A 59,501-nucleotide genomic window follows, 5' to 3' on the forward strand; every position below is an offset into this window, starting at 1 on the left:
TGATGAGAGAATTTTCATTTTTAGGCAAACTTTCACTTTAAATTTGTTTATAGAATGAAATGTAAAAAGAAATAGAAAACCCAGAGAAACAGTTGCACAAAATAAATAAATAAAATTAACATGATGAGAATATGAAGAATACAGAAAAGCTTAGTGAAAGCTCTTCTAAAGATAAAATTATTTTAGTCTGAATTTGAAGGAATTTGTCCTTAAAAGCTGCAATCAGTAAATGTTGGTTTATGTTGTGCTGGTCCATATGGCAGTCATCTCAGACTTACATGGACACCTAGGGGCATGTGTGAAAAACTGTTTATGCTTTTACATTTATCAAACACATTTAAAGTGACTTATAGTACACATTTGAAATGTTATAATGTTATATATGAGATTGTTTTGTGGTGTTTTAAAATTGTGTACATACAATATGTAAAAGTACTGGTTTACATCTGCTATGCTTCTTAATTGGGTCTCCAGAGCACATCCAGGTCACATATTTCTCTGTTAGCACTTATGCCATTGAACATGTTCAAATATTGAAAAAAAATAAAATAAAAATCCTTTTAAACAAGCCATAAAACATTCACATGCCTCTTTAAGCAATAGCACATTATACCCGGCTGTGCGAAATTTCACGCTTTTTATTTGAAACTGGATCTGTGTGACACAGCTCAACACAACTCTTAAAGTTTGTTTGAGTTGCTTATGACAATATGGAGAGATACAAGGAAAAATATTACAGGTAAAATGAATTGTTCTTTAGTTGTTTCCACTGAATGATTATTAGATATGAAACATAATACTAATTCGATGCAACCGGATTTAAAATGACAAAATTAGCTATTTCTAAGCCTAATTTTGTTTTCAGTTTTAAAGGGCTTATAATGACTTATAAGAACAATAAGTGTTTTTCTCTATTTCATTATTATTGTTTGATTAATATTGCAATTTGATATAGATCATGTGCTCGCTTTGTTTGGTTTTTATTGGGCTTTTGCATTTTTTATTCATAGAAAAATAGATTGTACAGGAAAGTAGGGTAGAAAGAGTCAAGTCAAGTGGTTTTTATTGTCGTTTCAACCATATACAGTTAGTACAGTACACAGCAAAACGAGACAACGTTCCTCCAGGACCATGGTGCTACATAAAAACAACAAAGGACCAACATAGGACCATGTGAGACTACACAACGAAATAAAATACCTATATAAACTACCTATATATACCTATATAAAGTGCACGTGCAAACATGTGCAAAAAGTACAGGACAGTACAACAAATTACTGACAATGAACAGGACAATAGACAGTGCAGCGCCGACCAGTACTCAGTAGTGCAAAAAGATGACAGTTTTTAAAAATGTAAACATAACATACTATGAGATAATGTTCTATGCACATAGCAGTTATTGAGGTAGCAGACAGTTATAAAGTGACAGTTATTAAAGTGCAACTCAGGACACGTGTGTGTCAAACCAGTCTCTGAGTATTGAGGAGTCTGATGGCTTGGGGGAAGAAGCTGTTACACAGTCTGGCCGTGAGGGCCCGAATGCTTCGGTACCTCTTGCCAGACGGGAGGAGGGTAAAGAGTTTGTGTGAGGGGTGTGTGGGGTCGTCCACAATGCTGGTTGCTTTGCGGATGCAGTGTTTTTTGTAAATGTCTTTGATGGAGGGAAGAGAGACCCCAATGATCTTCTCAGCTGTCCTCACTATCCTCTGCAGGGCTTTGTGGTCCGAAACGGTGCAAGTCCCAAACCAGGCAGTGATGCAGCTGCTCAGGATGCTCTCAATAGTCCCTCTATAGAATGTAGTGAGGATGGGGGTTGGGAGATGTGCTTTCCTCAGCCTTCGAAGAAAGTAGAGACGCTGCTGGGCTTTCTTGGTGATAGAGCTGGTGTTGAGGGACCAGGTGAGGTTCTCCGCCAGGTGAACACCAAGGAATTTGGTGCTCTTGACGATCTCCACAGAGGAGCCGTCGATGTTCAGTGGGGAGTGGGGAGTGGGGAGCAGTATCAGGAGATGACTCAAACCCGTGAGCAAAGAGCATTTTTATGTCCTGGGCATCTGTGTTGCCCACTGCATCACAGCTCTGACACACTCATTTTGTTTACCCTGATATTGTTAAAGCAACATAAAGTTAATATGCACTTAAAGATCATGTTTTGTGACGTTTTCCGTTAGATTACTCAAGGTTTTGTAACGTATTCCGTTAGATTACTCAAGGTCAGTAACGTATTCTAAATACTTTGGATTTCTTCTTCAGCACTGGCAGATTTATTTTCACTTGTTTTGACTATAAAACTCTGCCAGTACAGTAAGACAAAACGCACATGTTAAAAATAGATTCTCTGAAAAACATAAATATCTAATGCAGTGTTGTTTCTAAAACAAGATAAATCAAATTGATCTTGTTTTAAGGATTTCTAGATATTTTTACAGGAAAACAATACACAAATTATTATCAAGAATATGATTTTTGCCCTAATATCAAAGATCTTACTAGAAAAAAATATATTATTATCCAACGTAAATTTTCTTGATATAAATATATGATCGTGCCTGGTAACGTGTGCATGTAAAATTGCAAAAAATAGCATTTTAGCTTAGTGTAAAGCTGACAATTTACACAAGGTTTATTTCTATTTCTTCTTCTTTTCAACTTACTTCAAACGTACTTCTGTGTCTACTCGTATGAATGTAACACATCATAAGAAAGGGTTTCACCGCTGTTCAAATGCACTTTGGATCGCATCATTTATATGTATAAATGTTTTCCATCTGAAAGGACTAAATATTAAATATGAAACAAATGACAATAAAATGCAAAGTAATCTCTTCAGTAATCAAAATACTTTTTGAATGTAACTGTATACAATTACCAATTATTTAAACTGTAACTGTAGTGGAATACATTTACTTATATTTTGTATTTTAAATATGTAATCCCATTACATGTATTCCATTAATTCCCAACACTGAGTATTGAACACAATGATCAGAAGTAACTGTAATTAAATTACTGAAAATGTAAGAGTAATCCCTTACTTTTTTTTTTTCAAAAGTAATACACCCAACCAGGGCTGGACTGGGAAGAGAAATCGACACAGGATTTTACATGGCAACAGGCCCAAAAGTTGTTGATCAGGGGGTGGGTGGGGTGGGGTTGTTTCATTTTTTGGGATTACATTTTTTTTAATGATGAAATAATACGGAGTGCGACTTTAACTGAAAAGAATTGAGGCTGAATGTAGGCCTGTCTAATATGAATTGAGAACATTGTGTCGTCTTGGATCGTGAAGATGTCCCTAATTCATGAATATTTAGGTAATGAGCGAAAGAAGACTGCAATTCGGTTTCCATTTGTTGTTTTTTTTTTTGGTTTCCTTTACTATTCTTAATCGCTCTGTGCTCGATTGGTCTGTTCTGCTGGAGCTGTGATATCGCGCTGATGGTCTGTCACATTATTTCTCACTGACACCGTCTGAGCGCAAGAGCACCACGGCAAAAGATCCGCTTAAAAACACTTCATAACACACAGCTGTGGGTGAGTTCCTCTTTTTATTTCATAGCTTATATGTGTGTATATTTGTTTGAGTGGTAGGAGTGGAAAAGGAAGATTTAGTCGTCCGTTTTTCCACTGATGTAAATATAATTAGGTACTTTAGAAAGCTTCTGCTTTTTCCTGCCAGCGTTTACTGATCACCACAAAACACCGTATATAAATATGTTTTATAACCTAGGCAGATTATTCAGCGATGAGTGGCCTATTCAGGACAATTGGCCCTTAGGTTTTAAAGCACGAGCCGGATTTTATTTTTGATAGTTTTGTGAGACCAAAGGCAGATGGTGGACTAAAGCCAGCCGCGCAACATTTACTGCTAACGCGAGCTAATACCTCCACAGTATTCCACTCAAAATGTGGTTAACATCAATAAAACACCGTGTGACTGAATAAATGGGTTGTGATTGGCTTTGTGTTTGTTAGGGGCATTATAGGAGCATTAGCGAAGTAATACTATATGTGTGTGTGTGTGTGTGTGTGTTTTTGTGTAGCGGTGAGCTAACGCTAGCGCTTCACGGAAGTGTTCGATCACCAGCTGCTCCCTCTTATTTATTGACTTTATTTACTTTTCACTCATCATAAACATCACACACGTGCGTCATGTGTCGTGTAGCTCGTCGCGACTAGCTTTCGTGGTGTTTTGATGACGTAGTTCGTTTAATAGGACAATGTTTTTAGTTTTGGAAGTTTTCGTTTAGGATGAAATGACATTTTAAATGTTTTAAAAGGATTTAAATGTCACCATAGACGGGATTATTTTATCGTTTGTTATTTGAATGCAGCAACTACGATCCACGTAAAAAGGAATGACGCTCCAAATACAAAACAAAAGATCTTCTCATCTGTAGATTATCATAAATATCCAGTTCTTCAATTTAATGACTCGGAGCTACGTTTTAAATGTATTTTGTGTATTGTGTTTTTAATCCGTAGGTGTTTTTAGTGAGTCACACTCGAACGGTGTTTCGTTTTTAGTTCGTAAGTGTTTTTTAGTGACTCAAACGATGTTAGTTGTAATGTGTTTATCATCTGTAAGCGTTTTTAATGACCAAAACTGTTTTTAAACAGTGTTTTCATCTGCAAGTGTTTTTCCGGCGTGGAATCGGAGAGGAGGAAGAGAGAGAGAGAGGTGGGATAACATAAGCCGGAAGGAAATGCCAATCGCCGCTACTGGTCATTCAGCGTCTCAAGAGCCCCGCGTCTGTTCCCCGGATCCCGTCCCTAAGCGCGCTGATTTATGCGAGGACGCAGGGGCTCGGGAAGCGGAATACGTGGGTCTGGAGGGGGGCCACAGCCTGGGCGGCGCTAGACTCTTCGGAGCGTTTGAGAGTTCTTCCGCGGCTTCTCATTCCCCTCCCGCGTCCTCTTTCCACCACCACCACCATCCGGTGACTATGGAGCCCCCCAGGACTCGATCGCGTTCACGGTCTGGATTTTACCATGCTGGATTTTCTAACGCGAACGCCAGCGGGGGTGGTGCTCTGAGTCCCGCTGGAGGAGTAAGCCACCATCATTACCACCACCAACAGCAGCAGCAACTCGGAGCTGCTTACGGACACACGGAAAACCTGCGGCCGCCCGGGAGCATGCTCTCCCCGGGAAGCCACAGACACGCTGGGCCTGGAACGCACAGAAACACCGGAGCAGGTAAGACAGTGCTCTATTAAAAGATCAGTAGTTCAGGGTTATTGATATCTTTGCATCTTAGGGGTGAACACTGGACAGTAATTTATTTACAATGTGTTCATAATTTCATGTTGTCGCATATTTGGGTGGGACATGTTTCCCCATACCCTCAGGATCAGACTGATCTCACAGCGAATTCGGAAACGGTAGGTTGGCTTTTCTTAAGCTGAAGTCAGTCTGCGCTTACCGAAATTTAAAACACTGCCCCCAGTGGCCAAAGCGGTAACTGTTGTTGGGCAAATGAGCATGATTGAGCTCCATTTTCCTGGTATAATGTCCACGGATGGCCGCCAAAGCAAGTTGTGAAGCGAGATGTTTTCAGCTGAACAGGCTGTAATACAGTGAAAAGGAATGCATGTTTTATAAACTGTACCCCCAACTCAAATCCCATACCTAAACCGAACCAGAAGTGGATTGCAAATCTAATGTAAGGGGGAAAAATGTGACCTCCGAATCACGCTCGTCACTGATTACGCGAATGCGACGTCAACTTAGTTTCAATGCGGTATCCGAACCGGGGTCTCCAACACTGCTGATGCAGCTTGCTTCCGGTTGCGCCACATGGAATGGTAAACATGCTGAAGAGATGCAAAGATGTCTTATAGCCCTCACAAAAAATCTAGAGTTCTGGCAAACTAGCTGCAAATTTGCCACTCAATATTTTCACATGCAAATGAGCTTGTGATTCGCCACAAATGTTTGCCAGAAATTTGCAGCTCTTCGCAGGTAGAGGCGAACCTGCTGCAAACCATTGGCAACAATGGACCATTTGCCGCAAAGCTCATTTAAATGTGAAAATGATCGGTCGCAAATTTGCCATGAGCTATTGATTTTTGAAAGGGATGAGATGCTGCTTATCGGTATGTCGGCATAATGTGGTCGATCCTAGAGCATCAGAAATATCGTAAACCTCATGTTATCAGGATACATGCCATGAGTGTAGTTCTGTTTGACCACATCTCAGAGGATAGGGGTGAAGACAGCTATTGGCTCCCTCCACCGATCTGTGAAGTGTGTTGTATGGAACATTACACTTATTGGTTTTTCACTTTTACAGATTAACACATAATATAGCTGCACATATTCGCTGTTTCCCACCCCTGTAACATGGCCTCATAGATACAAAATATTGAATCCAAAATGTTTAATTTATGCTGTTTTATAATATAAAAAGATTGGGGATGTAGCAAAAAAGTTCAACCCCCCACTTTTTGGAGATAATCTGTGCTTTTCCCATACATGTTGTGTCCCCTTAACATTTTTGAAATTCTTCTATTGGTTAGACAGATATTATGTGTGAGTGTACTGTCAATGGATTGAATCTGAAACAGAGCTCTTTTATGTTTGAATACGGTACTGTAGTGAGACTGAGCAGAGAAATTGTAACTTGGTTAACTTAAGGGATGTAAAGCCATACCATTTGCGCCATTTGCTGTCTTAAACTAGGGATGCACTGATCAGATACTCCGACGGTATTAGACCGATCAGGTATCGTCTAACGAGCCCAATCCAAATCTGCTGTGTGTTAGTCATGTTCATTACTGTCAAGTAAAAAAAATGACATGATCCATACAAATACAATTAAATCAGTTCACATGATTCGTGCATTTTATTCAAAGCCATCTATCACGCATGAAGATGTGTGATAGCTCTGTGAATCACAAAAGGCTGTTTTATAAGTAAATATATAAAATGCACGCACAGCTCCAGCGCGTCAGTGAATGGCTCTGCTCTGTTTACACATACACTCTCGGCTATTTTGAGCCTTCACAACGGTGTGGAATTATTGAGCGCTACTAACGAACATCATCTCGGATTTAGATGCTCAATAGTTCGGTTCACTTATAATATGCATTTAGAACAGCACTGGAGGTGCATTTTTACTAGAATTTGAATAAGTGAATTAAACTACTGTGAACTTAACTACAAACAGTCACACATACAGGACTTCCTGGAGAGTTCAGAATGTCAAAATAAAAGCATGAGGATGTAAAAGTTAACGGTGCATTATTGAGATATATTAAGATTATAGTTTATTATTATTATCTTTTGTTTACAAATTATAAGAATATTTAAGTTGAATGGGTTAAAAAAAATAACTGAATGAAAAGTAGACTGATGTCTTACAACTAAATTGAACAAAAAAAAAAGTCCAGACGCAAGCTGAAATTATTTTTTGCAAAAAACAAAACAAAAATGGCTGATGACTTATACTGGAATTACTGTTAATTTTGCTGCTACATTATCCAGTATACTAGTTAATAATAAAGTGTTCCTTAATAAGCTATACATTTATATTGAAATAATGTGTAGTTGGAGGTAGGGCTGCTCAATTATGGAAAAAATCATAATCACGATTATTTAAACGATTACACATTGACTTTTGGAAAGATGTTGCATTTATTGCACTTAAATCAACAGTGAAAACAACTTGAACTGTGAAATTTCCCTTAATACTTTTCCCGTTTAACATTTCAAATTCCCCTTAAAATGAATAATATATAAATTATCATTTTAAGATGACAACAAATACATATTTATTATGATCATCACAACCTTCATCAAAGCATACTTTTCACGTGTGTGTGTGTGTGTGTGTGTGAGTGAGTGTTTACACAGTGATATTATTATTATTTAGTAGTAGTAGGTTAATGTTAGAAACAATCACACCATAACTCGCATATTAATTGCTCATTACTTCTAATATTGTTGTTACTTTTGTTAAAATAACCTATTTACATACAATTAAATACCCACATGTTACACATGATCAGGCATTTCTCATATAACGCATGCAGAGCAACTCTGGTGAAATAGTGGCGAGATGGCAAAACATAATGCTTATCCAAAGTATTGACCGACTTTCTGAAGCCATCGTTGTTGACTGTACTAATGGGGCACATGTCTTTAGCTAAAAAGTATGCAATGGCATCTGTTATATTTCTGTGCCTCTCTGAGCTCGACTGGTAGGGAGTATGTAAAGTGCATCTTTAATGGAAGACTGTGTTGCACACAATGTCATTGGGGCTGTCTTCTCTTTCTGTTTCTTCCTTACAAGTTGGTCATACGTGACTCTGTGTTTATGTTTAAGGTGGTTAAACAGATTTGTGGTGTTACCATCTGATCTTGCACGTGATTAGTTTCTGGTCCACGTCGGATTCCTTGAATCCGAACTGCTCCCACACAATGGAATTTGCTCTTCCATTTTTGCTCACCAAACGCTGCTTTTCTCCCTCCGCCATCTTGTTCGCTCGTGCTGATTTTTAAATGCCGCCAGATACCACAAACTAGACCTCGCTGACTATTGGCTGAGTGAGTTTAGCTTTCGAGAGGGGCGAAAGTGCACGTGTCATTCAGAACACAAGACAAAATAACAGTTTACTTGCAAAACGTAATGTGCAAAATAATATTTTTTCCCAATTACATTGTTTTTGTGATCGTTAGGAGCCAAAATCAAATTCACGATCAAAATTTGATTAATTGCACAGCCCTAGTTAGAGGTTTGTGTTTCTTTACATATTAAAGAGCACACCCAATTAGTTCCACACAATAATCTAAAGATATTCTAAACTGATTATGCAAAAAAAACAACACTGGTATCGGATCGGGAGCGGTATCGGCCGATACTGAGTTTTCTTATATCGGCTCGGAAGAGAAAAAGTGGTATCTGTGCATCCCTACATATAAAAGAGTCCCCAATTAGTATCACACAGTAGAGTATAGATATTCAAAACAGACTTGGTTTCAGCTGATTCTGAGATTTCAGGTTACGGAATCAGATCAGGAGAGAAATTTGTATCGTGCATCCCAATCTCAAACTAGAACTGTTATGCCACAGCTCTTCTGGTCCAGTCTAAAGATGGTTCTTTAAAAATAGACATTAAAAACTTGAAGTTATTTAATGGCATTTGTGCTTTTAAGTGTCAAGAGAGGGCTTCTTTCCTGTAGAAGGGCAATATTGTACATTTCTCTGATGAATGCCACACTGATCTACGCATGCATATTGGCCCTTCATCTTGGTTTATCTTAAGCACTCGATTTGACATGATGCCAAGGCATAAACTGATACGTGTTTGCAGACAAACTCACACTTATTAAATTACACAAGCTGTGACAGTTCTCTTCGGTTTTGGATACTTAATGTTGTTATCCACTGGGTGAAAATAGCACATAGTTTTCCCCTACAGTATTAGACATTTGTTCCCTCCAACTTTGTGGTTTAAGTTAATAATTGACCTTCATTGACATGCGTGTCTAACAGCATCGTGGTGCTTTATGGTTTCTTCAGCTGGTCATGTCGGAGGAATGGAAATTCCAAAATATTCCCCCAAAAAAGTATTCAAGTTTCTGGCATACTTATTTCCTGCCACATGATGGGATTAATCAGCCACAGCTTTTCCTTTTAGCCCCACACAACAAGCTGGCAGGACTAAATACATGCACGCACATGTGTTCACACACCTAAGTTAATGTAGCCATTGCTCGTGAACTGTTATAAGACAGGAGCTGTGGTTTTGATAACATATGTTTAAAAAAAAAAAACATCAGGGCATGTATGACAACTGTGCATGCATGTCAGTAGGGGGTAGACATTGTGGGTAGTATCTCAGGTGTTGTGCGTTAGGCTCAGGTGTATTTGCCTACTGGCAGTTGCTCTTTGTAGCCAATCTGCAACACACACTCACTTTACTAAAGGACCCAGACTGGAAATACCTGTCTGATAGAATAAGTATCAAGCAACCTGCCTTGCTTGCCTGCTTCAGCCATTGCACTTACAAGAATTTGGAGCTTTCTTGGGGCCTTTTGTCATTAAGCAAGTCTTTGTATTGTCTTCTCTTTTTCTATCTCGTGATTTGTCCCGATATGTGAATGTATCTCAGTGTGATATTGACTGGATGGATAATCAGAGGTACTTTACCTGAGAGTGTAAATGTGATATTAACTGGTGGGATATACAGTAGCAGGGTGTGTGTAAGTGTGTATGAGTGTGATATTGACTGAGATCAGAATGGCTGCTCTGATAATGAGAGAAGCTCGGTACACTGAAATCCCCAGAGTTTAACACCATCTGCTCTCAATACAGAACCGCTCTCTCTCTGACTCTCGCTCCCATTCTATCTCTTTTGTCCACCCGATCCACCTTTCATTTTCTCACAGTGACTTTCCCCTGTCTGTTTATCCTATTGCATATTTCACCTTCTCATCGAATTGATATTTGCCTGCAAATGCACATGTATTCATAGAAGGAGGGGCGGTGTTAAGTCTCCTGTGGCTTATTTTGGGGAAGGTGTACGGTCTTGCCTTCAATACTGTGCAGAGCCAGGGAGAGAGGGGGAAAAAGGGCTATCAGGTCCCATAAAATCAATAGAGAAACGGATTTCTGGTGTGCTCGGGCACACGCACTCCCCTTCCACCTATGAGGCTGTGTATGCGCAAGCATGCATGTGGGCAGTTCAAGATCATTTGAAGGGTTTAGAATCCCCTCTGGGGCTGGTCCAGACCAAACACATGGAGCTCAGTTCTGCTGACTCTTAACAGAAATCCAGAGAATGGGTTAGAGGTGAACAAACGGATTAAGGAGCTGTAACCGTGCTTTACCTATTATGATTAAAGTTTGTAGTGTCTCGCCTCCTGTTTTCTAATGATGATGAGTGGGAGATGATAGGCCTACAACACATGTTTCTACATTACCTTTTGTAGTTTTTTCTTATCTCTGATGAGGGAGTTACATTTGATTCCTAAATGAATAATTATTTTGAGTCAGTTCTTTTTAAAAGTTTGGTCATCTTTTCAGTAAGGTAGGAAAATGTATCTGCATCAAACTGTACTCATTCTGTAAAAAGCAAGCTTATTATTATGATTGAAACCAGGGTGATGGCTGCAGTATTTAACTACAATAAAGCTACTAAAAAGATGCCAGGCTCTTTTGAGTGATGACTCAAAAGAATCGAATTATTTTAATGTATTTGAGTGTGAAGGAGCCAAGTTATTACAATGAAATGGGTTACCCAATTTGTATCGATGAGTATAGTGGGTGTGAATGTAGTCTGACATTATCAGTTTATGAGAATCATAAGCATTTTTGCTCTGGTTTTGAAATCTTCATGGCTGTGATTTTATTTTAAGTGTTGATCTGAGTAGTGCTGTACCCGTAAAAGTACCCGTACATCGGTATGAAGTCGAAACGAAAATAAAGATTAACATTTTGACAAAACATAAAGCTTCTTTGCTTTATTAAACTTGTTACTGCCCCTTTCACTTTTAAAAACTCAAATCTCTCTTACTTATTTGTCGTGGCCACATTGTCTTTGCAGAGTATACTTCTACACAGTCTCTTAGAGACAGGCTTCAAAGTTATCCATTTTAGTGACCATAACTTGGGTTAATATTCCTCAGCTGGCACGTGCGATTGCAAATAAGTAATGGCAAAGCCACACCCACAATAAGTTAACCAATCATCAACACTCTTTGACCAGCCGATTTCTCCTTTGTCATCAATTTCAGAGATGTATATGGATAGGAGAAATGTAACCAAACTAGCACATTGGCAGAACATAAACTTCACTGTATTTTGTCGTTATTTGTTGGCGAAATATGCGTAGCCTGTTCGCCCAGTGAGTATCATTTAAGCGGACCACTAATCCACTGTAAAGCGGATATGTAAACCATATTTATGTAATTAAATCATAGCATTTGTGCTTTAATCTCTAATGTATTTACAGTGCTGTGAAAAACTATTTGCTTCTGATTTCTTCTGTTTTTTTGTATATCTCATATTAAATTGTATAAAAATGTTTAAACAAAATCTACCATAAAACAAGGTAATCTGAGTAAACACAAAATACAGTTTTAAAATTAATGTTGTTTATTGATGCAAAAAGCTATCCAATACCATCTGGGCCTGTGTGAAAAAGTATTGGAAAATAAATTCCAGGTATGATGTGGAAAAAGTTGATTTCAAATGCATCAGTCTGGGAAGGGTTACAAAGCTATTTCACTGTGGACTCCAAAGGACCGCAGTGAGAGCCATTATCTCCAAATGGAGAAAACTTGCCACAGTAGTGAACCTTCCAAAGTTCCTCCAAGAGCACAGAACTAACTCATCCAGGAAATCACAAAAAAGCCAAGGACAACATCCAAGGAGCTGCAGGCCTCTCTCGCATCAATAAAGGTCACTGTTCATGACTCCACTATCAGAAAGACACTGAACAAAAATGCCATTAATGAAAAAGTGGTGAGGTGAAAAACACTGCTAACCCAGAAGAACATTTAAGGCTCTTCTGAATTTTACCAAAACACACCTTGATGGTCCTCAAACCTTTTGGGAGAATATTCTGTGGACTCGAAAGTAGAACTGTTTGGAAGACAGGGGTCCCTTACATCTGGCGTGACTCAAACACAGAATTGCACAAAAAGAAGATCATGCCCACGGTCAGGCATGGTGGTAGTGTGATGTGTGGGGATGCTTTGCTGCTTCAGGGCCAGGGCGACTTGCAATAATTGAGGAGGCAATGATCCAAAGCATAGGAGTAAGTCCACCTCGGAAAGGCTCAAAAGAAGCAAAATTATAGTTTTGGAGTGGCCTAGTCAAAGTCCTGGCTTGAACCTGATTGAGATGGCTGTGGCAGGACCTTAAATGGGCAGTTCATGCTTGAAAACCCTCCAATGTGGCTGAACTAAAGCAGTTCTGCAAAAAATAGTGAGCCAAAATTCCACCACAGAGCTGTGAAAGATTGATCTCCAGTCATCGGAAGCATTTGGTTGCAGTTGTTGCTGCTAAAGGTGGCACAACCAGCTATTAAGTTTTAATGGGGCAGTTAGTTTTTCACATGGGTGATATGTGTTGGATAACTTTTTTGCTTCAATAAATAATATATATAATATCATAACTGTGTTTTGTGTTTAATCAGGTTGCCTTTTTTATGTTATATCTTGTTTGAAGATCTAAAATAATTTAGTATGAAAAATAAACACAAAAAGAAGAAATCAGGTTGGGGCAAATAATTTTTTACAGCAGTGTATATAGCATTTAAAACAAGAGAGTTGACCAAAGTGCTAAATAGTATACAATTTAAAACCTAATAACATTTCAAAATTACCACATACACATCTGGATTAATGACTCTTGTTTAAGGATGGGGAAGCTTGTATTATGAGGGCCCAGCTGGTCCCCAGAGCTGGTGTGGGTTGTATTGTGAGTCCACTCCCAGTCTTAGTCTCCTGGTTTGTACCAGAACAACAGCATCTATTTTAGCACACTTGGCTCTATGAAACACTTGGGCCCAAATCAGAATGTTTCTAAACTCCACTTAGCATGAAGACAACTGTTGCTCCGTGCTCAAAATCAAGCGTTGTCCCTGAAGGGCTCTTCAGTTTTCACCTCGAGTAGGTCTGCGTCTCACACATGCGCATACACCCACCCACCCAACCCGTGGGCTGTTCAGCAGGCAAGGTGCAGCATGGGAGATGAGCACTGGGCTTTGTAGTGACTGTAAGCTGTTTTAATTGGACTACGCTTCTGATCATTATTTAGACCATTAGAGGCGATCGCAGTTTGAGCATTAGCACAAGCCTTCATCCCTGCCTCTCAACAAACTATTCAGAAACATGGCCGTTTCCTTTCAGCCCAGGAACAGAGGAACAGGGACGAGTGTTAATGGGAGGGCTGGAGGTTTTCATCGCTCCTGCACTGACCTGGCACTGTCTTCAGAGAGAAGTAGGAGCAGACAAAAAAAAAAAAAAAACAGAACAGATGCTCAGAAGTACTTACAGGTGCCAGGTGTGTTGAAAGAGAAAAGGATGAAGATGGAGAGCGAGAAGATGGATTGTGGTTCAAATAAATTACATGATTGAATAAACCCTTTTAAGATTATAAATTATGATATAAACCTTTATATAAAGCAGTGAAAGAATCTACACACATGCACACACTTTATCCTCATTACAGCAGTGAGATGCTCGTTTCATCACTACCATGAAACATGGGTGTGAATATAACTGGAATTTTGCTGCATTTATGCTGTACCGACAGCCAGCTGTCAAAAAGCCATGCAGTTCTTATGTGGCTTAGTTAGGGCTAGGCAATATGGCTTCAGAAATTATATCTCGATATTATTTCAGCAAATTGATCATCTCGATAATTATGTTTTTGCTCTGAAATGGCATAAAAGTGTTTTTTTATTTTATTTATTTATTTATTTTTTTCTGTTGGAGGAACGAACGTTTCACCGAAACCAAGTCTGGTAGAATTCATATTTCAAAGTAACAAGGTGTGCAAAAACTACTATGGAAACCAGATGAATATTGCAACGTACTCCATTAATACTGTGGATCTCAGTAAAGTTGATTTATTATTATATAATACTGAATTATTATGTTCAGGAGAAGATTTGTTAAAGAAAAATTTATATATTTCTGTCCTATTTACTTCACCCTAAACTGGGGTTTGTATTTTGACACTGCAAGTGATGTCGTTTTTATTTCACCTTCACCAGGAGCTATTATTATGAAACCGGAAATACAGTGTTTGTTTGACAGTTATGAGTTTTGCATCTGGTGAACTGCTGTCAAACTATCCTTCACTGTTCCGTGTTTGTAGATTTGTATAATAACTTGATAGCAGTTACTAATGTTTGGAATTGCGTGAATGCTTGAACCTTTAGTGCTTCACAATGCAAGTGAACTGTGCTAAAAACACGAGAGCATGTGCACAGAACAGTGGTGTCGCCGGTTCATTAAGTACACACAGACCATGTTTATCTTTCTTTAATCGCAGCCTTTGGCAGTTGATTAATCACATATGATTCACACACATCTCGCATATCTCCACTTTATTTTGAATAGCCCTGAAGGATCGTGAAATTAGTCTACTGATGCGCTCTATGGAACTTCATGGCCAAATAAAAGGCTTAAAATAGCACTATTATTCATGATATTTTCATTTTATATCATCAGCAAAATCATCGTGATTTATATCGTGGGTATTCGATGTATCGCCCAGCCTAAAGTTAAGTGTGAGAGCATTAAGTGTGAGTGGTGGTGGCGTAGTGGGATAAAGCACATAACTGTTAATCAGAAGGTTGCTGGTTCGATCCCCACGGCCACCACTATTGTGTCCTTGAGCAAGGCACTTAACTCCAGGTTACTCTGGGGGGATTGTCCCTGTAATAAGTGCACTGTTAGTCGCTTTGGATAAAAGCGTCTGCCAAATGCATAAATGTAAATGTATTAATTCTACTTCAAAAATAGAATAAAATAGAATTAAATGCACACTATAAATTGGTTAATTCCTTTCTTACACAGTTCCATTCTTGCTAAATACACCGTATACGCAACAACTTTATACTTCGCTACTGTGTACTTCACTGTGCAGTTGTCATAGAGACCAACTATTCAACAGTTAGTTCCGGTCATCAAATCTGATTGTCCAAGCAGTGTTAAAGTGCAGATATTCAGGATAATAGTACTGGGATACTTCACTGTTATATTTAGAACATCACTTTTGCCCTTGTGATATTGCTTAATTGTCTGGGACTATATCTTCTAGCGGAAGGATGGAGCTTAATTAATTTGCCTGAAAACATTTTACTGATGACAATGTAGAGTGAATGGATGTGAGAGAGATCATATTATATGTCAATTATATCAATCATGTCTAAATCATATCCATTTCTATAGCCCATATCCATTCTCTCGCTGTAGAGAGAATGGGTATGGGATACAGTAAAATAAATGACAGACCAAACCATTCCAGGTTCCAGTATTTTATTTATTTAAATGGAACTGGTTCTGAAAAAGAAGCTATTCCCAACTCGTCTGTTTGCTGACCCTCTGTAGTCCACCCAGACCATTTATGGAAACTAAGTTGCAAAAATATGTTACTTAGAAATAGTCATGGTATTGACGTTACAACCTTGAGTACATTGACATATGATGCAAATAAAGGCTTGTTCAGGAACTTGGCCAATCATTGAGTGAGAGGAGTGTGAACTACAGTGGTATGCAGTAGAAGTAGCAAAACCAGGCAGAGGGCAATTTACATGTTGAGGTCTTAAAGCTACAGTAGCAAAAACTGTCTATTTAATTATAAGGGTCTAAGAAAGGTTGGAAATGTATGTGTAAATCTGGATTATGAAAAATTTGGGCCCTGAAAAAATAAGCATGACCAACATAACCCAGACTAACTTGACTGGACTTCACTGAAATCTGCCAATGATCAACAAATTGTTCCTCTTATGCAGCAAATTCTTGTAGTCAATAAGTCAGATGCTCATTAACTGTATAACGTTTTTGTACGTTTTTGGTTGTGGTGGAGGTTTCAGTGTGGTGCTTTTAATTCTTTCAAAAAGGAAAAGACCATTAGAAACCCTTGTGAAGTTTCTGCATCAATGCTCTGTAAATAGCACAATCACATGGGAAATTGGAATGTTGCTTCCAAATATTCCAGTACCATGACATCAGAAGCACGTTGTGTCTGCTGTGTAGGAGATCTGGCTTTCTAACCCTGCGTTGAAACCAGGCAGTGATCGCATTCGCACAATCATTGATGAGCATCATCTGTAGGTCACATTTTCCCTCAAATAGGTAACATTTAAAAAAAGTGACAGACCACAGATGGTTAGGCTTGGGGGTGTGAAGAGTTAATAAAATATATATTATTCTTTGCTGTATTGCCTCCTTTACAGCTAAAAACAACTCTCTTTTGGTGTCCCTCTATATGCATTTCACTCAGAAACTGAAGCTCACGTGAGCCCATGTTCAAAAACACTTCCTGCTTCGGCCTCTGGGGGCAGTGCACAAGCCGAGATTAGATCAAGATAAGTTGACCTACTGTTTCCAAATTCACTGAGATCAGTAGAGTCTGCTGTAAATAAGGTCAATCCATTTTCATTATTGAATTGGTACCAATCAAGACTTTTCTATATCATCAGACTACATTCTCAACTATGTTTACCCAAAGCAAAATTCACTCTGAAGCCATTTGGAATTGTGGTACACACCATTCAAAGAGCGTGTCTTTACGAGAACACACTTTTTTTGCTCCAGTCTTTGTTGGCAACCAAAGCATAAGTGTGGCTTTCCTCAAACCACATTGACCACATGTAGATCTCTCGTCGGACGTCAGTCTTTACTAATTTCAAATTTAGTCCCAGCCCAGAGTCACTCAATAGAGCATATTACATTAAATGGGATTTGACTCAGTGGGACAAGCTTGCCATAGTTACATTTGCTAGACAGACTTATTTCCCTGGCTACCTGAGAGGCTCAATGCAGGGGAACAGATTGGGCCGTATATCATTATAATACAGATTTTTTTAATGATTTTTCTAAGTTTCAAACGATACTCTGCCTGTGTCTCTAAAAAAGTGAAAGACTTGGAGATGGTCCAAAATAAGCATGTTTTTGGGGCCTGTGGAAGATTTGGTGAGGGGTACAGTGAGACTACACATTTAGAGAAAGAAAATAGTGTATACGCCTTTATGTCGTCCTTGCCTTTGTGTGTTGGAGAGCTGAGAGGGGTGAGAGGGAAAGCTGAAAAACATTAGCCAAATCGCTCTCTCTTGCTCATGTTCGTCACACTCTTGAACTCGCTCTTTTAAACTCCTCTCACTTCCTCTCTTGCTCTCCCTCTCTTACTCTGTTGGCTTAACTTTGACTGTCCTTTCCTATAGTTTTTTTGTTGTTACTGCTGTTGGTTTTTAAAAGGCAGATACAGCGCATTCATAAAGTATTCTGTAGGGCTAGGAATATTTTTTTTATTCTGTTACAAATCACAATTCTTTAGCCAAACAATTAAAAAAATAATATCCCTGATGAAAAATCTATTTTTTTAATTAAATAAATGTGTTTATGTTAATAGTACAATGATTAATAGATAAATATATGAAGCTTTGTGCAGAGTTCCACATTAACAGGTTTTCTCTCCAAGTAGTTTTGTCTCTTTACATTTAGTCCTTCCATGCACCGCTGCTACAGCCATCAATGTGCCATTTGTTCACTGTCGGACATCAGAATCCTCTGCTGTGATCAATGTTCCTGTTATTATGCATAATCCAAAAGTTTATTTGAGAGGTGTTGTGGAGAGTTTTTGTCAGAAGTCATTCTGCAGATTCTGTCTGACACTGCTTTAATAAATCGTTTAGTTGTAAAAAGGTTTACAAATTGTTGGATGCGGTAAACTACATGTCACGGCCCTGCAACGTCTATAATGTAACAGGTAGGGAATTCATGTGCAGTGGTGGTTAATTTTGCACATTTAATGGTGATTTGTGCCATAATTCAGTACAGCCCCAGAAATGGTTCTTGAACAGTTTTACTATTTTGCCTCCATTTGTATGTTGAAATATGATCATTATGATAATAGTAACAGCCTATGGTAATATACGTTGATCAGCCACAACATTAAAACCACCTGCCTAATATTGTGTAGGTCCCCCTCATGCTGCCAAAACAGCTCTGACATATCGAGACATGGACTCCACAAGACCTCTGAAGGTGTCTTGTGGTATCTAGATGCTCAATCAGATTGAGATCTGGGGAATTTGGAGGCCAAGTCAACACCTTGTTCCTCAAACCATTCCTGAACAATTTTTGCAGTATGGCAGGGTACAGTCTGATCCTGAGCTCTCTGCACCAGGTTTTCATTAAGGATATCTCTGTTTTTTTGCTGTGTTCAGCTTTCCTTCAAACCTGACCAGTCCCCCAGTCCCCGCTGCTGAAAAAACCCCACAGCATGATTCTACCACTACCATGCTTCTCTGTTGGGATGATACTGTGGAGGTGATGAGCGGTGCCTGGTTTCCTTCAGACATGACACATAGAATTGAGGCCAAACAGTTTTGTTTCATCAGACCAGAGAATCTTTTTTTTTTTCTCAGTCTGAGAGTTCTTTAGGTGCTTTTTGCAAATTCCAAGCAGGCTTTCATGTGTCTTGCACTGAGGAGAGGCTTCCATATTGTGACTCTGCCATAAAGCCCAGATCGATGGAGTGTTGTAGTGATTGTTGTCCATCTGCAAGTTTCTCCCTTGTCAACACATGATCTCTAGAGCTCAACCAAAATGACCATCGGGTTCTTGCTCTCCTCTCTTACCAAGGCCCTTCTCCCCCGATTGCTCAGTTTGGCTGGTCGGCCAGCTCTAGGAAGAGCACTGGTTGTTACAAACTTCCTTTTAAGAATTATGGAGGCCACTGTACTCTTGGGAACCTTCAATGCAGATTATTATTATTATTTTTTTTTTTGCTTTCCGAAAATCTGTGCCTCAACACAATCCTGTCTCTTAGCTCTGCAGGCAGTTCCTTTTGACCTCATTGCTTGGTTTTTGTCTGATTAAAATTTTCAACTGTGAGATTGTATATAGACAGGTGTGTGCCTTTCCAAATCATGTCCAATCAATTTAATTTACCACAGATGGACTCCAATTAAAGTGTAGAAACATCTATTTTGCAACAGCAAAATGTGAAGAAATGAAGGGGTCTGAATACTTTATGAATGCAGTGTATGTAGCTCTCCGTTTGTCTTTCATCTCTTGGGTAAAGCACATTGTAAACCGTTTTAAAAGGTGCTATATAATTGTAATTTTTGGTTTACTCTCGATTCTTATCAATTTAATATTCTTATTGGCATTACCACTCATCAAAATATAGACCTGTGGCAAGGCTCTACTACAGCGCATCCCTCCTTCTCCCCAGGTTTCGGCACCAGTGTAACACAGATCAATGGAAAGGAGGAGGTGAGAAACGGCTTGATAATATAATATAATTATTTTAATAATAAACTATTATAACTATTATAACAAAAATACTCACAAGTGTTGGACAGCTGCCCGTAACACACTCTCTGTCGCACTGCCGTCTCTGTTCGCCTTTATCCTTCTCGGGCTTCATCAGCCCAATTAGGGGCCGGTTGTGCGGAATCATGACCACTGAGATCAAATTTTTCCTGAATCACTGAGATCAAATTTTTCCCCATTCTGATGGTTGATGTGAACATAAACTGAAGCTCCGTATCTGTATAATTTGATGCACTGCACTGCTGCCACATGATTGGCTTATTAGATGATCGCATGGATGATTGTTGGTGCCAGACGGGCTGGTTTGAGCATTTCTGTAACACGTTGTTGAAGAGAGAGGTCAACAGAGAATAAACGGACTAGTTTGAACTGAATAAGTCGACGGAAACTCTGATAACTGCTCTGTACAATTGTGTTGAGAAGAATAGCATCAATAGAATTCATTATGATACATATTTCACGATGTGATGTGTATATACATATTTGATTTCAATTCCAATATACAGTGCATCCGGAAAGTATTCACAGCGCTTCACATTTTGTTATGTTACAGCCTTATTCCAAAATTGATTACATTTATTATTTTCCTCAAAATTCTACAAACAATACCCCATAATGACAACGTGAAAGAGAAGTTTGTTTGAAATCATTGCTAATATATTAAAAATAAAAAACTGAAAAAATCACATGTACGTAAGTATTCACAGCCTTTGCCATGACACTTAAAATTGATCTCAGGTGCATCCTGTTTCCACTGATCATCCTTGATGTTTCTACAACTTGATTGGAGTCCACCTGTGGTAAATTCAGTTGACTGGACATGATTTGGTAAGGCACACACCTGTCTGTATTAGGTCCCACATTTAACAGTGCATGTCAGAGCACAAAGCAAGCCATGAAGTCCAAGGAATTGGACTTCATGGCTTGGTCTCACCCAGTAGCACTATGCCAGGGACGAAAGAAATTCCAGATATGATGAGGAAAAAGGTGATTATAATACATCAGTCTGGGAAGGGTTACAAAGCTATTTAAAAGGCTCTGGGACTCCAAAGAACCACAATGAGAGCCATTGCCTCCAAATGGAGAAAACTTGTCACAGTAGTGAACCTTCCCAGAAGTGGCTGACCTTCCAAAATTCCTCCAAGAGCACAGAAACAACTCATCCAGGAAATAACAAAAAAGCCAAGGACAACATCCAAGGAGCTGCAAGCCTCTCTCGCATCTATAAAGGTCACTGTTCATGACTCCACTATCAGGAAAAACTCTGACCAAAAATGCCATCATGGAAGAGTGGCGAGGCAAAAAGCACTGCTAACACAGAAGAACATTAAAGCTTGTCTGAATTTTGCCAAAACACACTTTGATGATCCTCAAAGCTTTTGGGAGAATGTTCTGTGGACTGATGAGTCGAAAGTGGAACTGTTTGGAAGATAGGGGTACCCTTACATCTGGTGTAAATCAAACACCGAATTCCACAAAACAAACCGCATACCTATGGTCAAGCATGGTGGTGGTAGTGTGTTGTGTGGGGATGCTTTGGTTCTTAAGGGCCAGGGCGACTTGCAATAATTGAGGGAAACTTGATTCTGCGCTCTATCAGAAAATCCTAAAGGAGAATATCTGGTCATCAGTCTGTGAGTTGAAGCTCAAGCGTAACTGGATTATGTTTAGTCAAAACCTTGACTTGAACCTGATTGAGATGCTGTGGCAGGACCTTAAACAGGCAGTTGATGCTCCAACCCTCCATTGTGGCTGAACTAAAGCAGTTCTGCAAAGAGACGTGAGCCAAAGTTCCACCATGGCATTGTGAAAGAATGATCTCCAGTTATTGGAAGAGTTTGGTTGCAGTTGTTGCTGCTAAAGGTGGCACAACCAGCTATTAAGTTTGAGGCAGTTTGTTTTTCTCATGGGAGATTACGTAGGTGTTAACTTTTTTGCTTCAATATATATTTGAAAACTGTATTTTGTGTTTACTCTTAATGACTTTGTTTTATGTTATATCTCGTTTGAAGATCTAAAATTATTTAGTATGAATAATACACAAAAATGGAAGAAATCAGCAATTTCTTTTTCACGGCACTATTTAGAAGGTTGTGTATAGAATAAAAGAGCAACCTTGCCATAGTGTCAAACGTGTGAGAAATGCCTAGCATGTCTGCGAGATGTCTAAAATCCCTCATAGAAGCATCTATGACAGCACTGAAGAACAGTGCTTTGAGTTTGCTCTTATTTAGATGACCTGTTTCTTTTTTTATTAAAATGATGGACATATTATGATAAATATTAAAAGAAAAAAATTATGAGACAATCTTAAGCATCGATACAATTCCATGAGTAAAAGTATCGCAAATTTGTTCCTTGGCAGGAGGACCCTTACGTCTTGAATGTGTGCTGATTAACTGGCTAATTCAATTTGCCATAGATTGTGCAGTTGGGTCCTCATATGATTTTGGTATTAATGACTGAGAAGGGATGTTTTTGATACATTTACTGAAAGAGGTGATGGAAATGCATGCAGACAAAGGAGAGTGGCTTGTTTTTCTTCTTGGGCAGAATGGATGGAGAGAGAAACTGAAACCTGGAATGAGGGTGACTGTGGAAGCCAACAAATGGATGGATGGGCTCAGGCAGGGTGGAAGGATGGAGCTGGAATGGACAGATAAAGCTGATGCTGTCTGAAGCTCAGAAAAATCAATAGTAGTGGAGTGGGAAAGCCTTAGTCCCCTGTCTCTCCCTACCGCTCTCTCTCTTTCTCTCCATTTTCCCTGGATCTCTTTCCTTCCCATAACATCACTCAGAACACCCCCCAATCCCCCACTGAGTGACACCAGGCCTCTCCTCTCCTCCAGATATAGGCAGGGTCCAGAATTAACATCACCAAATCACCAAAAGTGGGTAAAATTAATTTACCTGCACAATAACTTTATAAGGAACTGCAGTATTTCTCGCATTAAGCCACCAAATTAATATGGAACTATGTCACTATATATCAAATCAGAGTATGTGTGTTTTTGTTACAGGTGCAGTTTCACCATATATGATGCTGCAATGTGACAGTGGCTCTTGCTGTTTGTCACAAATATGAAAAAAATGACTAAATCTCATTGTCATAAGAACAAAACTAAGTATTTTATTTTAATGTACGGTTTATTGCCTTGTAAGGAATAATTACAAAGTAAATTTTTCTCAATTCACTTGGTGTTGGCAGGTTTAGAAAGATGTTCATTTTGGACCCTGGGTGTAAAGCTGGTTCTAGTCATTACTGTGTCAGAGCCAAAGGTATATAATGTTTTCAACAGTGTTTGTCTGTGCACTCTCCATTTACTCTCTTTTGGATAAATTCCATCTTGATAATAAATTACTCTCTCCGCCCTGCCACCCTCTCTTCGTTTTCTGCAACGAGTCTTGTTTGCAGCTCTATTCAAGGTTTATTCTGCTTCTCCTTCCTTCTGTGGTCCTCTTTCCCTTCCTCTACCTCATTTACCTCCTTTCTTTTCTTCCCCTTGATTATGACTTCAAAAGTGTTTTTGTGTATTGGTCCATTTGTATCTATCACAGTATGTCTGGACTGCTTATGACAAGTTTGTCCTGTAACAGCACTGAAAATGTCCCATGGCGGTGCCTCAGTAGAACAGAATAAGCACTAAACACATTTCACATACAGTACAGCACAATCTGACTTATATTTCACAATGCTTTTTATATTTACATTTACATTTATGCATTTGGCAGATGCTTTTCTCCAAAGCGACTTACAGTGCAGTTATTACAGGGACAATCCCCCCAGAGCAACCTGGAGTTAAGTGCCTTGCTCAAGGACACAATGGTGGTGGCTGTGGGGATAGAACCAGCGACCTTCTGATTAACAGTTATGTGCTTTAGCCCACTCCACCACCACCAATGTTATATTAATTTAATCAAATTTAATCACTTAATTTTTTTCAGATCTTTAGTTGCCCTTGGTAATATGAGAAATTAGTTTAGGATTTTATGTAATGTGAAATTCTGTCCGCATGAAATGTTATCTTTTAGTGCAAAGAAATGCTTTATAGAGATTCTAATTAATGAGACTCGTTTGTCTGACTGATTGTGGTTTAATTAGTAAAAGTCACACAGGCCACGTATACACTTCAGACAAATACAACACCGCTTTTTCTCCCTGATCCGATTCCAATACCTGAACTCTTGAGTGTCAATATCGATCCCAAACACATACCAGTGTAAGTACTCTTTAAGGAAACACAAACCTCTACAACACTCCAGGAAGATCTTTGAGTTTCTGTGTGTAGTTTACAGGAGTTTAATGTGCTTTTCATTCAAATTTAGTGATTTCAATTTTCATTTATCCATCCATCTTTGGCTGCTTATCCAGGACCGGGTCGCAGTACCAGCAGACTAAGTAAAGAAGCCCATTCTTCCTTTCCCCCAGCCACATTCTCCAGCTCATCCTGGGGGATCCCGAGGCGTTCCCTGGTCAGCCAAGAGATATAAACCCTCCAGCGTGTTCTGGGGTCTTCCCTTGGGCCACCTCCCTGTTGAACATGCCAGAAACACCTCCACAGCAAGGCATCAAGGAGGCATCTTAATCAGATACCTGAACAACCTCAACCGGCTCCTTTCAATGTGGAGGAGCAGCGGTTCTGCTCCGAGGCCCTCTCGGAGGTCAGAGCTTCGCACCCTATCCCTTAGGGTGAGCCCCGACACCCTATGAAGAAAGCTGCTGCTTGTATTCACAATCTTATTCTTTCAGTCACCATCCAACGCTCATGACCATAGGTGAGGGTTGGAACGTACACCGACTGGTAAATTGAGAGCTTTGCCTTCAGGCTCAGCTCCTTCACCACCATGGTCCGTTACAGCGACTGCATTACTGCAGATTTTCTTTGAGGCCGACCAAATGACCTTCTCCATGGCCTCCCCAAACTCCTCCCACACCTGGGATTTTCTTCCACAACCGCTGCCCCTGCAGTCCTTCTGTCCTGCTGGTACCTGTCAGCTGAGTCCAGAGTTCCACGGGCTAACCAATCCCAAAAAGCCACCTCCTTCAGTCTTACGGCTTCCTTCACCACAGTTGTCCACCAGCAGGTTCTAGGATTGCCACCCCGGCTGGCACCAGCAATCTTCCAGCCACAGCTCACTTCTGCTGCCTCTGCAATGCCTTAAATAGGGTCTCCATGTCTCTAGTCTCCTCCGGGATGTGGTGATTAAAAATCTTCTTGACAGGGGTCTCCACTAAATGTTCGCAGTTCACCCTCGCAATCCATTTGGGTTTGCCAGGTCTATCCGGAAGTTTCCCCTGCCATCTAATCCAACTCATTTGGAGTTGAGTCCAACTATATCTAGCTGGTATCTCTCAACCTCACACACTGATTCATCACACCAGTTGCCTATTTCTCCTCTTGCAGTTGGTGGCCCACAAAGAGGTGGCCCCACATTGGCCCCACTGTGGGCCCCATGGGTCAAAACCTGGCCACCAGGTGATCGCCTGCAAGCTCTTCTCAGGTGCTTGGGTCCAGAAGAGGTCTCCTGTTTCCCTGTTCTGGGTGTGGACACTTTTATTTCTGCTGGCCACTTCATAGGGGAGTTTTGGATAACTCTTTATCTGGCCTCTCGCTTGGGACCAATTTGCCAAGGGAGACCCTACCAGGAGCCAATGCTCCAGACAACACAGCTCCCAGGGTCATTGTGGCACGCACACCCCTCCACCATGATGATGTGGCGATCCACAGAGGGGTTTCAATTTTAAGATATCTTCATAAATGATTGTCATGGAAATTATTTATTTAATCATTACCATTAATACCACAAAATGTGGAGGACTCCAAATAAATATGTGCATGTAACCTCCTGTTTAAAGGAATGTTCCGGGTTCAATACCAGTTATGCTCAATTTATGGCATTTGTGGCATAATGTTGATTTACCACAAAAATTTGTTTAGACCCATTCCTACTTTAATTTTTTTTAAAATTTTTTTAAGAAAAGGTCAATATCGAGGTTACATTGAGGCACTTACAATGACTATGAATGTGGCAAATTTTTTAATGGTTTAAACAGAAACATTACGCTTATAATTTTATAAAAACACTCGCATTCATTATTCTGTTAACTTGTGTATTTTTATTTAGCTGTATAGTTGTTTATATGGTCATTTACAGTTGTTTTAGGGTTTGTAGACATTACATCGTCATGGTAATGAAGTTGTAAAATTGTCTAACTTTCCGCAGAAAAGGTTAGTAAGTGATTTTTATCACACTAAAATCATGTTTACATGCATATCTTTTATGTCTTGCGGCTATACTTTTTTGAAAAAGTGAGTATTTTATCGTTCAAAAATTGGCCCCATTCATTTCCATTGTAGGTGCCTCACTGTAACATAGTCAAAATAATTTTTTGTAGTAATAATCAGTATAATGCCACAAATGCTGTCAATTGAGCTTAACTTGAATTGAACCTGGCACATTCCTTTTTTAAATATAATTTAAAATAAATATATTCTTAGTTCAGTGTAATTTAATACATTTCGGGTATGTCTTATGCATATGTGAAATTGTTTCATTACTGTTGTTGAATAGCTGTTAATAACCTATATAGAAGATACATATTTTAGCTCATTAAAACTTGACATTGTGGATCGTGGTATGTTTGAGACTTTTGGACTTATTGTTTTTATTTTAAATTAATTTTAAATCACAATATGCTGCATAAATAAAGTGCATACTGCTTCTCTGCTGAGATTAATGTGCCTTCATGCTCTCCCAGCGATCACTGACATAATTGTAGTACTTTAATGTTGTTGTCATGTTGTACTTTAACTCACCATCATGGCGTATGCAGAAAACAATGTTGTTTGTCTATAGAAAATGCTCCATGATTGATTACATCTTTACAAGAGAGGAAGTAAATATGAAGCGTCTGTGTTTCTTATTCTATATATTTGTGGTTCTTTCATGTCACTTTTGGATCTTGACTGTAACAACCTTTAATAACTCTGATTTGAATCGAATTGTCAAACCGATACCCAATCCATTTAAAACGTCTGTATCGCAGCCGATACCATCCATAAAATACAGTTATTGCCCCTAAATCTTGTTTTGTACATGCACAGTTTAGTTATTTTTTTTAGAAGTGGCAACTGCATTGTACAACCCAAATTCAGTCAGCATATTAAGTACAGAAATGCTCACTGCCGTTTAATTACGGCATCTTAAAGAGCGTACATAAAACGCGGACAGGTTACTATATAGTTTCAGATCATTTGTCTCCATTTGGTACTATTACTTTCTGCAAAAATAATCAAAGCCAGTAGGTTGCTATGGTCATCACTATGTCAACCGTCATTGATTCAAGATTGATTCCTGTATTCCATACACAAATGGAACAGTGATTTAGGTGATTCATTCCTGCATTTAAATAGTTCCTCCCAAAACGTTACAGTGTGAATGTTGCCACAATATGTTTGTGAATTCTTGTGAATATCCTCCTTGGAGACATTCAAGTTCATCTCTCTCTCTCTCTCTTTCACTTGCTCTCTTTCGCTTGCTCTTTCTCTCTGTTATCTTAGTCGTCAGTCACTCCTTACTTCACTGTCTTGCTCTGTCATTGAGAGAAAACGGGAATAAAAATAACTTTTTGGTGACAGATGAAAATAGAAGGATGAGTTCAAATAAAAAGCTTTTTTGTGGGCACTTCACACATGCTCACACATACATAGACACACACAAGCGTCCTTGGAGAGGTTTTTTTGGAATGTTCAAGGGTTATCCTATTCTCATCTGATGAAACATCCACAAAGATGCTGGAAATGCAAACAAACGCATACGGGCATAAAAAAAAACAATAGACAAAGAGACACAGAAAACAAAAGGCTTGGATGCATTGTCATGAAAGCACCCAACTATAATCTTGGATTAATGTATTTACCCTGTCCCTCACTCATATATATATATATATATCTCTTTCCATAACAACAACAACATTCGTCATCATCAATGGAAGAGCATTAACTATAGAAACATCTAGAGCACCCATAACATTAATTAGTAGGATTGACCCAAGTAAATTCAGTTTATCCTCTGCAAACAACAATTCTAAAACCGTATTACAGGAGCTTATATTACAGTATTATAAAGAGGGTACAAAATGATGATTATGATGGTGATTCTGATTACATTAATGTAATAAAGCGGTAGGAAAGATTAAAGAAATGCACAGATGTTTCAACATGCTGCTGATATCCTGTAAAGCTGCTGGATCAATAGTCTCTTTTTGGGACTGTTGAAATGATTTATTGCCAATCAAGCTGTAAAAATTAAACAATTGTTGTATTTTAGCTATTGCAACACATTATCTGTTGTTTAATGTGCTATTTTAACTGTTCTTATGCTGTTTCTAGGTGCAATGGGAGGAGTATACCACTATAAATCAGAGCATGCTTATGCAGATGCCACTGACAAGGTAAGACATCAGTTATTATAGCCTGCATATCTGCTAATGGCATTCATAATGTAAACTAACAGCCAAATTCTTCATACCGAATATTGATGTTTGTCTAGGATTAAACAATTCTCCTTGGGGCTACAGCCTATGATTGAAATGTTTGCAAATGTGATGTCAGAATTTGCTACAAAATATGAATCTAGTTACCGTTTAGTGACAAACACCAAACCTTATCAAATTTCACCTTTGTCACATATATCATAGCGGCCTTAAAGTATTTGTACACTTAAACCACATTTTAAAGTTTTTTAATTTCATCGCATTAGATGATAAAATATTAAACCAAATTGCAAATGCAAAAAAAAAAAAATGCTAACTTATAACCAGATGGACCCAATGTTGTTTTTAGTGTTTACCTTCAAGTTCTCACAGGTGTGCTACACTGATCCCCAGGATAGTACATACATTTACACTGGACATGTTCCACTGAGTTTGAAAGCCAAAAAGTTCCTAAAATCTTGAATTTTAAACCGTAAATCTATTGTTTGAAACCTGACAAACTCATTTCTTCTTTCATGCTTTGCTTGAAGTGATCTTATGCAGGGCTCCAGATTGTGACAAAAATAATTGATTGCGACAATAATTTAATTTCAAACCCAATCAATAATTTCCAGAAGAAAAAAGTGGGACATTTAATTATAAAGAAGCTCAAAAAACAGACTCTTATTTTGAAATGTCTGCGCTTTAGTTGTGAACTCACTGACACCGATGGCTGATTCGCTGAGAAAGACTCTGACTCTGATTCAAACTGCTAACCTGAGCAGGGGTATGTGCGTTCATATGCAGTTTGGTCAGTTATTATCTTGTTAGTTATTGATGCCTACATCTTTAGAGTGTGCACCAATGTGTATCGCGCCGCTTTTCACCCGCTCTGTTGTGATGAGCTCGCTGTGCGCAACAACAAACCCAGCAGGAGAGAGTCGTGAACAAATGACTCATATGAACCTATTCTTTTTCATGAATCACTTGAAAAGAACTCTTGAGCTCAGGTTAGCAGTCAGCAATCAGAGTCACTTTCTCAGCAAATCAGCCATCAGTGTCAGTGAGTTCACAACTAGGAGTGCAGACATTTCAAAATAAGTGTTTTTTGAGCTTTATAATTTAAAAGTCCCACATTATGTACCACTTTTTTCCTTCTGCTAATTATTGATTGGGATTGGAGTAGCATAATAAACTGCATTTGGGTTTTCATTCAATGGAATGAAAGGACTATGGCAATATTTTAAAACTCGTTACAGTAGTGCCGTGACCTGGATGGGAGTGAGGTTTAGGGGGGGGCTGAGTGTAACAGGAGCCAGCTGGTATGTGATGACTGTGCGGTATGTGTAAACCCTCACTCCCCTGGCCTCAAGAGGCACACAAGCGACAGAGGAGAGAGGCTGTAGCCTTTAGCCTACTTGTTAGCATGCTCGCCTCCCATGCCGGCTGACGCCGGTTCGAATCCCACTCTTAGCGGATTGAGCAGGACCGGTTACACTTATCCTTAAAAGATAAATACTTCCTAGGTTTGGTATTTGGTTGTGAAGTATAATTATGTACATTCCAAATGCATTTTAGCCCCTCTGAATGTGGCATAATGCTCAGTAGAGCACTTGTTACACAAATTGTATTTGGTGTTATCAGTCCGGCATGTTGCTTATTTGCTACTTTGTTCAACAGGCTAGATTAGTGGCTTGCTAAATGTTTTAACTACTACTGTTAGTCATCTTTGTCTGTATAAGCTTTAATGTTTAAATTCATCATCCATATAACAAATGTTATTTTTCTTGTGGCAGCTTTCAAATTTGGCGCTTGTTTGAAATACTGGATATATGCGTTGTTTTGCCACCTATCCAGGGTGTTTCCCTGCTTTCGGCCAGAGACAGCTGGGATGGGCTCCAGCACACCCCACGACCCTACAAATGATAAACGGCTATACAAAATGGATGGATGCATTGTTTAGTATTTTTTCTCCACAAGACTGCTTGCATCTCTTATGCTGTATTGCATTACAAAATTGAAGGATACTGATAAACGTTTTATTCTTTTATTCTTGTCATCTCAAGTAAATCCCATATTTTTGAAGAATACTTCTAGCACATAGAAATGGAGAAATATAATGGCCTATATTTGATTCATTCATTAATTATTACATGCCACCTATGACTACTTTTACAGATCTATGAAACATTATCTCTAAAAAAAACAAGAGAATATACATTTTCCGTTTCTAAACCCGTAATTTGGGACAGCACATAATAAAGGACAAAAATTTTTTTTGTTGATTTTTATTTCCAAAACAAAGCACATTTTTGAATCCCAAATTAAATTAACAAAATAATAGGGCTGTATTTGCTCTCTAAACAGAATCAACCAAATCAAAAATTCAACCAAATTTTCTATACCATATACATTTGTTGACAATACTCTTGGATTGTAACATCAACTACGTCATCGCGCTACAGTCTGCAGTGAGGACTTCATGAATTTTGGGGGGAATGTGGTGTTCGTTGTCATTGCTAGCCTTTTAAACTAAAGCGAGTCGAAGAGAGGAAGAAAGCACAAAAACAAATGGCAGTTCCTGCCCAGTTTGACTCTACTTTGTTTACAGTCAGGGGGAGGAGGGCTTGCAGAGTGCCGCTCTCTGATTGGCTGAAGCCAGCTTCTGGGTGCGGACCTGGGCCTGTGAGTGAAGGAAGTGGGGGAGTATGCTAACGGGTGGGGAGAGAGGAAGAAGGGATAATAGGAGGGAGAGAGGAAAGAATGGAAAGGGGGAGAGGGGGCACTAATGATTTAACCTCCAGCTGTGGGACACAGAGAAACTGGAACAGTGGCAGAGAAATTGATGGCTGTTGAAATGAAAGGAGTGGAAAAAAGATGGGTTGGGCTGTGTTGGTGTGTGAGAGAGACTGAGTTATGGTGTAATGAAACGTATGGGAATTTAGGCCTTATTTCTGATGGGTTGGAAATCAAAAGCTCGAGAGGCTTTTGTTCCCCCACAAACTCAAATGCTTTTGCTACTGTAGCTTTTAGGCTTTGTTCTGACAGGCAGCAACAATCCAATTTGCTTTGGTTTTTCTAACTCAAAACAATTTGTAGGCTGAAAACACAGCAAAACGTGTGATTCAATTTTTAAAAACCCTATCCAGACCACATACAATTCAGTTTTTTTTTTTTTTTCGAATTTGTCGGAGTCTGAACTTATTTCAAGCTAATTTTGTTCATTATTCGGGACACACCAAGCATGTAACCTCACACAAAGTGCACAAGAGCTCTTTGCACATATAGCGAACCAAATGACACTCAATTTGTTGTGATTATTGAATTTATGTACTATAGCATTATCCTTTGTGTATAGTATATACAGTATATGTACATCATTACTATATAGGGTATACTATGAAGGTATACTGGATACTTACTGTACTGCCTGATTTTATCACTTGCAAATTGACAATGTGAACAGTCAGTCTTTAAAGCTGCGTTCACACTGCCAGCTACTTTGTCGCTGCTTGTCGCCAGTGGCTGGCGGTTATGTCGCCAGTTGTGTGTATTTAGAGTCTAAACGGCACTGTTTCTTTACAATGAATATTATTATTATTAAAATATTAGGATCACATGAGCTCTACCATCTTCACTTATATTGGCTGTCGCTCCCGAAAGTCACTCTTCATTTGCATAAATTAAAACATTTCTCAACTTTGTCGCGTCGCTGGGCACACCCACCTACGGTCGCCGTCGCTCGTGTCGCCGGAAGTTGCCAGCTCTCATTGAAAATTAATGAGATGAGGTCGTTTTGTCGCTGGCAGTGTGAACGCAGCTTAAGATTGCATTTAAATCCGATTTGTTTTTAAAATCCAGAGTTAACAAAGCCTTAGGTTCAAAAAGAAACCAGGCCAACAACCCTTGCTGTTTCTTGTGTTTGAGAGTGAGATTCTGCACATACCAAAAAGAAGAGTATTTGGGCCCGTGAGTAACTCATCCTGCGTGTGCTGACTGTTCGGGGCTAAACGAAGCAGATTTGGGGTGTGGAGCAGTTTGAAAGCTTTGTTCCTGGTGCTGGCTATACGAACAGCAGAACAGAACGTGTTGACTCTTGGGAGGTCCTGAATATAGAGTGCTGAAACTGAGACGTGTGTGTGTGTGTGTGTGTGTGTGTGTGTGTGTGTGTGTGTGTGTGTGTGTGTGTGTGTGTGTGTGTGTGTGTGTGTGTGTGTGTCCATTCCTAAGCCTCCACAGAGGCAGAAACAGGCTCTCTATGGTGTAGAAAGTAGAGGCGGCCTCAAATGGGTTTGGCTGTCAGAGAGGGAGAGCGGGGGAGAGAGAGAGAGAGGGATATGTGGGTACAGAACGAGGGAGGGAGGGAATGAGGGAGGAGAAATAAAAGGGTGAAAAATAATGAGAGCGTGGAGGAGATGAGGGGACATGCTTATTCTGAGCACTTCCACAAACTCGCCGTTTGAAGAGCAGTCACCCCCAGAGCAAGGACTTTATAGTCTCGGCTTATTAAATATTGAAGCATTACACTGAAACAGAAGCACATTGTGGTTTCTCGAATCAAAGGAGCACTTCGGATAAGCATGTGAGGATGTGGAATCTCCTGTTGATTGTTTTGGGAGTTCTCGGTGTCTCATGATGCCAACTTGCTACTTTTATATCCCCCCCAGTTTAATTGCATCTGTTATTTGAGAGCAATGATACAATACTGGTACTGGGATCAGGCCTAATACTGTGCTCATGTACTTGTACCCTAATGCCATACCAGATGTGTATGACTTTCTTTCTTCTGCAGAACACATCTGGTATGGCATTAAGGTACAAGTTACCACTAAAATACATTTCAGGCCTGATACTGTGCTCATGTACTTGTACCCTAATGCCATACCAGATGTGTATGACATTCTTTCTTCTGCAGAACACAAACAATGATTGTTAGAAGAATATCTCAGCTTTGTTGTTCCTCGCAATGCAAGTGAATGGTGACCAGAACTAAGTAATCCATACAACTCCAGTGGTTCAATCCATGTCTTCAAAAGCAATATGATAGGTAAGGGTGAGAAACGGATCAATATTTTAGTCATTTCTACTATAAAGCTCCACTTTGACCAGCCCCGACCAGTAGGTGGCTGAATGTGAAAGTGAAAGTTACTTCCACACCAGAATGTGGAAGTGTATTTTCAGTTAAAAAAAAAAAGAACTTAAATATTGATCCGTTTCACATCCTCACCTATCATATAGCTTCTGAATGCATGATTTGAACCACTTGAGTCTTATGGATTACTATTATGCTGCCTTTATGTGCTTTTTGGAGCTTCGGAGTGCTGATCACCATTCAATTGCATTGTGAGGACCAACAGAGCTGAGGTGTTCTTCTACAGTCATTTGTTTAGAGCAGATTTAAGTCATACACATCTGGGGTGGTATGAGGGTGGTGAGTAATGATGGGAGAATTTTTATTTTTGGGTAAACTATGCCTTTTTAAGGTGGAGTGTACCAAGTACCAATGCTTTCTTTTTTTGCTTGCCAATATGGATACCAGTATATATAGAAATGATGCAATATTCAGGCACAGCACTGAAACTTACAGGCTAGTAGTATTTATTTATCAGCTGTAAGTAACATAACATTAATCCTTCTGTTAAAACTCTGTATTATTTAAGCTGTAAATTTGTTTATATTGTAATTTTTATAGTCATTTTAGGGTTTGTCATGGCAACCAAGTTACACAGAAAAGGTTTGTAAGTGATTTTATCACACTAAAATCATGTGTACACCCATTGTTTGTCTTGTGGCTAAAAGTTTTTTTAAAAAGTGAGTATGTTAATGTTCAAAAATTGGCCCCCATTGACTTCCATTGTAAGTGCCTCAGTGGAACCCTGATGTTTGCATTTTTATTTTTTTTTTCCTAAAAAGTAAGCCCAAATGTATTTTAGTGGTAATCAGTATTATGCCACACATACGTTCAATTGAGCTTAACTTGTATTGAACCCAGAATATTCCTTTAACATATTAACATATTACATAACAAGTGTCCAATCAGACAGCCTTATTAATATTCCAGAGCTAACCTTCACCATACTACGATTCAGAATCCATTGTGTCAACCTGTTTTTTACAATTGTGACAGATATGCCTTGTGTACATTTTTATAAGATTTGGTTTTGGTAGTTAACTGACCATATGCACTGTGCATTTATTGTGCAACTGTGCATGTTTATATTCATTTTTAGTGGTGTAGGTAATTTAATCTGCTTTAAGATAAGTGTTCCAACATTTCAGAATTAAGCAGAATCCGAATCAAAACTGAAATTGATAAATCCGTTTTGATTCCCAGCCCTATAAGTGCTGTCATGGTTCGACAACACAGCCCCCCTCGTAGCCCTCCACTGTCTGCGGCAGTGCTGACTGCTTTCGAATCGCACGGATGTGGCGGCTGGATGTTCAGCAGTTTGCCAAGCTCCCTCACAATAGCGGTGGTTATTCTCTGTGGATGGAGTGGCCCCCAGGCAGAGAACGCTTGGTATTTGTTGAGCATGTGATGGCTGGTCCTGGAGCTGTAATTTTAAACAGGATGTTGAGCTCTCTCACATGCTCGTACGGCTCCGGGAGTGTTCATAATCTGAAACCATGAATGCAGTCAGACCTGTGCAGTCAGACCTGTGCAGACTATCTTAACATGTTTAGGAGAACTGATCAATGACTTGTGAAGTCCACATGCGCAGACACTCATTCACTCTCTGTCCTCTGTACCCCTCACCCACATGTCTCCCTCAAACGTGGATGTATTGCCCCATTAATGTTTCATACTAATGGACCTGTCTGACTGGGTTTGGGTAGATGTGTTATTTATAACATAAATAATAAGTTCCGTGCTATGTGCATTATAATAATAGCTGTTTGTGACCGGCTTGGCGTAGTTGGGGTGTAGTGTGTGTGGGTGGGCAGCTGCTGGTTTTGGGATGGTTCTGTGTAAATATCCTGAGGCTGTGTTCCAGAAACTGCTCATAGTTCATCATTTTCAATACTCAATTCTGTTCTTCTTTTTTTTCCCCTCCATGCCCCACCCTACTGCCCCCTGGGGCATCACTCCTGTCCTCAACCCCCCCCCCCCCCATCATCATTCCCATCTAGCCTCCCCCCCCTTCTCAGACACTCATTTCTCATCCTTCCCTTCACCTTCCTCTCCTTTGCCCTCCTCTCTCTTGGTGCCTGCTCCAAAGAGGACTGAAGAAGACTAATAGAAGTGCACTGGTCACTATCTGCATCTCCTAACCAGCCTCCCCCCTCCATATTAAAGCCATAATCACCACACACACACTCAATCAGTGCATTTACATGTACTTTAAAATTCGATTTCAGTCGGACCAAAACAAGAGTTCACATTTTTTGGCAGATCTGGATAATGTTATTGTATCTCTGCTTTGTCCATCATGTACATACAATTCATTTGTATGCTAATTAGGGCTGAAACAATTAGTCGACATTGTCAGCAAAAAATTTAATTGTCGCATAGTCGTTTGATCTCATTTAACGTAACATGAGATCATATGAAACACTAATGATTGCACGTGAGAGCAGAACTGCAGCTCGCGCCTGACTGAGGAGTGGAAGAAAACACAGCTCACAGTCCAGATGCACTCTAAACTTTCCAAACAGCTTCAGGTGATGTAGGTCGCAAAGTATGAGGGAATTATACAAAAATACAAAATAAGTAAATTCAGAAGCACTCTCATTGTGGAATAAGCTGAGCCGTAGTTGCCTCTTGGCTTAAGCAAAACTAGCGTGTCGAGCGTCTTTAAAGGAACACCCCAGCGTTACATCTTTAATGCAGTTATATTTAATGCATTATAGCTTAAAGACAAAATAAATAGGAAGCAGGTCATGTAAATAATTACAAACTCAAACTCCCATTTCTCTGTGCGGTCAGCGCCTCTTCTATGATTTGCTCAATGTCCCGATCTAAGGGGGAGAGATTGAAACTGCACCCGGCTGATGCACACTCTGTCGCAGGGACGCTCGTCCCTCGAGCGCACGTGCTTGCTGCAGCTAGATTATAACATGATTGCTCACGACTTATTGAATCATAATATATGCATCACTCTGTTTATTATCATGAAGAAAATTGGCAATATGCAGCTTTATTAATAAAAGACAGTTTTTTGTGAGTTAAAGATGGATTGAAGTTAACAAAAATGTGAGAGCTGGTAGCCCCATTGTACACTGCAACAAAATACATTTATCTTTATTTAATTTTTTTGGCTTGTTTTCCAATATAAATGTCTAAAACTCCTTTTTAAAACAATTTACATTTACTTTAGAAGCTATACTGCAGAATATATTTTTTTCTGAGAATGATGAATACAATATTAAAAATACAAACGTTTAAAAATATCTAAAAATCCTTTAAAAAAAAACTAAAAGGATGCTTTCTCCTGAGAAGCAGCATATAAGATATTTAGACTTGCTTTTGGAGAATAGATCTTGAAAATAAGTATATTTTGTCTTTACTGCACTAGCAGAAGTATAACCAAGTGAAAAAAAATACACATACAAAATACTCTAAAAACATTCTCAAATAATTCTAAATATCTTATGTTTCTTCTCAAGTAAATGTATCTTGTTTTAAGGATTTTAGACTGGTTTAAATGGAAAACAAGACAAAAACAATAGGATTTTTTGCAGTAATTATTATAATTGTTTTTTTTACTGAATAGTTTTTTTTTTTTTTTTTTTTAATTCAGTGAACGTAATTTAGAGGTATTTTTAAAATATGATTCTGTCCTCTATTGTTAGCAAGCACATTTAATATAACCTTTTATCTCAGGGCACAAGCTGAAGAATCGGTTAAGAGCTATTGAAAAACCGTTGCAATAATCGCCCGAATAGTTGAATAATCGTTCTAATAATCATTAGATATTCAAAATAGTTGCAGCCCTAATGCTAAGAGAAAATATAGTTACTAAAACGTGGTCGCTAGTACAACAGTACATATTCACAGACTGTCTTTATACCCCACACCACTGCAGCGACATCTATAGTTTAGATTGTCATATATTTCTGTGGTTCCACCAGACTGTTGGGGTGCAATTGGCTGCACTGTGTGGCAGATGCTATTTACACTGGGGTGCATATAGACCCTCCGTAAAATGTATATGAACGTTCAGTATGTGGGAAGTGTATATTTTAGGTCCTGTAACTGTAGCAAGGCACACTGCAATGCAAGTCAACTTCACAAGAATATTTCATGTCAACTACAATCATGTATCTATTCAGTCACAATCACATTTTCATGAAACTGCAGGTAAACTGTAAAAATTGCATGTGTTGTAATTTATTTATGAAGTCTTTTAAAGTGCAGACAGACCACAGATGACTTTCCATTGTAAAGAATCAGAATGTTCTTTATAAAGTTGTCATACAAGCTGACAGTGTGACCATATGGCCATCAGGACAGAAGCATTTTAACATGCTTTGTTTAATTTTTGGGCAAGACTGTTAAAGCTTCCATAAATGCATTGAAAAAGACAGCTTACCAACTTTCCGAGGCACTGCTCTAGTAGAAGTCTGCAGCAATAAGTGAAAATTAATTCCCATGAAGGATTCAGAACAGTGGACAAGTTATTTAGTTTTTTGCTTACTGAAGTTATAAAAATTGCTTGCCTGACTGTGGTGTAGTGCCATTTATTCACCAGAGCTCCCCAATAAAGAAGGCTGAGGTGATTGTTTTAGTTTAGATAGAAAATGCTGTCCGTTTTCAATGGTTATTTGGCTAATTTAAAAGAATTATGGCTGACAAAGTCAATGCATTTTTATGCTATTTAGATTAATCAAACATGATTTATACTGTTAAAACACACTTGTTTATATGTACTAAATGATAGAGAGAGACTTCAAATTTATTTCTAAATTAAATCCAGATGGGACTTTCAACACGTAATTTTGCAGTTTTTGTAAGGCAGAATTTAATGATCAAAAATGCACTGATAATAAGAAGGCCAATGGTGGATCTACCTACATGCTTACACATACATGCATATTATTTATATATATATATATACACACACACACACACACACACACACACACACACACACACACACACAGTTGAAGTCAGAAGTTTACATGCACTTAGGTTGAAGTCATTACATTTAATTTCTAACAACTCCACAAATTTAGCAAGTCGTTTAGGACATCTATTACACAAGTAATTTTTCCAACAATTGTTTGCAAAAAGATTGTTTCACTTTTAATTGATTATCACAATTCCAGTGGGTCAAAAGTTTACATACACTAAGTTAACTGTGCCTTTAAGCAGCTTGGAAAATTCCAGAAAATGATGTTAAGCTTTGCAACAGTTAGCCAATTAGCTAGGAGGTGTACTGAATTTGAGGTGTATCTGTGGATGTATATTATAAGGCCTATCTTCAAACTCAGTGCCTCTTTGCTTGACATCATGGGAAAATCAAAAGAAATCATCCAAGACCTCAGAAAAAACATTGTGGACCTCCACTAGCCTGGTTCATTCTTGGGAGCAATTTCCAAATGCCTGAAGATCCCATGTTCATCTGTACAAACAATAGTACGCAAGTATATACACCATGAGACCACGCATACCGCTCAGGAAGGAGACGTATTCTGTCTCCTAGAGATGAACGTAGTTTGGAGTGAAAAGTGCAAATAAATCCCAGAACAACAGCAAAGGACTTTGTGAAGATGCTTGAGGAAATGGGTAGACAAGTATTTACATTCACAGTAAAATTAGTCCTATATCGGCATAACATGAAAGGCTGCTCAGCGAGGAAGAAGCCACTGCTCCAAAACCGCCATAAAAAAAAAGCCAGACTTCAGTTTGCAAGTGCACATTGGGACAAAGATCTTAATTTTTGCAGAAATGTCCTCTGGTCTGATGAAGCAAAAATTGAACTTTGTCCATAATAACCATTGTAATGTTTGGAGGAAAAAGAGTGAGGCTTGCAAGCTGAAGAACACCATCCCAAACAACATTTCACATTCTTAAAATAAAGTAGTGATCCTGAGAATGTTTTCTATGATTACTGTAAATGTGAGGAATTTAGTTTATTTGTATTTGGCTAAGGTGTATATTATTTATCTCACACACACACACACTCACTACTGGTCAAAAGTTTTGAAACACGACTGAAATGTTTCTCATGATCTTAAAAATCTTTTGATCTGAAGGCTTATGCTTAAATGTTTGAAATTAGTTTTGTAGACAGAAATATAATTATGCCACCATATTAATTTATTTCATTATAAAATAAAAATGTAATAAAAAAAAAATACATTTTGAAATTGATGACTTGGACCAAATAATAAAGAAAGGCAGCCAATAAGTGCCCAACATAGATAAGAACTCCTTCAATACGGTTTAAAAATCATCCCAGGGTGATACCTCAATAAGTTGGTTGAGAAAATGTAAAGAGTACATGTCTGCAAATGGTGACTGCTAAAATATAACACCGTTTTGATTTTCAAAACATAATTCCCATAGTTCCATTTATGTTATTCCATAGTTTTGGTGACTATTCTATTGTAAAATGTGAAGAATTATAAAAAATTATAATTAAGAATAAGTGTTTCAAAAGTGTGTGTGTGTGTGTGTGTGTATATATACTGGTAGGTCTGTATTTGGAGGCACATTTCAAGTTTGCATTAACAGCAAAAAAAATCATGAGGCTAATCATGATGTTGATTTATTTTAATCTATTGTCAGTCCTAATAATATATATTAGGGCTGTCGATTTAAAGTGTTAATTCCGTGAGATTCATTTTATAAAAAATAATCGCTAAAAAATGTACACAATGAATCGCGATGTCCCCGGACCATAATAAGGAAGAGTCCTGAGCAATGCAAGCTTGTAGTACCACCTGTTTACTCCAGAGGGCAGTAATTGAAACTTCAGCTGTTTGGGCGCTTAAATGCGATTGATCGCGATTAATTAATCGGGACACCATGTAATTAATTTGATAAAAAATTCATCTGTTGACAGCCTGTAAAGGGATTTCAATGGAAAGGAGGCGAGAACCGGCTTGACAATATAAATAATAGTTTTAATAATAAACTTAACGGAAAACACACAAACATAAACACCGAGCAGCTCCATGCCATTCTCTCTCTCTCGAACCGTTGTCACCGCGTGCCTTTATCCCTCGCGCGCCCCCATCAGGCTGATAGGGGACAGGGCGTGCATTGTTCCAGGCCGGCCCCGCCCTCCTCCGCTCTACACAGCCCTAATATATATATATATATATTATAATGAAAACAATTTATATATAAGTTGTTTTCTTTTATCGGGGCTAGGTGTAAGCATAAATGGTATTTGCAAAATCCGATTGGCACACGTAGATTATCCCTATTTTGCACGGTAACCTTTACCGGTGTTTGGTTTTCTTAGTGGTTTGTCCTATAGGTGCATGCCTGTTTGTTTTCATGTGAAAAGCAGAGAATAATTCAATGAATTTAAATCTTATGTATTTTTTCCGTTATCTGTTAATAAGCTGATTTTTAATAGTTAACAGGGTATTGCTGTGCATATAAACATGCTCATGATTCAGGCAGCTGAATCAGAAGTTACATTGTAAGGTCTCCCCTCTCGCATGGAGAAAAGAGGCCAAGAAAAGGGATGTCAAGGAGTGTCTACCTCAGGACCATGGTGACCAAAGTGGCATTTTACCAAATGGAAAATGAGAGGAGGGGGAATGACTCTGTATCACTTTCAAGAGACATTTAAATAAACCTGACTCAAATCTGTATGCTGATATGTCTAGCCTGCTCCCCAGCTGTTTCCTGTTATTGATTACACACACACACACACACACACACACACACCTTCCCCTATGTCGACGGCTGCTCTCTGTATCTCCACTTGGCTTAAGCATGGTTTGTGTGAGCACACATTGCCACCCACAATGAGTCCTTGTGTATGCTTGTGAGTATGTGTGTGTTCACTTGTTTGTGTGTCCATGTGTTTCTTGGTGAATTGCACGTGTTCCTTTTAAGACATGCTTCTAGTTTGCATCTTGAAAGTTTTACAGTTAATACGTGTGAGAGGGGAGGGTTGGGTTTGTGTTTGAAAGTGTCTGAGTAACATTGCTTACCCAAAGTGCTTTGGCAAGTTGGCCTGTATGATCCCTCTCTTCATAAACTATGAAGTAGGCGAGTAAGCCCAGATTTTGAATAGCTCATCAGGCTCAATACTTTGAATATGTGCGTGTGTTCAGTCTTGAGTAAGCACGTGTGCTTCAGTGACTTCCAGTAAAAGGTCGGTGTTACAGATGAGGCTGAAATGAGGTGTGCAAATATTCCTGAACATCTTGCCTATTCTGGCCTTTGTTACACACACACACACACATACGTGTGTGTGTGTGTGTGTGTGTGTGTGTTGAGCAGCAAGCCATGGGTTTCCTCAAACAGGAAGTGACCTCACTCGGCCTTGGGCAACACCGAGGCTGTAATATCACAGATAGGAAATGCCACTATTGCCGCCAGGCGCAATAGCTGCTTGTGCGCTCAGTGAACAAAGCTATAATGCTCAGTTAGCCTATGTACAAAATAAACAGAAGATGACAGTCAAAGGAATAGTTTTCCCAAAAATGAATTTCTGTTATCATTTGCTCACTCTCTTGTTGTTCCAAACCCACATAGCTGATTTATTTTTTTTTGTCAAACCGGTTCCTTGGTGTTCACTATTGGGCTCATCATATTTGCACTTATGCATATTTAAAGAGAGAGTTCACCAAAATATTTAAATTCTCTCATCTACTCACCCTCAGATCTCCAAAAATCACACAAAGGCACAATAAAAGTAATCCATGCCAATCCAGTGAATTGGTTAATATCTTCTGAAGTGATCTAATTGGTTTTGGTTGAGAGCAGACCAAGAAGTAATTATTTTTTTCACTATAAATATTTGTCTTTAGAAGTGATTTGCTAGGTTAGGGTGCGAAATAGATCAAAATTTAAGTCCTTTTTTAATATAAATTTCTTTTGACCAGCCCCATCCAGTAGGTGGCGATATGCATGAATGCAGTAAAAGCCACCTAAAAGCAAAAGAAGAAGAATGTGGAAGTGAAAGTGGAGATTTATAGTAAAAAAAAAAAAAAAGACTTTGATCTGTTTCTCAACCGCACCTATCATATCACTTCTGAAGACTGATTTAACCACTGGAGTCTTATGGATTACTTTTATGTTGCCCTTATGTGGATTTTGGAGCTTCAAAATGTTGGCACCCATTCACTTGCATTGTGAGGACCAACAGAGCTGAAATATTCTTTTAAAAATCTTAATTTGTGCTCCAAAGAATGAAGTAAATCTTACACCTCTGGGATGGTGGTAATGATGAGAGAATTTTAATTTTTGGGTGAACTATTCCTTTAACCTTGTTGTGGCATGTTTGAATTAAATGCAAGTGTGCACGCATGTGAACTCCCATGAGTGTGAGTAAATGATGATAATTTTCATTTTTGGTTGAACTAATCCTTTAAGTGCAGAGCTTTATCGAAAGGTTATAGTACCAATATGTTTACTCTCAGCTTTGAGTATGTGTGCTTTGTAACTGTTGATGAGTAAATTATCCATTCTTTCTTTTTCAGACGGAGGACTCTCCCAGTCCAAAGAGACAGCGGCTTTCCCAGCAGTCTGTACTGGAGTTTACCTCGGCCCAACCTTCCACACCCTCGCCACCAATCAGACCATGGGAGCTTCCACCCAGTCGCAGGCCACACCCCTATCCCCACCCACACTACCACCCAGAACGTTGCAACACACCTGCACGGCACAGACGCAGGTATAGTCATGTTTGTGGATTCAATGTAATGATGTCAACTGGGATATTAAGGGAATCATTTTGTATTTACCATGTATTTTTTTGCCTATTACGCTACTTGACAAATAAATAAATGGTAGGGCTGTCGATTCAACGCCTCAGTGTGATTAATTTGATAAAAAATGATGCGTTAAAAATATTAATCATGTCCCCGGACAGTAATAAGGAAGATTCCTGAGAAATTCAAGTTTGTATTACCACCTGTTTTCTTCAGTGGGCAGTAAGCAAAACTTCAGCTGTAGAGGCAACGCACAGCTTATACCCTTCAGCAGACAGCACAACACAAGAATACATTCTCAGTGTTGCCAACTTGGCAACTTTGTCACTAGATTTAGCAACTTTTCAGACCTCTTTAGTGACTTGTATTCAAAAAAGCGACTAGCGACAACTCTAGCGACTTTTTGGACAAACCTTCAATACTGCCCCGCGGGCACGCAGTCTTGCTTTCCTGCCCGGACTCGGAGACACACCTCTCTCTGCGTCTTCTCTGTTCAGTGAGACTGACAGAAATAGAGGCTGAGCAGGCCAGAATGCGGAGCAGCACAATCAGTTGACCGCATATAGACGTGAATGAGCTGCGAATGTGCAAACTGCGTTATCAAGGACCAATCGCGAATCTGTATTTTTTGCTCTTTAGTTTTACATGTAAAGAGTTTAATTTGACAGTTTATTTTTGTTCTTTTCATGCACTTAATCACAGGAGATTTTTAGACGGTTGTTTATTCCTGTTTCTGAACTCTCTGAATTCATACACTTACTTAGACAACTTTGTACGTTGTACTTTATTCAAACACTTAACAAACATTACATTTTGCTACATTTGTATATAGGGAATTAATAGTGTATTACAGTATGTACGGTAAGCACAGAGAAGCGTACACTATGCAGAACGCAAATGAGACACGATGATGTCACGAATATGCTAATTAGTGCATGAGACTTTTCGAGCAGGCTTTAGCTACTTTCCATTGAAACTACGTTTACATCTATGCATTTGGCAGATGCTTTTATCCAAAGCGACTTACAGAGCCCTTATTACAGGGACAATCCCCCCGGAGCAACCTGGAGTTAAGTGCATTCCTCAAGGACACAATGGTGGTGGCTGTGGGGATCGAACTAGTGACCCTCTGATTACCAGTTTACCAGTTATGTGGTTTAGACCACTACACCACCACCACTAGTTGGCAACACTGTATGTTCTTGAGTTCAAAACGGCTCAATGGAACGCAAATCCAAACTAAGGGACCTCAAGACGTGTTCTAAGTATTAAACTACGTTTAACTTGACACAGTGACCTACAAATGGTATGTTTATGACGCAAGGCAACCAAAGTGACACTCCACAAGCATTCGTGTACGTTGACGGGTCCTTAAACAAGCCCTCATAATAAATCTCAGACTGATTGACAAATTCAATTGTGAACTGTATACTAATTATTGGCTTATGTTCAATAATATGCAAATAAAACAATACATTGGATTCTAAAGCTGCTTTTTGTGTTCTTATTAGTGCTTGACATTGCCACATTAATGTAATGCATTTTAATTATCTTTATCTTTGTGTATATATATATATAGAGAGAGAGAGAGAGAGAGAGAGAGAGAGAGAGAGAGATAAAAAGCCCTCAAATAACAATAATTCAATATATATATATATATATTTGTAGAGATTTGTAGAGATTTAAAGATAATTATTTCATTATATATTGAATTATTGTTATTTGAGGGGCTTTCTTAGCAAACATATATAGTGTGTGTGTGTGTGTGTGTGTAATATAATGCAATTTAATTGTGGTTAATTCAATTAATTAATCGGGGACACAAAGTAATTAATTAGACTAAAAATTGTAAGTGATTGGCAGCCCTAATAAATGGTATGAAATATTGATTTAAGGATAAATTAAATACTTTTATAATGTGAGAAGACATTGGAGTGGTACAAGAGACATGAAACTAGAACAGTGTTTTCAGGGACAACGGTCAAGTATGCAGTTTAGAAATTATTATATAATAAATACTAAATATTTGACTGCAGGATGCCGTGATTGACCTATCAGAATGGAGCGTATCAGAGAGCTGTTTAATAATAATGTCTTTGTTTCATTAGAACGGAGATTCAGTGCCACCCATGATGGTATTGTTTTGTTTGTGTTTTTTTTTTAAATGTGACTCTCTCTTTGCAGTCCTCCAGTGCGGCGTCAGCGTGGCCGACGGGAGCGTTTATCTCGACACCACCCTCCTCATGTTTCCCCGGGTGTGGGGCAGGATGAAAACTACCGGCACCCTCCTCACCCACTTTCTCTTCTTGCCTACGGTCAGCCACCATCTCACCCTCCACCCGGCCTTGATGAGCCCCGGGCCTTTCACCCCCCTACACTCTCGCCACGGTTATTACATCCTCCGCAGCAAGGCGCCATGGTGATGGACCTCCATGAACAGGTTATAGATTTGGGGCGGGTACTCTGTGTCTCAGTGGGATCTTTGGGAGATGCTTTAGTGTGATTTACAACTACGAAGATATTAAGCAGACTTGTATAGTGTTACTAACTATAAGGTACTTATAAAGTAGGTAAACTAGTCTCAAGCTATTACTTTAATAAATATAATCTAACAAATACCAAATAAATCTCACCAAATGTATAGTAAACCAAATAAAACTAAGCAGAATTTTTTTTATATACGAAAAAGCGTAATATAAAAACAATTTAATATTAATCTAAATACAAATTAAAAATACTGACAAGCACTTCTACACAAGGATTTTTTTTAACTGCTTGATTTACCAAGTCAAGCTACTGAAAATATATAGTAATTTCACAGAACTGGTCGTGTATTATACATGTATGCTAATGTTATTTTTATTTTATAGGTTCTATTTATAGTTTTATTTATTAATACTTTTTATTCGTATGTGTGTGTGCATGCATTTCAGCTCCCTCAGGGTACTGTGCCGGTATCATACACTGTATCTCCAGTGCCACCCCATGGTCTGCCCGCTCCCCTCTGCACGGGACAGCATCTCCCAGCATGCTCCTCTCAGCAGCAGGTGCCTCCCTGTTCTGTGGTCTTCAGTGGACAGCAACACTATCCAATCTGTAGCGTACCGCCTCCAGTAAGTATTGTGCGTGTGTGTGTGTATGCACACAGAAGGATTTACCAAGCTGTGAAAACATGTAACATTTCTTGAAAGGACTGTTTGATAATTATTGGATTTGTTTGAATCTGCTGCCTCCCAGTGGTGGGAAGTGGTCAGAATCCTATTGCAATCTCTGAGGTTGCAAGTCCTGTGTATGATGAAGACAAAGTGTTTATTCTCCACATTTGCGGTCTCTTACTGATCAACAAATACATCTACTTGATCATGCACGATGGCGGTAAATATTACATTGTCCGGCCCTAACGTAATGGAAGCAGAAAAAGTGCAAATGAAACCACTAAGTTGTTACAATTTCACCAATGGCTCATATTAAAGATGGTCTAAATCAATTAAGTTGTCTTTCCTGCAGATGTTGCCGGCGTGTTCGGTGCAGCATTTGCCTGTGCCGTTCGCGTTTCCCTCTCTTCTCTCAAGTGATCCACCATTCCTGCTTCATCCTCCTCATCTCTCACATCATCCGCCCCACCTCCCCCCACCTGGACAGTTCTTACCCTTCCAGACACAACAATCTCGATCTGTGAGTATGCACTCACCACGTGCATGCTACATCGCTATTTTGAAAGAATTTGGGATAAATTGTGATATTTAAAATTGATTCTCACACTTTTTTTTTTAAACACAACTTTAAAGGTGTAGTTCAACTAAAAGTGAAAATTCTGTCATTTACTCTCATCTTATTTAAAAAACAAAATTCTGTCTTGCTGCCAGTCCGAAAACTAAGGGTGTGTGTGTGTGTGTGTGTGTGTGTGTGTGTGTGTGTGTGTGTGTGTGTGTGTGTGGCATTAATAGCCGCTGCAGAGGATAGAGAATGAGGTGGAGTTGTTGGGGGATCACCTCTCTGTAGGTGGAGGGTTTAACTACCCTCACTCGGGGCATCCCAGCCCTCTGCCCCATTCCACCCCATTGCAGTTCCTCTCCCATGAACCCCTGCACCAGGAGCTCTTCGGAGTGGTGAGTGATCTTCACACTTAATCATCTCTGCTTAATGCTATACTGTATATCATAAGCTGGTTTTCCATCCACATGTTTGAATGCACATTTAGGGATATCGCATTAAAACTGCTGGATTGTAACACCAAGATTCAAATAAAATCTCAAACATTTTCATAAAACGTATACACTCGCTTGAGGTAAATAAAAAAAATTTATTTGATAAGAAAAAATTTTAATAAACTATGATGGAAACACATTTACTGAATAAAATCCTATTGGATTTGTTCGTAATACAAGATGCACATCAAAAAAAATCATGTGACTAAATAATTTGTTACTAACTCTTTGCATCTGAAATTTAGCTCTGGTCATCCTGAAATAACGGTGTCCTGGAAATCCAAAGCCTGTGCAGAGCAAATAAGTCGAATACAAACTTTTAGGGATAGTTCACCCAAAATTGAAAATTCTCTCATCATTTACTCACCCTCATGCCATCCCACATGTGTATGACTTTCTTCTGCTGTACACTAATGAAGATTTTTAAAACAATGGTGGCCAGCCCTTTGAAGCTCCAAAAAGGAGTTAAAATCAGCATAAAGGTAATCCATAAGACTCTAGTGGTTTAATCAATGTCTTCTGAAGCAATCCAGTTGGTTTTAGGTGAGAACAGACCAAAATATAACTCCTTATTCACTCTACACCTTGCCAATGCAGTCCCTAGGCACGATCATGATTTCAAGCTCGATTACACTTCTTAGTGCTTGATGCATGCGCAGAGTACTAGATGGCATTACAGGAAAGTGTAATTGAGCTTGACATTGTGACATTGTGAATAGTGCCATTGTGGTCTGATCTCACCCAAAACCAACTGGATCACTTCAGAAGACATTGCTTATACCACTGGAGGTTGATTTATTGTTTATGCTGACTTGATCTGCTTTTTGGAGCTTCAAAGGCCTGGCCACCATTCACTTGCATTGTGAGGACCAACAGAGCTTATTTGTTCTGCAGAAGAAAGTCATACACATCTGGGATGGCATGAGGATGAGTAAATTATGAGAACTAACCCTTTAAACTGTGCCAAAGAGCAGGTTTGACACTTCTGAAAAATAGCATTTAGATCCACACGGTTAATTCATAAGGATGGAGTGCACACACACATAGTGCTTCCAGAACTGTGTGATGCGCTTTTGCTCCCAGATGCGAGAAGATTTATATAAAGTGTTTTGTCTACGACAGAAGTGCCCAAACTAGGGCCTGCAGGCCAAAGTTGGCCTGTGATGACCTTTGATTTGGCCTGCCTTGCACAGAACTGCACAGAACTACAGTGTGCTCAATGTGAGGAGATGCACTGTTCTTAAAGAGACAGTAACCATGTTTTAAGATACGTTTACATTTAGTCATTTAGCAGGCATTTTATCCAAAGTGACTCACAAATGAGAGACACAACATGCACAAATGGTTTCAATATCATTTTTGAGTTATGTGTGTTTTGCGGTACTAATATGTCACTTTAAAATAATACAGTTTGATATATGCAACGTTTACTTTTGGCCCACTGCCCTCAATCAAGTTTGATTTTTGGCCCTTCATAGGAAAAAAGAGTCACAGTGGCTACAATTTTCCCGCATGTAACTATTTTGTTCTTTTGAACACATGGCATGGAAACTCCAATTTCACCAATTATTTTGCTACTTTGATAGAATCGTAGTCACTAGTGTATTAAGATTGAATTTTTCCTGATGTGTCTCTCTAGCCATATCCCCACTTCATGCCTCGAAGAATTACAGGCCGACGCTTTCGCTCTCAGCAGGCAGTACCTCCACCTCCTTACCACCCAAGTCTGCTGCCCTACTTCCTGTGAGTTACCCAAGCACACATCCACCAGAGTGTTGTTGGAGAGCCATAACCTGATCCATAAGTCACTATTTTTTCTTTTGGGCAGATCTGTTCTTCCAGTCCAGCCAACAGCAGTAGGTCCAGCCATTAGCTTGGAGCTCGATGTTGATGATGGAGAGGTTGAGAATTACGAGGTTAGAGTCCATGTGTTGTACACCTATTTACACAAAGCTAATACAACCATGCACAAATTTTTTATATTTATTGATATACAGTCCAAGAGATGAGAGAGAGGGGAAAGTATGGGGACATTTCTGGCCGGACTTGAACCCAGGTCTTTCGTGAGCATGAAAGCTCAATATGCACTCACACTGAGGCTACCAAGACATTTTATTGATCTCGGGCTACATTTAATATTTAGAAATTGTGTTCTTTCAAAGACACAAGTCAGAATATATTCTTACGTTTATTCACATGCGTATTTATCTTTTCCTCTTTTTATAGGCTTTGTTAAACCTTGCTGAGCGTCTTGGAGAAGCAAAGCCTAGAGGTTTGACCAAAGCCGATATCGAACAGCTGCCTTCCTACAGATTCAACCCCAGCAACCATCAGTCTGAGCAGACTCTGTGAGTAAAACACACAAACTAATAAACAAACACACAGAAATGGGTAGTTGCCAGCATTTATGGCCACACTGCAGGTCTAGCCTATTTAAAAGGATAGTTCGCCCAAAGATTCAATTCAATGATTTACTCACCTCCATATTGTTCCAAATTTGTATGACTTTTTTTTTCTCATGAACACAAAAGGAGATGTTGGGCTTGGGCAGAATGTCTAGCTCAATCACAATTCACTTTCATTGTATGGGGAATTAATGCAATGAAAGTGAATGGGGACTGAGGGTAGAAGGTGAAAGGCGAAGTTAGAAAGAAAATGCATGGTGTTTGTAATCTACCCATCTAAAGGCTAATTTATACTTACTGGGCGAACAGGATTCGCTTAGTTCGCCTACAAATGATGATGAAATCCAGTGACGTTTTTGTTCTGCCAATGTGTTCTGCGCACATCTCTGAAATTCGTGACCTAGGAGAACTCCGCTGGTCAAAGAGCATTGATGATTGGTTAAAACTAATCGTGGGTGAGGTTTGGTCATGACGTTTTAATTTACAATCGCACGTGCTAGCTGAGGAGTTGTTACCTAGGTTACTGTAGTTAAAATGGATACCTTTTTAAAGCCTGTCTCTCATTGATTTGCCTATATATATATATATAAGTCGCAGGACAAACTCCACAAAGATAGCGTGGCCACGACATATGCTTGGAAAGAGGATGAGGTTTTTAAGAGTGGACATTTTTTGGATCAAGTTATAAAGCAAAGAAGCTAAACAGGGCTAAAATCGGTGATCCACGGAAAGAAAAACCTGCATTATTGGCATTACTTCCGTGGCTGGAACAGTACTTTCAACATGTGATATCACCCTAAACAAAATAATATTAAAACAATGTTGCGCATTGTATTAACGCTGGTTTGGTTCGCCTAGTGCTTTAGTTAGTCCAAGAGAAAAAAAATTCTGCTTCTTCCATAGTATAAATCGGGCTTAATGATCCTCCCTCTTCCCCTACAGGTGCGTGGTGTGCATGTGTGATTTTGAGACTCGTCAGCTGTTGAGAGTACTGCCCTGTAATCATGAATTCCATGCCAAGTGTGTCGACAAATGGCTCAAGGTGAGCATGCCTTTATTTGTTTTTACACTACCATTCATAAGTTTGGAATCGCATTGAAAAACATTTTTGTTTTGGAGAGAAATGGCTGCTTATGCTCACCAAGGATGCATTAAATTGGTCATAAATACTTACAAAAGCATTAGCTATGTTGAAAATTATTTGAACTGTTTGAGCTATTTTATGTTTTATATATATTACATTTTACCTATAATGGCAATTCCCCATTTTCAGCATTTATAACTCCAGTCTACTAAGAAAATACCTAATATAAATAAGAAAAGACCTAAACTACCTAGGTGTTACCAAATCTTTAGGAAATTATTCAAATGTGTTAATTTGGTGCTCGAAGCATTTCTTATTATTAGAACAATTGATATTGGTTGTGCTGTGTACACTTAAATTGGAAGTCACATTTCTCTCTCAACTAATCAGTTAATTGTTCTTCTAAGAGATAAAGGCTATTCTATCCACCACTGAAAAATCAAACTGGTTCTGACTAGGATAGAGTGAGAAATGCACAGCCCAGATGCACAACAACATGACGACAAGTACATCAGAGTTTCTAGTTTTAAAAACCGACTCCATACAGGTCCTAAACTGGCAGCTTTATTGAGCAGTACATGCCAAACACAAGTTTCATCTACAACAGTGAAGAGAAAACTCTGGGATGCCAGCCTCTTAGGCAGAGCCACGTCTGACACTGGCATATTAGAAGAAATTGGAAGAATGTGCAAAAGAACTTAAAAGAGTGGTAAATGATTAGACAGAAGTGTTATGGACGAATCAAAGTTTAAAGTGTTGCTGTTAGAAAAGTCAGATCATGAGGTCTTTGAAAAGTGTCTTATAAACCAATTTCATCTTTAAGAAGTGCTACAGAAAACAGGGGATGGAATCTCACCTGAATATCGAAACAAACTGACTGCTAGAATGCTGAAGGTGTTCAAGGGTTCACCCAAAAATGAAAATTAGCCCATAATTTACTCACCCTCAAGCCATCCTAGATGTATGTGACTTTATTCTTTCAGCCAAACACAATCGGAGTTATATAAAAAAAAAGATCCTGGCTCTTTCAAGCTTAATAATGGGAGTGAATGGTACCTTAGATTTTGAAGCCCAAAAAAGCACATCCATCCATCAAAAAAGTAATCCAGACGGCTCCAGGGGGTTATTAAAGGCCTTCTGAAGCGATAAAGTTTTGTAAGAAAAATATCCATATTTATAACTTTATAAACTATAATCTCTGGCTTCTGCCAGTACTCTACTCTCTCATGATGGCGCTGATAGCCGTTACTGGAAGCCAGTGATTATAGTTTATGAAGTTATAAATATGGATATTGTTCTTACAAAAATGCATAGCTTCAGAAGGCCTTTAATAACCCCCTGGAGCCGTATGGATTACTTTTTTGATGGATGGCTGTTCTTTTTTTGGGCTTCAAAATCTAAGGTACCATTCACTCCCATTATAAAGCTTGGAAGAACCAGGATATTTTTGTAATATAACTTCGATTGTGTTTGGCTGAAAGAAGAAAGTCATATACACCTAGGATGGCTTCAGGGTGAGTAATTTATGGGATCATTTTCATTTTTGGGTGAACTAACCCTTTAATGCTGCAAGTGGAGCATTTGTGGATGGACAAAGTTTGACAGCATGTAATGAACACAGAATGCAAATGGTCGATCTTGATCAATTTAAAGCATCCTTTGTGGAACAGATTTGACATTTTCTTTCATAAATATACAAATATCATAGTGATTCAAAACTTTTGAACAGTACTTGGATGAATTTAGGAAATTGGGGTAATATATTGTGGGGGGGGCTTTAAATGGCCATTTGGTGGGTCTCTAAAGAATAGCACCCATGCACAGAAGGTATAACTCTTAAATGATTATCCATACATTTCTTGAGACCTACATGACAATCAACCCTCCTCTGTCTTCTAGGGAAACCGAACCTGTCCTATTTGCCGAGCAGATGCCTCTGAAGTCCAACGGGATTCGGAGTGACACCATTCACAGAACACACACACACATACATGCACACCACCGTACACTTCTCTTTCTTTGTTACATTTAAATTAACTTCCACGTGCATAATTACTACTCACGCACAAATACTGCTGCAAATGATTCGGAATTTTATGCATCAAAATAATTTATTTCATATTCATCTATAGAAAAAACACACGTGTCTTTTTGGTTGTTTGATCACTAATTCTCTTTGAGTGGAAGTCCAAAGATTCTGGTTCATATTATCTTTCTTTTTTTTACGTGTGTGTGTGTGCGTGTGTGTGTGTGTGTGTGTGTGTGTGTGTGTGTGATACATTGTATGTATGTGTGTGTATACATACATACATGCATATTGTTTAGTTCTCTTTGAGGGTGGTCTTGTGCGATTGAGTGAGTGCACTAACATTCCCAGCTATGTGAGCACACTTTTATGTGGTGGTCTTTACGAAGGTTAATGTTGTGAGCATGGGCTTTTATATTTTCCCAACAAATTTAGCTATATATAAATATGTATGTATGTATGTATGTATGTATCAATTTAGAGGGACAAATGACCATTCATAATTTTTTTTTAAATGGGGGGAAAAAAAATGTTTTTTGTTTTTCCACAAATGAAAAAGGATGGCAAAAGATTAAAATTGTATCTATACACGAAGAGGAGCTTTTGGGTGGGTCTTTCTCAATTATGATTTAGCAGTCTTTAGAGAATTGGAATACTGTGAGGTGTGTCTGCTTTTGTGTGAAAGAGAGTGTGTGTATTAGAAAATCAATTGTGTTATTTATGTCTTATGTGTGGTACAGAACACTGGCTTTCCACTCTCACTTTTATTCCCGTCTGTGATTGCCTGAGGATGCGCACTGACATGGCGTGTGATTGGTTTGGAGGAGCAGTGGAATGTTCTTATTAAATGTGCTGTTTTCTAAGGTTGTTTTTTTCCCCCCCTCTCCATCCACTCCGTTTATCCTGCTGCAACCTTTATTCTTCAGTTTTCTTATGCTACTTATCGTGTTTCCCAAGCTTTTTGCCATTTGCAAAAATTAATCATAAGAGTTTTGAATAGTTTTTCTTGTTTATTAGTTGAATGAATCTGAATTCTAAATTCATAGCCAAATCTTGCAGATTGTAGCCACTGACTGTGCAAACAAAGCAGAAAATGAATAAAGATTTGGGATTAAACTATCACTACTTTGCTTATTAAACACTTGGGGCACTATAGCATCATTTATTATTATCAGGTGGCTTTCTAGACACCGATTAATGCACGCTCTTAGCCTTAATTCATGCATTTTTTTAAGGGTTGTGGGGAGTGTGCACACATGCCTGTTTAAAGTAGACTTACATGAGGTTACATTGTAGCATTTCTGTTTCTTTCAAAAAGGAAGCACACAGATTTTGCTGGGCAAAAGGGAGGGCAAAACACAGACACCGCTGAAGAGAACGCTTGTAGAATTGTGATGCATTAAGTACCTTTTGTTTTGCATGTCAATGCATCCCTTGGCCTTTTAGCAAATGGTTTACATCTCTTTTCCTTTTAACTGTTGTTTTGCTCTCTCACTGCCCTCTCTATACAGTTATCTTTTCAAAAACGGCCCTCCAGCACACTCACTCTCATAACCTCCATAAGGCTGTTATAACCATTCATGGCTATGCGTGTACTTTAGTGTGTGTGTGTGTGTGTGTGTGTGTGTGTGTGTGTGTGTGTGTGTGTGTGTGTGTGTGTGTGTGTGTGTGTGATATTATGCCATGCATTGTTAACATTATGAATGGATATAACTGCCTCTGTCACACTATGTAGGCTCTATGACTGGTGTAGAACATGTTCGTCTCAGAGCCTGCATTGTTTTAATGAGAGATGCCTTTAAACCATTCTCCAGTGTTGTCCGCTTTAGTGTCATAAGTCGATGACGATCTCAGAATTTTGACTTCATCTCTTTGCAAACAAATGTGCATTACCTTACCTAACAATTGTCATTTCGTGTTATAAGATTTTTATTTTTCCCTGCTTGGTACAATAGCAGTTACCTCAGTTTTACTATTAGTTTTTTCCCTGTTCTTTTGCGAAACCAATAAGAGAGCTTATGAATTATCCGGCTTTTGTTAATTGGTTGTTTTAATTCTACCATTAAAAATACAATTGTATCATTTAACTTGTTGTAGTTTCGTATGTATAATATCTGTAACCAAAATCATTTTAAGGCTTTACATACATTTTTTTTTTTTTTAACAGACATTTGTAAAAAAATGTTATGAGCGATAATCCTAGAAATGCAAATGTTTTTTTTTTTTTTCACTTTGTCTTTGACCCCTATTCACAGTCTATTGGATTTCAAAGGGTGGCTCAGTAATAAATGTATAATGTTCTCTTCCACATCTTGATCCTTTCTGTTCTTCACTTTTTCCATTCTTATCTCTTTATCTCTGTTATCCACATTCACATGTTCAGGTCTTACTGATGTATTAACTTGGGTCATAGCCATAGGGATGTATCTGGCAGCTAAATTAAACATTGTTTATAGATCACAATATGTTACCTCACTATACTGTATTGCTATTCTAACTCAAAACAATACAGTTTAAGTTAACAATTTTCCTACATTAATAATTGGGGGGAAAGAAACCATCACTTGTTTTACTTCTAACAATGTCTGTATCCTCCGGACAGCTAGATTGTAAGGGGTTTTGTTCCACCCTGTTTTTAGACACTGTTGTGCCTATGGACACTCAATTAATGTTGCCATGGCCCTTACTTAATTGAATTTTCAAGAAGAATTAATTTTATTCAGAAGAAGTCCATTCAGACATAATTTAATTGGATTAGGTGAAATCAGTGTACTAGAGTAGTTTTAACTCCATTTTAATAGGTTTGTTTAAATTAAATGTGGAAATGTTTAACTTACGAATGTTATGTTGGTCCAACTTGATTTATTTTATTAATCGTTAGGATATGCCAGGTGAACAAGTGTAAGGAGTGACATTTTTGCACAGTCAATTTGCCAAAACTCCAACATAACTCTTTTTTTAAAAAATACCAATATAACAGAACATAGCCATTAACAAAACTCTTATTCTCGTCTTTCTCAAAAATCCATAAAATAACACTTAATTTCAACACCCCATCTAGTCCCATACAAAGCACACTGAGGAAATCCCCATGCTACAAAAAGTATTAATGTAGTCCAAACTCAAATATATCAAGTTGTGACAAAATGTTCTAAAATTGTGTTGCATTTATATTAAACTGGTGTTTTTTGAGAGCGAGAAAGCAGAGTTGAGCACTTATTTCCAAAGCACCGAAAATCCAATGAAGGTGAATGAGAAACCAGTGAATAGCAATATAATTTATCACCAGGACCTATCTGATCCCACCCCTAATAAATAAACATCGTTCTGTTAATGCTGAAAGACATCCAGACAAAAGTAGATAATTGCAGTGGCAGCTAGATTGGCTGATAGCATTTACTAACATGTGGAGGCTGTGGTTGGTGTACCAATTGCTTCTCAACAGGCAAGGCTTTACATTAACACTTGTCCAAGACAAGTGTGTTCTAAAAGATTCCGACAACTGAAATGTCAAAATGTTCACTTGCATATAAAGTTGGATTATAGATTAGTGATGAAAGCACAAACAACATTAATGAGTAGGTGCATGTAAAGGTACAACTATGACCACTCATCAATTTGTAAAGCAAGCTTAATCATTCGTTGGAGTTAGTCCATTCCTTAATGAAAAACTCAGTCACATTGAGTATGCTTTGAATTGTTGAACAAACTATAATATCTTTTAATCTCATTTGAAAGTTTGTATCAACAAATGTTTTTGCAATGCACATTTGACCAAAGAAAATATTTTCAGATTTATATTTTTCATGCAATAGTACAAATTAGGTACGCATTGTGTTCATGGACTAAGGGGCATTTGGGGAGTCTTTCACAAGGTTGTTAAGGCCACACTTTTATTTTTGGGCTACTGGAGTGACAGACAACCCTGTACTGAGAGGTGGACCAGAAAAGCCTAGACAAGGCAGGTGCAGTGGTGTTCTCGGTTGATTTCAAAAACCCAGTTCAAAACGTGATATCCTAATAAAGAAAGATTTTAACTGAAATGTTGATCTGTGCTCTCATTTCAAGAATTGGTGCATTTATATTGGAGTATAGGTTTATAATATTCCACTTACTAGTTAACATTTAAATACTTCGCTCAAAACATATACATGTATTGATTTGTTTATTAGACCCTTTTGGGTTGCATTTATAATCCATGAAAACAGGGGGCGCTGCAGGACCGTCAGCACTTCCTGCGTCCCTGAGAACTTTAGTACACAAGTTTTAAATTATTATTTTTTTTTTTTTTTGATAAAAAATACTGTTTGTATATATATATTATGGTGGCACACGTGGCTGTGATTTAACATATATTTAATCAATTTCGAATGGCTTTATTAACTCACTGGATGTTTTTTTTGTTGTTTTTTTTTAACTTCAGAGGTAGGTTACTTTATCTGTGTACTTTAAAAATGATACTTGCCTAAATGGGACTGTTCTCGACTTAATATTTTTTTCTCAATAATAGTAATATTAATTTGAGTAACTAATAAAGCATTATGCTGAAACAAGCAGATTCTGTATTTTCAAATCAAATAAGCACATGAGTTAAGAATGTGAGAAAGTGGAATCTTTTGCTGATTGACGAGTGTCGCCATTGTTTGGAACGCATGACGTCAGGTCTACTATGATGTAATAATGAGTACGAACGCGGCATTGAATATAAAAGAGCAGTTCTTGCGCGAAGAGGTTCATTATGGATTTCTGTGGATGGATCGGGTGAGAAAGGGTGTCGAGCCTAACTATGACTCATAGGATGGTTATTTGGGGTAAACATAGGTGTGGGGTTTAGGGATAGGGACCAATGACTCCCTACTATGATTAGGGGTAGGCTTTAGACTAGAGGTATGGACCAATCAGTTAGCGTGGGGAGTCAGGTCTCGGCACTACACTATAATTGCAACCGCACACTACTATCGTTGTATATTATATAGGCTACTTATTATCCATAATTCAGAGGTCTTAACATACGTTATAGGTTTTATTTTCCAGTCAGTCTATGGAAGAATAATAATAATAAAACCAATAATAGTAATATATCTATAGTTGATATTTACATATTCAGATATAAGAACGTTGTTTGTGAATGGCCGTTGCTTCCTTTCTTTTACGTTTTTAAGTGCAGTTAAGGGCACACAACTTCCTTTTTTCATTAAATAATGATGTTATTTGTAGATGTGTGGTATATAAATATACACTCACCGGCCATTTTAACATACACATGTACATCTACTTATTCATGCGATTTATCTAATCAGTCAATTGTGTGGCAACAGTGTAATGTATAAAATCAAGCAAATATGGATCAGGAGCTTCAGTTAATGTTCATATCAACCATTGGAATGGGGGAAAAATGTGTTCCAAGTTATTTTGACTGTGTCATGATTGTTGGTGCCGGATGGGCTTCTTTGAGTATTTCTGTAACTACTGATCTCCTGGGATTTTCACATGCAACAGTCTCTAGAGTGTATTGAAAAAAACATCCAGCAAATGGCAGTTCTGTGGGTAAAAATGCCTTGTTAATGAGAGAGGTCCACGTAGAATGGCCAAACTGATTTAAGATGATAGAAAGTCTACGGTAACTCAGATAACCACTCTGTACAATTGTAGTGAGCAGAATAGCATCTCAGAATGCAAAACATGTCAAACCTTGAGGCGGAAGACCACGTCGGGTTCTGTCAGCCAAGAACAGAAAACTGAGGCTGCAGTGGGTCTACAATTTGTATAGGGCCTACCTCAACAGAAATCCAGATATGTCCGACCAGGCAACGTTTTTCAGTTGTCTACTGTCCAGTTTTGGTGAGCCTGTGCCCACTGCAGCCTCACTTTCCTTTCAGCTTGGACCAGTCTGGCAACTCTCCTCTGACCTCAGTCATTAACAAGCCATTTTCGCACCATTCCCTATTCACTCTAGAGACTGTTGTGTGTGAAAATCCCAGGAGATCAGCAGTTACAGAAATACTCAAACCAGCCTGTCTGGCACCAACAATCATGCCACGGTCTAAATCACTGAGATCAAAATTTTTCCCATATCTGCATGATTTTATACATTACATTGATGCCACACAATTGGCTGATTAGATAAACGTATGAATAAGTAGATGTACAGGTGTACCTAATAAAGTGGCTGGTGAGTGTATGTCTCATATATAAATCTCTCTCTCAGGCAGAGAATTCTCAGCCTTCGAAAAGGCAACGTATTAGGGAGGACTCTGAATGGGAGTCGGCGTCAAGCTCGCCCGCTCCCTCCACATCATCAGCAGAGAACCCCACAGAACGATGGTATAAAGTTGTGTGTGAAAGAGAAACTTTTCTTTAGCAAAATAGCAATAATGTATGTACTATGCTTAATGTAAATTTTTCAGTCCTCCAGTGAAGAGTC

General features: G+C 38.7%; 1 protein-coding gene across 2 annotated transcripts; it reads left to right on the top strand.

The window, feature by feature from the left end:
• The first annotated feature begins 3,430 nt into the window (after positions 1-3,430).
• Positions 3,431-56,950, top strand: LOC127651757 (E3 ubiquitin-protein ligase RNF38-like). 2 transcript variants are annotated; one of them, XM_052137761.1, is made up of 13 exons: positions 3,431-3,540; positions 4,627-5,205; positions 28,428-28,489; positions 43,124-43,317; positions 45,539-45,794; positions 46,288-46,467; positions 46,847-47,029; positions 47,302-47,463; positions 49,202-49,305; positions 49,391-49,478; positions 49,789-49,910; positions 50,910-51,009; positions 52,951-56,950. In XM_052137761.1, the coding sequence occupies exons 2-13, from the start codon at positions 4,713-4,715 to the stop codon at positions 53,011-53,013; spliced, it is 2,007 nt and encodes a 668-aa protein (XP_051993721.1). In that variant the 5' UTR covers positions 3,431-3,540; positions 4,627-4,712; the 3' UTR covers positions 53,014-56,950. The 2 variants fall into 2 exon arrangements, with proteins under 2 accessions (XP_051993721.1, XP_051993722.1); XM_052137762.1 differs by having other exon boundaries at positions 46,862-47,029; positions 52,951-56,535.
• Positions 56,951-59,501: the final 2,551 nt, after the last annotated feature.

The sequence above is a fragment of the Xyrauchen texanus genome, chromosome 11, assembly GCF_025860055.1.
Source record: "Xyrauchen texanus isolate HMW12.3.18 chromosome 11, RBS_HiC_50CHRs, whole genome shotgun sequence".
Classification (NCBI taxonomy): domain Eukaryota; kingdom Metazoa; phylum Chordata; class Actinopteri; order Cypriniformes; family Catostomidae; genus Xyrauchen; species Xyrauchen texanus.

Bases quoted from the DNA above. Each gene is read 5' to 3' on its own strand.
- LOC127651757 (XM_052137761.1), top strand. From the start codon at position 4,713: ATGCCAATCGCCGCTACTGGTCATTCAGCGTCTCAAGAGCCCCGCGTC. The intron at 43,318-45,538 runs GTATAGTCATGT...CTCTCTTTGCAG, and splicing joins CCTGCACGGCACAGACGCAG to TCCTCCAGTGCGGCGTCAGC. The intron at 47,030-47,301 runs GTGAGTATGCAC...TGGCATTAATAG, and splicing joins AGACACAACAATCTCGATCT to CCGCTGCAGAGGATAGAGAA.